Source organism: Anastrepha ludens, chromosome 5 (genome assembly GCF_028408465.1).
Source record: "Anastrepha ludens isolate Willacy chromosome 5, idAnaLude1.1, whole genome shotgun sequence".
NCBI classification, from domain to species: Eukaryota; Metazoa; Arthropoda; class Insecta; order Diptera; family Tephritidae; genus Anastrepha; species Anastrepha ludens.
Window position 1 is genome coordinate 13,397,634 of NC_071501.1, and position 60,948 is coordinate 13,458,581.

At 34.6% G+C, this 60,948-nt stretch overlaps 3 protein-coding genes across 4 annotated transcripts; 2 read left to right on the top strand and 1 right to left on the bottom strand.

The window, feature by feature from the left end:
• Nucleotides 1–18,306: 18,306 nt before the first annotated feature.
• On the top strand, nucleotides 18,307–23,528 carry LOC128865236 (uncharacterized). The gene is made up of 3 exons (XM_054105362.1): nucleotides 18,307–18,376; nucleotides 22,986–23,263; nucleotides 23,387–23,528. The coding sequence occupies exons 2-3, from the start codon at nucleotides 23,018–23,020 to the stop codon at nucleotides 23,498–23,500; spliced, it is 360 nt and encodes a 119-aa protein (XP_053961337.1). The 5' UTR covers nucleotides 18,307–18,376; nucleotides 22,986–23,017; the 3' UTR covers nucleotides 23,501–23,528.
• Nucleotides 23,529–33,808: 10,280 nt separating this feature from the next.
• On the bottom strand, nucleotides 33,809–57,685 carry LOC128865279 (translocation protein SEC62). 2 transcript variants are annotated; one of them, XM_054105449.1, is made up of 4 exons: nucleotides 57,486–57,685; nucleotides 39,891–40,727; nucleotides 39,528–39,820; nucleotides 33,809–33,989 (listed from the first exon to the last, which is right to left on the bottom strand). In XM_054105449.1, the coding sequence occupies exons 1-4, from the start codon at nucleotides 57,519–57,521 to the stop codon at nucleotides 33,899–33,901; spliced, it is 1,257 nt and encodes a 418-aa protein (XP_053961424.1). In that variant the 5' UTR covers nucleotides 57,522–57,685; the 3' UTR covers nucleotides 33,809–33,898. The 2 variants fall into 2 exon arrangements, with proteins under 2 accessions (XP_053961424.1, XP_053961423.1); XM_054105448.1 differs by lacking the exon at nucleotides 57,486–57,685 and adding an exon at nucleotides 44,198–44,529.
• Nucleotides 57,686–58,103: 418 nt separating this feature from the next.
• LOC128865281 (dnaJ homolog subfamily C member 28) lies at nucleotides 58,104–59,533 on the top strand. Its single transcript, XM_054105450.1, has 2 exons — nucleotides 58,104–58,371; nucleotides 58,425–59,533. The coding sequence occupies exons 1-2, from the start codon at nucleotides 58,267–58,269 to the stop codon at nucleotides 59,400–59,402; spliced, it is 1,083 nt and encodes a 360-aa protein (XP_053961425.1). The 5' UTR covers nucleotides 58,104–58,266; the 3' UTR covers nucleotides 59,403–59,533.
• Nucleotides 59,534–60,948: the final 1,415 nt, after the last annotated feature.

Sequence of the window (60,948 nt, forward strand, 5' to 3'; positions counted from 1 at the left end):
TAGAAAATTTTGATAGAAATTTGTTGAACTTTTTTGAACTTCGCACAGAGTTTGGAACTTGAATTTATATAATTTTTAGAGGTGAATGAAATATATTTTCATAAAAAATTATTAAAATTGTGATTAAAAAGTTGGAAATTTTTATGAAAATTTTTTGAATTTTTTCGGAATTCGTACAAAGTTTGCAACTTGAGTTTTTATAATTTTTAAAGGTGAATGAAATATATTTTCATAAAAATATTGTTAAGAAAAAATTACTAAAAACTTTTCTAAAAATTAAAAATCAAAAAGTCGGAAAAAGTATGAAAATTTATAGAATCGTTTTGAAAGTTTCCAATTTTATATAATTTTTATAAGCGAATGAAATATAATTTAATAAAAAAAATATTCAAGAAAAATGTTTAATTTTGATTAAAAAGTTGAACATTTTTTGAAACTTTATTGAGTCTTTTCGAAATTTGCACACAGTTTGCAACCTGAATTTATATAGTTTTCAAAGGTGAATGAAATATATTTTCATAAAAAAATATTAGACACAAAATTGTAAAACTCTGATTGAAAAAGTTGAAAATTTTGATAGAAATTTGTTGAACTTTTTTGAACTTCGCACAGAGTTTGGAACTTGAATTTATATAATTTTTAGAGGTGAATGAAATATATTTTCATAAAAAATTATTAAAATTGTGATTAAAAAGTTGGAAATTTTTATGAAAATTTTTTGAATTTTCTCGGAATTCGTACAAAGTTTGCAACTTGAGTTTTTATAATTTTTAAAGGTGAATGAAATATATTTTCATAAAAAAATATTCGAGGAATTATTAAAATTCTGATTAAAAATTTGGAAATTTTGATGAAAATTTATTGAGTTTTTTTGAAATTTGCACAAACCTTGCAACTTGAATTTATAGAATTTTTAAAGGAAAAAGAAATATATTTTCATAAAAATATTATTACAAAAATTATTGAAATTCTGATTAAAAATTTGGAAATTTTTTGAAAGATTTATAATTTTTTTTTTTAATTTTCATAAAGTTTGCAACTTGAATTTATAGAATTTTTAAAGGCGAATGAAACATATATTCATAAAAATATTATTAAAAAAATTACTTAAATTCTGATTAAAAATTTGGAAATTTTTTGAAAGATTTATAATTTTTTCTTTTTGAAATTTTCACAAAGTTTGCAACCCGAATTCATATAATTTTTAAAAAGGAAAGAAATATATTTTCATGAAAAAAATTATTAAAAAAAAGTTAGCAGAATTTTACTTTTAAAAAGTGGAAAATATTTATGAAAATTTCTTGATTTTCTTTTTTTTTTTTTGAAATTTGAACAAAGTTTGTAGCTCGAGTTTATATTAGTTTTAAAGGTGAATTAAATATATTTTCATAAAAAAAATAGTCAAAATTCTGATTAAAATTTGGAAATTTTTCTGTAAATTTAATGATTTTTTTTTTTTTGAAATTTGCACCAAGTTTACAACTTGAATTTTTATAATTTTTAAACTTTATTTTCATAAAAAAATTATTAAAATTAATTAAAAAACAAATCATTTCTCAAAACTCGTCAACAAGTCCCTGTGCTATAGTTATTTGAACAAACTCACATTTGCGTAAAAGCATTCGCATACATACATACATTAACTCTATATGAGAGTGTATTGTACTGCACCTGAGCACTCATGTATGGTAAATGGAATTTTTACGTTATGCAGCAAATCATTTACGGAATTTTCAGTTGAAAACAATTCGCCCAACTATGTACAAGTAGACTAACTCTGAAGAGAAAAAAGCATCGAAAACGAAACACAATAAATGTCGGTGAGCGAAAATAGAATTCTGCTCTCACACACGCACACATTTTAATGGCATATCAAAAATAAACTTAAAATAGTTCGGCCAAAAAAAAACAAGAAATGCAATGTGCTTTAAAAAAGTAACAATTGCGGCTGCTGGTGCATTCCAATGCAAATACCGGTCAAGAGATTATATACGAGTGCATTACTCTATTTTGCAGGCTCTGCAGCTTACAGTCACTGTGATCGCAGTGTGTGTTTGTACGTTGGCAGATCACCACTATTTCTTTTGGTGCAGTTGGATGAGTAGTATCGGTAGTCAATGGACACATTAACCGTTCATTGCCCATAAAAATGAACACTTCCATCTCATTAGGTAGGATAACGTAGCGCGCAATTTTGTACATTAAATTTCCCCAAGCCATCACGCACGTAGACATACACATGCAGTTGACGATTTTTATATGCCACATGACATGTAGGAGAATGTGCGTATGCGTGTGTGTGTGTTCACGTGTCGGTATGTTTTAATGCCATGCATTATGCAAAAAAGTTTGTGAAATTTATTGTGGCAAATATGCGTTTATAATGTTACCACTTGCCGGTCAGCGAATGGGGCAGTTAAATGAAAAGCAATTTCACTATGGTCATTGTCTACTTTTATGTAGCAGACAAACGAGCACGCACACACACTTCCATGCATATAGAGTGACATTTTTAACAAGAAAAAAAAATCTATCTTAACGCTGCTGTTTTGTTCATAAAGTTCAACTCCACTAAAGGCCTGTTGGGGTTGTGTGACGTTGCATTGCGATAAGCCATTTTAATGCATACTTTGCGGCGTAACTTTGAAAAATTGCGACATTTACGAAATTTATGGAAACTTACAAACAGACATTAGCATTTTATTACAAAAAAGTGTCAGAAATTGTTTGCAACTTTTATGAAAGTCAAAGCGAACACCACTTTTCACATTTTCGCACATAACAAAATGCGATAGAGAACATTTAGCGCAGCTTGTGAATGGAGTGAAAGGAGGAATTCAAAAATCGAATAACTACGTGATATCAAATAGGTGGACATGAATGCATTTACTGAAATTATAACTTATCTTTGCTTTATGGTCAGAATTCGTGGTGAAGGCGCAAAGAAAAAAAGCTGCCGGCTGCTTTTTCAACGAATCATTTTAATTGGCCGCAGTAGCCGAATGGCTTGATGCATGACTACCACTCGAGAGTACGTAGGTTCGAATCTCCGTGCATGAAGCAGCAAAATGATAGAAAAGGTTTTTTTCTAATAGCCTACGCCACTTGGCAGGCAATGGCAATCCTACGAGTGTATTTCTGCCATAGGAACAGCTGCATAAAAAAAAACCAGCCGCCGTTCGGAGTCGTCTTAAAACTGTAGGTATTTCCATTTGTGGAACAACATCAAGACGCACGCCAGAAATAGAAGCAGGAGGTCGGCCAAACTCTAAGAGAAGTGTACGCGCCAATTATTTAGTTATTTATTTTAATTATTAATTACATAAATATTATCTAGGCATGACTTTAGATGCAAGGCTTAATGGGCAAAGCTTAATCAGTTACAAGGCCGAAAAAAGCGAATTTTCCAGAATTTTGTCTGAGAAAACTTTTTAATTTATTGATCTAAAAATTTGTACACATATTATGTTATCTTTTAACTGTATTTTAAGACTTAGTATTAGTAAAAATATTTATTTGGAAAGGAGCTACAGCTGATCTCCGGGAGCTCCTCTCAAAACAGTCGTTGTGCGGTGCCCCCTACATCTCTGAACTGAATCCTCTGAAATTAAAAAGCCAAACAGATTTCGTTAAAGTCATGTTAAATCTACTAATTAATCGAAGGAATAAGCAAAATGAAATTTTCTAAAAAAATCGATTTATGACCAAGATTTCGGAATTAAATTGTTTATAAAAATAAAAATTATTAATCGGTGAGAAAAGATCTTTGAATAATTACTTAAAAATATATTTAAGTAGCTCGAGTTTAAATTTGACACTAATCGGCTTAGCCGTTTTCGAGTAATGTTGGTCACCGACTTTGAAAACACCATTTTGAGAAAAACTCGTTTAAAGTTTGAAAAGCACTTTACATAAGATATTTTTTTTTTAACTTACATGGAGTTGTCTATTCCATGGCCATATAATACACCCTCCGCGGCTCCAGCAGCTTATAATAACTCGAGCTGATGTTGTCTGCCGACCAATCCTTCCATCTCGGGTGCTCTCACGCACTCTGAGATCGGAAATGTGCATGCGTTGCTCATCTTCTTTTGCGTCATATGAATGCGCATTGGGCTTAAGTGTAATTCCTATTGTCTTCATATGATACAATAATCTCGGAGTTGCGCGCCCATTCGTTTCTGTACTTGTCCCATACATTCTTTTATCACAACTTCTTGATTACCGACTTCGGTGTAATTTTTGTACATAACTCCAAGTTTTTCCAATGAACATTGGAATATTTCGACGACCGAATCTTCTTCCATTTTCCCAGAAGAACCAGAATGATTTGCAGTGCAAGTATTTATATGCTTCGCATACCATTCATTATATTCTTCGATTTCGAGTTTCTTCCTCCAAGTTTCGCACTCTTTGCAGTAGGCACTTTTTACAATAATATCAATGATTTTACCAGAATAGTATCCGATCAATGATGTCTCACCGTGCATGGAAGTAAACCCTCGCTTTTTGCATGCGTCATCGCCAGATCCAGTTAATTCTGTCGAATGTTCATCACCTTGATGTTCGTAAGTACAAGCCTGTTGAAAAAGTTTTTCGGTGACTGTTTTTAAACTGGAGTGAATATTATTCATTATTAAGTGAATAGAACACATCAAAATCAATTAAGCAATGTAAAAGTTTCAATAGTTAATTGGTAGAAATTCTGAGCAATCAACTAAAAAGAGTTTCTCATTTACTAAATGCTAAAGCCGGTGTGAACTTATGGTTTCCAAAAACATCAAGTCTTAACACATGGGCTGAAAAGTCCTGGGCCAAACACAGGGATGGCACTAGTTTTATTTTATTCCCCTCTTTTTCAGTTAGTACCAACCTTAAAAAAGCAGCTGTGAAAATTTCATGATATTCTATTCATTAGTTCGTTAGTTATTGTGCAAAGAGTGACGCTACTTTTGTTGTTTTCAAAGCAATGGTTCAAAAATTATTTTCGTGTTCTAATTTTACACTGCTCCTTGATGGGAAAAAAGACCGTTCAAAGAAAGTAATGGCTTGAAAAATGTGGGGACTCTGCTCCATCAGAAACAACAATAAAACGAAGGTTTCGTAGTCGTAGAGACACCGATGATGCACAACGCAGTGGACGTCCAAATGAGGCGGTAACATCAGAAAACATCAAAAAAAATCCACAAAATCGTTTTTGATGATCAACAAATGAAGTTGGGTTAGTTAGCTGATATCGTAAGAAATCAAACGGAAGTGTTGGCTTTATATTGCATGAGCATTTGACTATGAGAAAGCTCTGTTCAAAGTAGGCGCCGTGTTTCCTCATTGTTGACTAAAAGCAAGAAGTCGCAAGTCAATCAAAACAATGATAAAATTGCATGAATTGAACTTTGAATTGCTCCCAGATTTACCGTCTTCGCCAGATTTGACTCCCACTAACTACTGACTGTTGGCAGACCTAAAGAAAAACATTGGTCGCTGGTAAGAAATTTCGCTTGAATGAAGTGGTTCACACTGAAACTGAGGTCTGTTTTGAAGCAAAAGATAAATCGTTCTACTCTCGCACAAAAGTGGTATTGTAATATTAGAGCGGCGCTGGAATGATTGCGTTGCTCTTGATGGAAATTACGTTGATGATTAAAGCTAATTTTTTCCTATACTTACTTATAAAACAATTTTTTTTCAACTTTTTTTCAAAAACCAAAATTTTGTATAGCTTTTATTTCAAATTCAAATATCTCGATAGGTACAGGTCCTGTTTTATTAATTTAAGAGGCATAACGGCGCATAATTCATTCACTAAGGCAATTAATATTTAGTTAAAAAAATAAAAATAAGAAATAAAAACAATAAATAAATAAAAAACTACTTGTTTGAGGTTATAAAAAATTCTAAAAAAAAGATCCAAAAATTCTCTAAAATTTTAAAAAATTGTGTTCTATAGATCCGAATACGAAGAAAATAATGCCGTTTTCAAGTTTTTCAAATCGGTAAAACCAAATATGCTACAGCACTACGTAATCAGCACACGTGGTGCAAAATTAATCAACTAGTTTTGGTTTTGATGGAATGAGATTTTACGGAATGAGCAACGATAAAGCTGTAAAAAAGATCTTCGAAATAAATCCGGTCAAGAAAACGATGGGGATATGGCATTGAAGGCGATTTTGGAGCTATGGACATAACTGATATCAAACAAAAAGCTGATGGCCGAGTGGCGTGGAGGCAAATTGTAACGGATGCAATGGCTCGCCCCGAACTGTAATGCGAGGATGATGATGATTTGGTTTTTTAATAACTTTTTTTACAAACGGCAAACAAAAAAATTATTTTGAGTGATGAAAATCTTCAATTTGGCCTTTACGCGCTCCATTGATTATCTGTTTGGACTTAAAACTAGAGTTGCATATTCACTGAGGCCTTCAACAGTGAATTTGGGAGTTCCATTAGACTTTATATTACACTTTATTGGAGCACTATTTTAAATGACTCCAAATACTATAATCCGCAATCAGTTTTCTCCAAGTACTTAAGGGGACCCAGTGGTCTAGAAATTTCAAAAAATCGATTTTTTGTTTTTTCGATATTTCGAAAATATAGTATCTTAAGAATATACTGTGAAATTTTCATGCGGAAATTCCCAACATTATAGCTTCTACAGCCCATTAACTACTTAGAGAGCGGTCCGCGCGTTTCTCTACCTCAGACTTTTAACTCATTTATCTCGAAAAGACTTTTTTCGGCCTGGTGTTGTCAAAAAAAAACTATTCAACCGAATCGCCTGTATTAAAACTATTTTTTAATTATATAATTTCTAATTTTTAATTAATTATATAATTTTAATTAATATAATAATTTTAATATGGTTTTCACAACATCAATGGCTGTGGTATGGGCTATACTAGAATTATATTATTATTTCAATTATTTCCTTTTTTTTATTAAAAAACTGAAAAACCCGATTTTTAGAGTGTCAAATTCAAAATGCGCCATTTTGAAATTTTTTTTTTCTTCTAGTAGCGTGACATAGCTACTGTCATACTGATTAGTAAGTTTTTTGGTTTTTGTGTTTCAGATAAATAACAGAGCCAAAATAGAGGGGAGGGTCAACTTCAGCGTCATTTTTAAAGTTATAAAAATTAAAAACTTTTTTTATGTAAAAAAAATAAAATAAAAAGCCTCAACAATTTAAATATCGTTTTTCATTTTTTTTACTGTAAAAAAAAATTCCTGAAAATACTTTGAATTTTCTAGCTCTAGACCACCGGGACCCCTTAACTTCATGCATGCAAATTTCGAAACCGTAGTCGCTCACTGAATGAATAGCAGTAATTAGTATACGAAAGCGATACATTCCAACTGCGCATAAAATATGCCTTACCATTGCACAGACTTCCTTCTTTTTAAAATATTCGAGACATGCTTGCAAAAGTCTTTGAACAATTCTTTAGAAAATGCAAAAATGCCTATTCTCGCCATTGCGTTTCTCTTGTCTTACGCTCGTCTGGCTTCTAATCCAAAGTTGAATACTCGCTTAATTGCAGCAATGTGTCTGCTGTGCCGAATTTTTACGCAATTTAATTTGCAAAATTACGTCACAGCCGTGCTTGTACGGGCATTTGTACGCATTTGGCACATTGCATATTCTATGGCGTTCGCCTGTGGTCATTGCATTCGAAATTCTTTTCTTGCGCTGCCGCAGTCGGTACTCATTCTTTCGCATAGCTAACGGCGCTTTCGGCATATTCAGCGAAATATTAGTTACATACTTGGCACTTTTATTGTTTTTTACCAAGCAATTTTTCTCATTGCCGTTGCGTTGCCTATCTTTTGCCTTTTTTTTTTTGCTGTTTGCATCACTGAGCCGGAAGTAAAAAACGGGACAGCAGGTTATGTATGTATGTATGTAGCAGACATTTGAAGAGGTAGAGCGATGGTGAAGAGTTAAAAGGTGGTTGCGTATAAATGCAATATTAAATTTCGAATTTAGGTTAGAAGACTGCCTTTCGAGTTGTTCTCTTCTTGGGCATTCTAAACACGTGTCTGAGCCTCTGAGATTTTATAAATCTTATGACAGCTTCGTTCTTTGCTAATAGTTCCAGCTTATGATTATATCTAATTCGGTAGGTACGGTCTTGCAATCTTACAGGTCCTTTCTTAGCCAAAGTTACGAATTATTTAAACAAATAAATAAAACATGAAATTATATGAAGTGCTTGCCATTGGAAGCTACACCTTTACTCCATCTTTCAGGCAGCGTACGGGCTCCTCTGACAAAAAATTCAAGCTCTTGATCCATTCATTGAGCCACTTTGCGATGCTCTCAAGAAGTGAACCGCTCCCTACTAAAGGCTGACTGCATTGATCGGAACAGATAGCAATCCGAAGATACAATGTCCGGGGATCCCGACAGGTGGGGAAAGTTTTCCAAATTCAGTCCCTCTAAATATTTGTGGACCGATTTCGCAACTTGTGGCCTAGCGTTGTCATGCAGCAAAATCAGTTTATCATGTCTACCGTCCCATTTCAGCCGCTTTTCTTTGAGAGCTCGATTCAAACGCACTAGCAATCGGTAACAATCGCCAGTGATGGTTTCCGATGGTTCAAGGACTTCATTTTCTCTAACCGTCTCCAGAGCTCACTGTCTTGCCTGCTCATCAGCCCAGCAGTTTCCCTTTATGCCGCTGTGACCGGAAACCCAAATGCGCCTAATCTCGAAGTATTCGAATGCAATCGAGAGAGAAGTCAGGCAATCTGCGACTAATTTCGAACGCATAAGCAACGAGTCCAAGACTCTAATTGCCGTTTTGCTGTCGGAGTAGGTACTTACTTGCTTTACAGGAATTACTGAAGTAAGCAACCAATCCACTGACTGAAAGGGAAATTGCACAACTCTTTTCTCAGGAAAGCACAGAAAAGTTGGAGCTCCATGTGCTTCTTTATGTGCTATTTCGAAAACCCTTTAGTCCCAGTACAATAGAAGGAAGACTCAGAAAGTCCTGGAGACTCCACGCCATTCAATTTTCAAAGTCGTAGCTGTGTTCACCAGTCATTGGACGAACGGCACCTACGCGGAAAAGCTTGGGTTACCATTTAACCCCCATTGCAGAAGCTATGGGGACCTTTCAGAGAAAGAGACTGTTAACCACTTTCTCTGTAAATATCCGGGTTGGGTAGCTAGACGATTAAGGTCACTGGGTGCTCCTTTCTTCGATAGCCTGAGGCAGTGCCATCCCATCAATCTTTACATCAACAGCTCTGGCTGGAAGTCTCATAATGGTATCAAAATGGTGCTTTAGTGCTAGTTCTGGAGTACCAGAGTGGTACTTAAACCATTTCATATACTTACCGACGCCAGAGTAGTCCATTTCAACAGCACTAGAGTGGTCCCCTAAATGCCTTCTTTCTGCTGGATTCATCTACTTTAATATGTAGACTATAGAAATTCGCTCGCCCATCTAACGCCGCTGACTCTATTTATAGCAACACCAATTAATTACGTACCTAAAACAATAGCTACCAGACTCCCACTCACTAAAAATCGCGCGCTTTTACAAATTTGCAACTTTTTACATTTTCCACACTATTTTTGGCCTGCATTTTCACATTAATAGATTTCTCTAATAATTGGCAAGATTTGAATCGCAAATTGCCAGCGGTTTTATAAACCAGCTTTTAACTGTTGTATAGAAACTTCCAATCAGTTTCACCCTCTCATTTTTAGGGCCAATCTATTGGAGATTAGCACAACAAAAAACAAAAGGGAAAAATTAATTGCCAGCTTTTCACACGAAACGCAAAAGCCAAGCTGTGCAATTAGGGCACCCACACTGAAGTGAAAAACATCTGAAAATATGCCACAATGAATTTGCATTTAAAAGTATTTTCCAAAACAAAAATTGCGCATAAACTAGCAAAAATAAAATCAATTGAAACGTTAAAATGACCAAGTAACCGCATCAAAGTGTATTGCAATTTCAAATAGCTAAATAGCACAAAATATAGGGAAAAAGTGTAAAATTACAAAAACCGAAAAATAAAAACAAGCACAAAAATAACCAAAAAAGGTGCCAGCGATAATAAAGCAGCAACAGCAAAATACCAATTCATTTTTATACCTCTCCTCCCACGCACGAATATTCTCAGCTAATTGCAAGTGTTTTTACAATTCATTCGTTTGATTCGTTCCACTCAGCCAGCCACGTCAGGAACAGTAAATGTGCGCATTAAAGGGTCGAAGTAAGTAATAGTGCAGCGGGGGACGGATCGACAAGCAACCGGCGGCATGATGCTTGTGGTGAACCAATGCCATTTCCGCTTCGAAGCCAATGCATCAATAGCGAAAGTAAAAGCATCGTCGTGTACAGTTATCGACCGGATGATGGCGTTGATTGCAATTCAAACATTTGTATTAGTTATTTGGGACGCTTAGTGGGTAAATCTTCATCTAATTTCATCTACCACTCAAATCACTTAACCACGCGCTCAGGCAAAATAAGCGCTTTCAATCACAGCACTCGCACAGGAGTTCGCATAGTTAGCTGCAAAAGCTAGATTTGGAAGTGTTTAGATACGAGTCTGTGTTAGTAGTAGGGAAAAACAGTAAAATAGTAGAGAGTGGGCAAAGTATCATAAATAGGCGGTTAGGTTAAATAAGTAAGGACGTGAAGCGCTTAAAGGAGTTCGCCCGTTGTTCACAGCGGCATATTGTGGTGTCCAGGAAACAAAAAACAAAAAAACTAGAAAAATAAAAACTTCTCAGTGTCACCCTTTCTACAAATCCAACAACCTCTCTAAAGAGAAGATGACCAAATTGTTCAGAGCATCATCAAGATAGAGATAGAGATAGAGATAGAGATAGAGATAGAGATAGAGATAGAGATAGAGATAGAGATAGAGATAGAGATAGAGATAGAGATAGAGATAGAGATAGAGATAGAGATAGAGATAGAGATAGAGATAGAGATAGAGATAGAGATAGAGATAGAGATAGAGATAGAGATAGAGATAGAGATAGAGATAGAGATAGAGATAGAGATAGAGATAGAGATAGAGATAGAGATAGAGACAGAGATAGAGATAGAGATAGAGATAGAGATAGAGATAGAGATAGAGATAGAGATAGAGATAGAGATAGAGATAGAGATAGAGATAGAGATAGAGATAGAGATAGAGATAGAGATAGAGATAGAGATAGAGATAGAGATAGAGATAGAGATAGAGATAGAGATAGAGATAGAGATAGAGATAGGGATAGGGATAGGGATAGGGATAGAGATAGAGATAGAGATAGAGATAGAGATAGAGATAGAGATAGAGATAGAGATAGAGATAGAGATAGAGATAGAGATAGAGATAGAGATAGAGATAGAGATAGAGATAGAGATAGAGATAGAGATAGAGATAGAGATAGAGATAGAGATAGAGATAGAGATAGAGATAGAGATAGAGATAGAGATAGAGATAGAGATAGAGATAGAGATAGAGATAGAGATAGAGATAGAGATAGAGACAGAGATAGAGACAGAGATAGAGACAGAGATAGAGATAGAGATAGAGATAGAGATAGAGATAGAGATAGAGATAGAGATAGAGATAGAGATAGAGATAGAGATAGAGATAGAGATAGAGATAGAGATAGAGATAGAGATAGAGATAGAGATAGAGATAGAGATAGAGATAGAGATAGAGATAGAGATAGAGATAGAGATAGAGATAGAGATAGAGATAGAGATAGAGATAGAGATAGAGATAGAGATAGAGATAGAGACAGAGACAGAGATAAAGATAGACCCACTGCGGGTCGGAGAAGAGAATACATCCGTGGTAAGCCATGCCTGTCGTAAGAGGCGACTAAAAACCGGTTGGCCTCAGATGTCTCGAAAAACTTCAACGGAGATGGTCGCTCCTTGGGAGTGGACGACTAAGTTGGGCTCTAAGCTACGGTGGGGATGCAGGTTTCGGAAAGCCAGACGGCCTGTAGTAGAAGGTTAGTTGGGATTAAGTTTTAACAAAAAAGCAACCCCCAATAAGAGCTTGGAAAACTATAGAAAAATCCACGCGCGACGAACTCATATTGGGCGGCTCCCTGGTCAGCATCTGTTTGCCATGTAAGGGGCGGCTGTATTCTATGATGATGGAAAATAACGACGACAAAAATGTATTGGATAATGATATCGGGCTGGCAACTATGGTATTTGGCTACCTTAGTAAGCGAGAATTTTATTTCGTCGCTGGTCGGCTAATGCCTCAGTTGCCTCCGTCCTGATAAAACTCTGCCAGATCCTCAAGATACGTTCGATACCCATCGCCACTAATCTGGCCGTGCAGGTTCGGTTGACTTTATCCCGATTAACACCAGCCTGGCTCTGAATGCGTGTACTTATAAGGTACCGCATCAGCCCTAGCGTGGCCTCCCTGCTTTGCACAGATAACCACGGGGTTAAGAGGTAACTGCACATAATGGATGAAGATACCGGTCCTAAGGGAGGGTACAACAGAACAAAAAATGTACACAACAACAATAAAAACAATAACACCAACACCAGCAACAACTAAAACAACAGGAGATGGAGCGGAGAGGGTTATTAGCAACCCATTCGCAGGGAACACGCTTTCTCGATCACCCGAAAAAACACCAAGGGCTAATGAATAAAGTAGCTGCGCAGCATCTGAGCGTCGAGCGAATAAAGTAGCAGCGCTTGCAAGCCTCTTGAGTATTTTTGGCATAGCCAAGACTCCGGTGGACCAAATATGCAAGCGGATGCTGCAAAAAAAAGATGCAAGAGCTAGGCGTAAAGATTGACGCGATGTTAGAGTTCTAGAAGGACAAGCTGAACATGCACCGCGCCATCAAAAATATAAAGCACATTCACATGGAGGCGATGATTTTGCTTGAACAAAATGACAGCGAAAAGCGTTAGGCCGATCACAAGGCTACGCAGACCATCAGTAAGGATGTAGAATCTCCAAAAGGCAAACCACTCCAAACAAGACAGGTCAGGAACGCGATTAGCAACAAAAGGAATACACCCCAGTCGGCGAAAAGACCAAGGACGAGTGCTGACGAGATTTCCTAGCCCTTAATGTGTCCTACATCAGCGAAAGAGACACAAACCCCAGGAAGACAAGAGGCGTGGAAGCACGTCAGAAGCAATAAAAGCAAGCGAAAGACGGTCATTCGCCCTAAGTCAGATACGATTGTCTATAGTGCAACCAAGAAGGGCAAATCGTATGCAGAAACCTTACGTAACGTTAGGTCCAGCGACGCACTGAAGGCTTTACAGTAAAAAAGATCTGAAAAACGGGCACGGGCGAATTACTCCTTGAGCTGAAGAAGCAAACGGATAACAGCACTAGGGAATTCTAGACAGCACTGGCAAAAGTGCTAAAGGAAACGGCGGCTGTAGAAGCAAAAACTTATATGGTGACTCTTCAATCTAAAGATTTGGATGAGGTAACCACCAAAGAAGAAATATGCAATGCGCTCAATTTGCAGTGTGGAATCAGGAAGCCGAACGAATTAGCGATTCGCAGCATGAAGACGGCCTACAATGGAACACAAAGAACTGGAGATGAAGATAGATAGAGAGAACAGTGATTGTGTATACCCTGGGCCACCAGTGGCACTATTACTGTAAACATTTATTTTCACTCCCCCATAAAAATGTTGCGTATCAAAAATTGCATTAACTTGAAGCCAAATGCGCACTAAAATTAAAATTATTATCTTGTACTCTAAAATTTCATTTTATTCATAACAGAAATTTTAAGATTTGCATAGCGAAACGAGTGAATGTGCACTTAGCACTTGATGGAAGTAATGTTCAGGAAATAACTGTACTAAAGCAACATTAATTGTTGAAATACGGAGGTACATATTACCACTTAACTACTTATAATGTACGACCATGGAGCGAGGTATTCAACGCAGACAAACATATTTAGACATATACGAGTATAGGTGAATATGCATGCTAGGGATGTCAATAGCAGAAAATTCTAATCCCGGGATTTCGGGGTATTTTTAAAGTAATCGCAGGATACCGCAAGCCATTCCGGGATTCACCTTGGAACATAAATTTTTAGTAGGAGTAAAAATTCGACAATAGAAAGCATTTAAACTGATTTTAAGAATTACATTCATATTAATTCAGACAAAGTAAAGTATATTCAAAAACTATGCGAATCAGGAACCAATACCTTTGTATCTAATAAATAATATAAAAAACCATTGAACAAAAATATACAAACACATGCCTCCATATTTTTTCTACTTCCTAAACCACTCCACTAGAAATCCCTTTTTGTACCTTGATTTGGCCAAGCTTCTGCGCCAAACAATAGGACGGGCATGATGGGAGCCTTATAAAGTGTCAGTTCTGTTCATCGAGAGAGGACTTTATTACTGAATTGTCTACTTAGTCCAAAGTTGCACTTGTTGGCAAGACAAATTCTACGTTGGATCTCCAGGCTGACATTATTATCGGTGTTAATACTGGTTCCTACATAAACGAAGTATTTTAGAACCTCGAAAGCATAACAGTCAACAGTGGCGTAGGTGTCGATACGCGAATGCCGACTGTTTGTTTTTCATCCTCAAGACAGGCATATCGGGCTGTCTACGACCCCCATGGCAGCCATAAGCTGACCACAGGCGTTGTGCTCTGTGATTACACTCGCCAGTACTCTCAGGTCCTTTCTGCTGAGTTTTAGGAGAAAGGACGCTATTTTCCTGTTTGGTTCTTTCACAAAGCAATTGGCTACTCTGCACGAGTTCAACCCAGACCAACGTCCTTAGGGGTAGACCTCATAAAGTCGTCAATACATATTAGAATCAATGCGAAATTGCACATAGAAAGGGTTCAGGGCCTAATGGTATACTTTCAGAGCCTTCATTAGCCAATTTCTCTGCTAACTCGTTCCTTGTAATACCACAATGTCCAGGTACCCAAATAAGAGTAACTTTGTTATGATTTGCAACACTGTTCAGTTTTGTCTTAGGTATATTCACCGACTAACTTCGAAGAGCAGCGTGGGTTAGCAAGGGCTTTAAGTGCAGCTTGACTATCACTACGAATTCCAATAATGCTACCCCTCCACTTTTTCTCAATTAGCCATCTTTCCTGTGACATAGGAGTACTTAGTTTCTTCGTCCGCTACCATCAATGTTTTTGGATCCGTCGGTGTAGAAAGTGTGCTGATATCCCGTAAATAGGTTTTTTGGACTTAACCATTGATCACTATCTGGGATCAAAACATCATACTTTCTACCGAGGCTAAGAACGAGTCGTCAGCTCTCGTAAATTCATCGTACATCGAAGGCTCGTCTACAAGATCCGTTGAGTCGTCCTCTACGGCGCGAGCCTTGTCTTCCATATCCAGTCTAAGAATATTCTGCTGATGTCAGTCGCAAATTTTCACAAAGTATGCCCCATCCATCTCCACTTACGCTCGTGAATTTAAATTTCAACTGGCCTTTTCCTACCTCCAGTGAGGAGCTCATCATTTGCCAACCAGCTATCGGGACACCATACCCGCAGGATGACTCTAAGACAGCGATTTATGAAGGTCTGAAGCTTTCGTGTTTCGCAGCCATATAGGAGTTATAGTTTTACGTTGAAATTTAAAATCTCTAGGTTTGTTTTTGCTAGGACTTACCTCCGGCAAACCTTACCTTTTTTTTTTTTGATAGTCAAGCAGCGATCAAGGCCATGACCTCAGCGCACATCAATTCAAGACATGTTGAAAATACACACACAACACCACGCTTTGTTGGGTTCCCGGCCACTCTGGATTGGAGGGAAATGAAAGAGCGGATGAGGTTCTGAACTGGATCTTCAGCGAGTGGTAGAGGACATTAGTATTCCTCTAAATGAACAGTACACTGCGACTGACTTGAACGTAATCGCGGAAACCAATAAACCAAAACTGATCTCTGACTACTAACTGCAGGGTCTCCAAAAGAGCTGTAGCAAAAACTGAATCTTAACTGTACAAAATTTCTGCTTGGATTCAGAGAACTACCAGTGTCTTCACAGGTATTATAACGGGTATTATAACGAGTCACTACCCTACTGGCACCCTAGCCAGTAGAATGGGTGTACCTCATAATGAAATTGAATAGGTGCAACACCTCCACTGCGAATGTTCTGCACTTCAAATAAGCCGTGCCAAATATCTTGGTGATAATTTTTTTGAAGAGGAAATTTGCAAAATGTCTCACTCAAGGGACTAGTTACCTTTTTAGAGAGATCTAAGTGGTTTAAGCAACTTTGTTAGAGGATAGAAATCAAATGCAGGTTTCACAATGGGCCTTAAGGCCACCGAGTGTCTTGCCTTAGGCAAGCAACCTGGCTAACTTAAACTAACCTCTCAATATATTATTTTCCTCAAATTTGCCTTACGTTCATTGGGTTTCTCAGATCCTATACCTTCGTATAGTGCACGTTTAGCGCTGCCCAATTTCAAATCGCTCTACAAAAAGCGGTCAATATAATCTTTAACTTTTATAATATTCAGTCGCTTTTGGAAAGAATACATTTTAATGTTCCGCGGAGGTATCTTTGCGCTTCGTTGCCTTTCTATGCAGATAGTGCTGGAACGCACCCGTAATGCACCTATTGGAAGGGCTATTTGCGAGTTTAACCAAATTTCAATATCTTACGATTTTTCTTTGCCTAAAACAATTTTTACTAATTTTCTTAATTCGATTGCCTAAATAAATAAAATAAATAACTGGCGCGTACGCTTCTGTTAGGGGTTTGGCTGAGCTCCTCCTCCTATTTGTTGTTCTTCCACAAATGGAGGGAGCTACAGTTTCAAGCCGACAAGCCGAAAAGCCTACAATGTAAGCAACCACTATGACTTTCCAGCGTTAAAATCTATCAAACCCGCAAGTACCCAACAAAACTTATCATGCCCAAAATTTTTATTAATAAAAAGCAAAACAGAGAAATCAATTAAAGCCTACAATATTTTCGCAGTCAGCAAAGCACTAGAATCGACAACAACTGAAAAACCTTTAGAAATATCATTCACTAAAGGAGGAGACTTACTTATTCTGGTTAAAACTCAACAACAGGCGAATAAATTCCTTAAAGCAACACAATTATCAAATATTTGCAATATATCTATCTCTCTTCACCCAACGCTCAATATCTCAAAAGGTGTAATATACTCCGGAGTATTAAAAGACTTAAGCGAAGATGAAATCGTACAAGGTTTGAAACAACAAGGTGCAGTAGAATGTAAGAAAATCAAAAAATACATAGAGGGAAAACTCACCAATACCCCTCTGCACATCGTTTCCTTCAGCACCTATTCCCCACCAAAAGAAGTGAACGTAGGATGGCTTAAAATAAAAGTTGAACCATATATCCCATATTCTATGCAATGTAAAAACTGCTTCATGATCGGTCACACAGCTAAACATTGTTAACAAAATTTTTTGGAAATCGTAATAAAATTTTGTCAAATTTTCTATCAATTAAGTATTTAAAATTTTTCGGGATTCCGGAATTAGTGCAAACTGAGATTTCGTTGGTTGGAACACACACACACAAAACCCGAGGCATGCAAGAGCTTTAATTTTATTCCCCATATTTGTCGGTCAAAAGTTGCTGCCACTGATTTTATTCTCGCTTTCAGACACATTTGATGGGCATATATGTGCGTTTATATGTGTTTGTAGATGTATGTATAGATGTATATAACATGTGGGTACATGCCAACCATTTCATCTAACCTCAACTTGTTAACTGTAAATGCAAAAACATGAATGCAATTTGTGCAAACATGAAAATTCACTTAAAACCACAAAATGCAACAAAATGGGCTAAGCGCACATACATACCTACATAAATGCATACATATATACGCTCATGCATACACACACACAGGCATACACACATACATGGTTTTTAATATAAAATCAAAATCATAGCCAAGCTAGCAAATGAATTAACTCTTACGAGCGCGGGTGTGTGAGGCTGGTGCAAGTCGAATGCAATCAATGGTCAACCGAGTAAGCGAGTAACGGCGCACAAAATACCACACCGCACACATACATATGTTGTTATAGCCCATACATATGTGTATATGCACACGTATGTCTGTAAATGTGTTGCGAAACCAATACACCCACGTTTGCACAGCACGAATGACTACAGAGGCCAGGAATGTTTGCCGAAACACACCACTTTATGAGTCAACACCACATTTGCCGGTATATGCGCCTATGGTTATGCTACACAAATATGAAGAAACCGCAAAATAACAACGTCACTATTGCAATTTAGTTGTTAGAGAAACCTCAAGCGAAAGCAAAGCAAGCGATTTTACTGAAAATCCTCACACTCGTAAGGAATCTGAGGTACGTTAATGGGGCTAAGGTGGTTAGCATAAATGAAAACAATATTGGCACTTAATTTTTCTTTACTTTAATATTTGAGAACATTATACAATATATGCACAAATGTGTGTTTGCAGCAACTGGCAGTTATTAAGTAGGAAAACACCAATCATGTGGTAAAGTGCACCAAAATTGAGTTGCTGCCTTACAGATACGTGCTTATAGGTATACTTGCATGACTTTGCAGTATGTGTTGCTGGTCATTTGAAGGGTTTCAATGTGTGCGCGTGTGTGTGTGTGTGTGATATGCATGTGGGTACTTTATCATTTACCCTGATCTATTGAGATAACAACAAAATCACATCAAACCACAATTGAACATTTCCTCCGGCAAAGCTATTTGGTTTCAATTTCGAAAGCGTCGAACGGAACTGCGTCAGACAAAAGCAATCAAAACGGATACACGCGCATAACTTTATTTACATGTAGGTATGTGCAGGTAGTACAGTGAAAATGATCATGTCAATACATTCCTTTGTGGTAATGCCTATGCAAATGCTTAGGTCACTATGAGTATATCCACTTGGACGGATGTCCACTAAGCTAGCCACATCAGGAACAGTAACTCTGTGGGCAAAAAGTAAGGTGATATTATTTGTCAAACTTCGCGGGATTACAATTTCCCTCTAGTTATTTTTTCATGAGTTGGCAGCGCTGTTAATAACATCTGGGCCAACTTTCATGAGAATGTCATTATCAGTAATATATTTACGCTTTTGTTTACAAAACGACCAATAGTGCATTTTTCGATTTTTACAATGTCTGATTTGATTGAGCAGAGAAGTGCCATCAAATTTTGTTCGAGGAATGAAATTTCGGCTGCGGAAACGTTTAGCACGTTGCTGAAGGCATTTGGTGATTCGACCATGTCGCAGAAAAATGTTTATAAGTGCTACAAAGACTTCAAAGAGGGTCGAGAACGTGTTGATGACTCGGAGCGCTCCGGACGACCATCGAAGTCAACAGATGGCCAACACGTCAATAAAGTGAAGGAGTGAGTGCTCAAAAATCGTCGGTTGACTGTTAAAGACCTTACTGATATGATCGGAATATCAGAAGGATCTGTGAAAACCATTTTGAAAGACCATTTGGGCCTACGAAAAGTCAAACCTCGTTTGATGTGTGTGAAACAATGCTTTCAGAGTATCAGGACAAGCTCAAATGCATCATTACGGGAGATGAGACTTGGATTTATGCTTACGACCCTGAAACAACCGACCAATCAAGCGAATATCGTGCTAAGGACGAGGCCAGACCGAAAAGAGCACGTCAAAGTCGTTCAAAAATAAAGGTCATGATGACAGTTTTTTTCGATTTTCGTGGTGTGGTGCACTATGAATTCCTTCCACCTGGCCAAACTGTTAATAAGGAATATTATTTGAGCGTTATGCGCCGTTTACGTGAAGCAATTCTTCTAAAAAGACCAGAATTATGGGCCAACAACTCTTGGTTTTTGCATCAAGATAATGCACCGTCTCACACTGCACTCGTTCTTCGTGACCATTTCGCCAAAAATTGCACGCATATTGTTCCGCAACCACCCTATTCGCCTGATTTGGCTCCGTGTGACTTCTGGCTATTCCCAAAACTCAAGCGACTACTCCGGGGAACGCGTTTCGAGTCGATTGAGGAGATAAAAGCTGAATCGAAGAAGGTGCTGATGGCTATACCGGAAATGGACTATTTGGCATGTTTCGGGGATTGGAAAAATCGTTGGCATAAGTGTATTTCATCGAGAGGGGATTATTTTGAAGGGGTTGAAATTGATTTACAAGAATAAATAAACATTTTTCATTTACTTTTTGCCCACAGTAGTAAATGCGCGCATTAAAGGATCGAAATAACGAATACAATGTAAAGTCCAAAATAAAAAATAGTGAGCTAAAATAGAAACAACAGGAGCCTTGTTCTGATAACTTCGAGTTTAATTATTCAAAATAGTCCCCTTTGGCCTCGATACACTGTTTTGCACGATTTAAAGCTTTTCGAAAAAGTGTTTCATGTCATTGACCGGAATGTTCTTCTGGATGTCTGTACAAACCTTTTGCATGGCCTCTACGGACGCAAAACGTTTTCCTTTCATCTCCAAATGCAATTTTCCGAATGGGTAGAAGTCACATGGAGCCATATCAGGCAAATACGGTGAGTGATTGATGGTTGAAATGCGATTTCTAGTCAAAAAATCAGTCACAAGAGTGAATTGATGAGATGGAGCATTTTCATGCAATAAGCGCCAGCTTCCACCTTCGCGGTATTCAGGGTGAATTCGACGAATGCGATGCAATAAACGCATCAAAACGCTAAGATAGGAAATTGCATTGACGGTTTGGCCCATTGACACGAACTCCTTGTGGACAAGGAATCGTAAAAACGAATGAGCATCGACTTGATTTTTGACTTCTCCAAACGCGATTTTTTCGGGTGGTGGCTCGTCTGGGGCCTTCCATTTGGCACTTTGACGCTTAGTTTCATGTTCGTGTTAGAAACACCACGTTTCATCACCAGTTCCAGTGTTGTAAAGAAAGTTCTCATCTTTTCTAGCCTCTTTAATGAGGTCTTTCAAATATTGAATTCTGAGCAATTTTTTTTTCTCAGTTAACTTGCGCGGAAGAAACTTGCACAGACCTCTCGTAAGCCCAAATGATCAGTTAAAATGCGATAAATCGATGTTTTGGAGATATTCAATTCCAAATCCATGAATTTGAACGATTTTTTCGCTTCGTTTCCGGTAAATTTTCGAACAATTTGGATGGAGTTTTGGGTGGTTACTGATTTTGGGCGGCCGTATGTTCATTGTCATTTATGTCCCCACAACCATCTCTGAAACGTGTAAACCACTGGTGGCACGAGATAGACAATCATCGTCATAAACTTTTTTCAGCAATTCAAATGTTTCGGTAAACGTTTTACCGATTTTAAAATAAAATTTGATATTAGCTCTTTGTTCGAAACTCATTTTTTTACCGATGACACAAACATACTGACACTTTAGACGCAATAACATTCAACCGGATTTCATTACAGCTCAAATTAACAAACGTAGCATCCGAGAGATACTTGAACGTTCCCACAATAACCGGTTCCATTTTACTGGAACGACCCGATATAGCTATAAACTATCATTCCAGCAGAATTCTACAAATATCAGGTCAGTCCATAAGTTCGTGCGTTTTTTAAAGGCCGTTTTAAAATTAATAAAAAAAGATGTTTAAAGTATTTATTAATCAATAATATATTTTTCTTCATTATTTACAATGTCTTCCCAATGTTTAGGCAAATTTTTAATTCCCTGCTCAAAAAATTTTTCGCCCTTGGAGCCAAAACAGGCTTCGATATCCCTTTTTATAGCTTCTTTTAAGGAGTAGTTCTTGTTACTCATATGGGATTGAAGTCCGCGGAAAAGGTGATAATCACAAGGTGCAACATCCGGAGAGTACGGTGGGTGCGGCATTAGCTCTCATCCGAACTCGTTCAGCTTGCCTAATGTTTGCCTTGCGGTATGAGGTCTTGCGTTGTCGTGGTGAACCAAAACTTTGTGTCTATTCACTAAAGACGGTCGATTTTTTTTAAGTGCCTCATTCAGGTTTGATAGCTGATGGGAATAATAGTCAGCAGTTATCGTCTCGTTTGGTTCCAGAAGTTCATAATAAACAATGCCGGCCATATCCCACCAAATAGACAGAAAAATCTTCTTGGGGTGAAGGCCATCTCTAGGGGTCGGTTTTGGTGTTTTATCTTTACCTTACCAGTGGCGTTTGCGAACAGGATTATTGTAAAGGACCCATTTTTCATCACCAGTAACGATACGGTTAAAAAAACTTTTATTTTCAAGCCGTTCCAGCAGCTGAGAACACACATTCACACTCTTCTGATGGTTGGCGACGGAAAGTCTATGCGGAACCCATTTTCCCAGCTTTGAAACCTTTCCCAACTGAACCAGGTGTCTGTGAACTGTTCCATGCGATGAATTTAACCTCTAAGCTATCGTATCGACTGTCAGATTTGGCTCAGCTTCCACGAGTTCGAGCAAGGCGTCGGAGATAAAGACTTCAGGACGACCAGCGCGCGGGGCATCCTCTACATCGCAGTTACTACTTCGGAATTTTGAAAACCACTAAAGTGAAATTATGGGTAAAGTACGCACGAACTTATGGACTGACCTGTTATTTGTAAGGAATGTTTATGCTATTACAACAACAACATATTCCCTTGAATCAAACAATGGAACCAATCAATACTCTAAAAAACAAAACTTGTGTAAGTCAAAATATAACAAAAATATGCGCAGAATTAAAGGTGTAAAGTTAAAAAACAGTATTAAATGGCGCTTGAACTTTCATCTATAAATAAGAAGCAGGATTTTAAAATATTTCCAACCACATTATTGCCAAGTTAATTATTCAGTGGCACTTAAACTAATTTAAAAGCCGCTTAAGTCATTATTTGTAAATAACGCAGATATGTATGCATAATGTATGTGTATGTATGTATGTGTATGTATTTGTATACATATGTCTGATTAAGTAATGTTATTTTTATGTATTTTCCATTTAATGGTTTTTTATTGCAGCTACTCGCTCAACCCTACCCAGCATAGCAAAAATGCTACGTCAACCGAACGCACCTATGGATGCAACAGGTGTGGGTAGGCGGCGGAAACGCAATAATTTAGTGGAATTTGAGTATGAACGAGTGGACGATAACAGCGATGCTGATGATGACCACGGAGATGTGCTTAAAAATATGAGAGCACAGAATTTTTTTAATAATCCGCTATCGGCATTTCTCGCCACTCTGAGCAGCATCGTTTTCTGGTGCATTTATTGGATGGCGAAAGCATTGATTGCGGTGAGTTATGGAAATAATTTTAGCTACAAGCAATTAAGAAATTTTTGCATTTATTATTATATATTTTCAAATAAATATAAAAATATCTTGTGCGCCCACTATAACTTTTTTATTGTTCAACAGATTGCAGGTATTTTTATTATTATCGCATTCATCTGCCCTCATAAATGCATTGAGCTTTTTAATCACTTTATGGACCAACACAAATTGGAGGAGAAATTCAGAGAGGAATTATAAGGAGTTAAGCCAAAAAGCAATGCTGATGTGAAGCTATTTATTTATTTATAAAGATGAAATATATTTATAAATAAATACAATAAATAAAAATATTAAAAACAGTGCTAGTGTTTTTGTAGTCGAGATCAATATATTTGGTACAAATATATTTTCGAAAGCATGAAGGACCTCCTTCAAAACTCGCCTTGTTTGTATATAGCGAAACTGTGATTAAGGTCCCCAGAACGATGGATATGAACTAACTCGAAAAGTGATTAGTAAATCAGTAATTCAGGCAGATTCTGTAAATCATTTCCGAGTGAAGTTCAATTAAATTCACAATGAATCAGACAATTGGTGTTCTGTGTTTCACTCTCACTACTTCATTTCCATTGTCGTTTTGAAAATGAGTTCCGAGTGAGTTTAGATGTACTGAGAAATGAATTCATAAGAAAACAATCGGCTGGTAGTCACTAAAGGGGGTCCCCTAGAAATTTCACAAGATCGACTTTTTGTTTTTTCGATATTTCGAAACTATAGTATTGTATTTTAAGAATACACCCAATATTATAGCTTCTACAGCCCATTAAGTAGGTAGAGAGCGGTCCGCACGCTCCGATACCTCAAACTTTAAGGGAACAGATTTCTGTAAACGGCCATATTTTCCCTGATTTTCATTAAAACTATTTAAAACTAGCTGTACCCAACTAAAATAAATTTAAGAAAAATAACTTTAAAGAAAAATCAGTACACAAATATTCAATTCATTCTAAACCATTTTATTGATTTTTTTTATTTCGAAAAAATTGTGACATTACAAAGTTTAGTTTAAATTCGATGTTTATTGAAGTGCTGTGGGATATACAATATTCCTTGTTTTTCCATCTGGTATGAAGACGAATAAATCAGAAGGTTTTCCGACACGTGAGCAAGCCACATAGAGCTGTCCACGTGAGAAGCATGGATTCTCCATATTTAATCCCCACACTTGTAACGATTGTCCTTGTGCTTTGTTAATAGTCATTGCGAAAGCGAGTCGCACCGGGAACTGTAAACGTTTGAATTTGAATGGCATATCTGTCGGGATCATTGGGATACGTGGAACAGTACATCTTCACCTTTAAATTTTCCAGCGAAATTGTTGTCTCGATAACATTGTTCATCATTTTGTTGACTGAGAGTCTGGTTCCGTTGCAAAGTCGTGGTGGATTTATGTTTCGAGAAGAATGATGGTTACGCCAACTTTCAATGTAAGAACGTGCGGCGGCATGCCTGGCAAATCAAGCAAATTCGAGAATTCATTGACAACTTCGTCTTGATTCTCCACAGTATCGATGTACTTATATGTTGTCGTTTCACCGGGTATTCTAAGCTGAATGGTGAAGTTGATGGTATTGACAACGATGTTTTTGGCTGCTAATATAGTACGCGAACTGAGCCACTGATGGTTTTTGTAGTTTTGTGCAATGTTTGGGAAAACTTTTTACACCAATTGTTCAATGCTTTCTGTGATCTTACAGAAGTTTGATGGCAGGGTGATACATTGTGTAGATTCCTCACTTTCCATTCGCCCATTTCCAATATTCAATAATTGCTTTGCAAAATTTTCAGCCAATGCATCCCGTTGTAGTTGCACACGCATGTTAGTTTTCAAAGCCAATTTGTGTAAATGACGCCATAGAACTGATGATTTAAGGGGTTAGGGGTAGTCAGAATTTTCAAAAAATCGATTTTGTTTTTTTTGCATTTTCTTATATATTAGTATAATGTTTTAAAAATATTGTGTAAAAATTTGAAGTGAATCCAACAAATACTTTTCAAGTTATTCAACAATTAACAAAGGGCGCTCGGCCGCTCCGGAGCCGATAGCAAAACTTTAAATGCGTTTTTCTCAAAACTATGTTTTTCAAACTGGTGAACACTGTAACTTAAAAACCGCTACGTAGATTTCAATAAAATTTATACAGCTTTTGAAAAACATAAAAAACTTGTGCCTGATCGAAGGATTTTTTTTTTTTCAAAAATTTCGATTTTTTTTTAACAATTAACTGTTGGTTTTTTCCCGAAAATCTGAAAAATATTTCCTGAGGCCGCCATTTTGTTCATTTTGAAAAAAAAAAAAAGCTCCGATCCGGCTCGAGATTATCTATCAATAAAAATAATTTTTCTCATCCGATTGGTTTTAGATGAATCTGCAAGGACTTGTGATGTTCACCGCAAGGGACTTCTGGAGAAACGGGCTTCACACAAACAGCGATAACTTTTGCAATTATTAATTTTTTTTTTGAAATTTTGGTGAAGTCAAGTTAAAACATGATGTTTTTATGCTATGTTTTTATTTTTGTTAAATAAATGAATTAAGTAGCAAAAAAAAATTCGTGAAAATCATCATTTTTTCGGGCCTCTGACTACCCCTAACCCCTTAAGACATGCATTAAAATCATCGGCGGGTGTTGAACGTGGTATAATCCCCAGACAATAAAATGAGTGCGCCACCGAAGATCCGTCTGTTTCCTCTCAAATCTCGCAGTGTACGGTCAAGCGCTTCCAATGCTTTCTTGCGAGACATTGTACATTCGTCCCATACGATAATTTGACACGTTTGAAGTACTTTTCCCATTCCAGAGTTGTTGCAAATTCAACGGCAGTTTCAATGCTGAATGCGCTGTTCGGCCACCATCCAAAAGAGTTGCCGCAATTCCAGATGATGCAATAGCCAGTGCAATATTATTTTGTGACCGTATGGTTGATAAAATTAGTGAAAGAAGAAAAGTCTTGCTTGTACCACTGGGCGCAGCTATGAAAAACAGTCCACCGCTTTGCTCTGTGATTGCACGCTTAATTCTGTCAAGCGTAATGCGTATCCTACCCCTTAAACTCAGTTATCTTGAAATGAATTTTTTCGACCTGGTGTTGCCAACAAAAAAATTTTAATGTGTTGTTCACAACGTCAATGGCTATCGCCCGTACTAATACTATATTATTATTTTAATTATTTCGTTTTTTTTTTTTTTATTAAAAAACTGAAAAAGGATAACCCGATTTTTAGAGTGTCAAATTCAAAACCGCGGCATTTTGTCAAATGTTTTTTTACAACCATACTGATTAACATTTTTCTTGGTTTTTGTGTTTCAGATAAATAGAAGAGCCAAAATGGACAATACCGTCCAGGTCAAATTTTCCTGGAGGGTCAGCTTCAGCGCCATTTTTTAAATTATTAAAATTAAAAAATTTTGTTTTTTCATTTCTGTATGTAAAATATATTTACGTTAACACGTTACGTTATTGTTAACATGCGAAATTTGCCTAATCAAATTTTGCTTGTTAACAATGGAGTGGGGAGCTAAGCAAAATCGCATGGCAGTGATTGCATTACAAAAGTGTGGTAAAAATGCAGGCGAGATTTACGAATTGCTGGAAAAACTTAATATTTCGAGAATGTTTCTTTACCGCACAATCAATCGTCTTTGCTAAACGTCTGAAGTGACAGACAGAAAAAGAAGTGGGCGTCCTCGCGTGGTTCAAACCAGTCCAGCCATAAAAACTGTGCGCGAAAGAATTCGCAGAAATCCTCTTAGAAAGCAGAAAATCATGTCCACGGAAATGAATGTATCGACCAGATCCGTGTCAAAACTACAATAATTAGAAATGATCTCCAGATGAAAACCTTCTGTGGCTCAACTACTCATCTTTTAACAACGCGCTTGAAGAAATTTAGACTCGACAGATGTAAACAACTCTTCGGTGGCACGCGTTCACATCCATGAAAATATTCTTTTCACAGTTGAGAAAATGTTCACTGTTGAAGAAGTTTTTATCAAGCAAAACGACAAAATCTATACTCGAACTTCTAAAGACGCAAACAATGTTGTTCCAAGGGTTCAGCGTAGCCACCAGCCAGACTCCGTAATGGTTTGGTGGGGTGTGTGTTGTAACGCGTTACATCTCTTTATTTCTGCGAAAATGGGGCTAGGACCGGGGCAAAAGTGTACCAGGAGGATGTCTGAGAAGACGTGGTGAAGCAGTTGAGCAGTACTCTCTTCAATGGAGAGCGTTGGAACCTCATGCAAGGTTTCGCTTCAGCCCATAAGGCAAAAACCAACCAGCAGTGGGTAAAAAACAATATTCCTGGGGGCATAGCCGCAGAAGATTGGCCGTCTGAAAGTCCAAATCCGAATCCATTGGACTACAGTTTGTGGTCAGAATTGGAGAAAATGACCTGTCGAAGACCTCACAAAAATTTGAAGAGTCTCAAACAATCTTTGGTACGAGCAGCGACGCCAATATCCATGGAAACTGTGCGTGCTTCAATAGCTGCACGGGCTAATCGTTTGAAGGTTTGTGCCAAAGCAAATGGTAACCATTTCGAATGAAAATTAAAATTTTGTTTAATATTTACATGATTAAATAATCCTAACTATGGCAGCAATAAATATATATGTATGTATACAGTCGATTCTCGTTAATTCGAAATTCGAGGGACTCTTAAAATATTACGAATTATTGAGTGTTTGAAATATTAAATGGTTCGAAATTTTTAAAAGAAAATAAATAAAACTTCGAATTACCAAGTGTTTTTATTTAACTGCTAATGTTTTACGGCCGCCGTAGCCGAATGGGTTGTTGCGTGACTACCATTCGGAATTCACAGAGAGAACGTAGGTTCGAATCTCGGTGAAGCACCAAAATTGAAAGAAACAGAAAAACATTTTTCTAATAGCGGTCGCCCCTCGGCAGACAATGGCAAACCTCCGAGTGTATTTCTGCCATGAAAAAGCTCCTCATAAAAATATCTGCCGTTCGGAGTCGGCTTAAAACTGTGGGCCCTCCATTTGTGAAACAACATCAAGACGCACACCACAAATAGGAGGAGGAGCTCGACCAAACACCCAAAAAGGGTGTACGCGCTAATTATATATATATATATATAATGTGAATTAATTCATCTTTGAAAAGAACTCATTTATACAGGTTTGCTTCGAAACACATTGCTGCTGCTCAGACTTTTCAATAATTTTTTTTTAAAGAGAAAAAGTGCCTGATATGCTGTTTCATCAGTTTCGTTTTGTAGACAAAAGCTTTGTTTCGTTATCGAATGAGGCTCTTGCTACCTTCATTGACACCTTTGCCAAAGGTTCTGATGTATCGTCTTCATCTTCATCGTTGCTCTTTTCATTCGTATCTGACGCAGATAAAATTTCGCCATCGGTTAGTGATCCTGAGATAGCAAACATCTTCATCCAATTGAACATAGACAGAAAAACTCACACCGCTGATGTCAACTACTGGTACCATTGATGGTTCTTCAGCATCCATAATTATTGCCAATTGCCCTGTCCTTCGTTTACGAAAGCAGCACTAACTTTCTCCTTGTTCTTTATTATGGGTAAGAGAGTACTGAGAGGAATCTTAAATTCTTCTGCAACATCGCTTTTCTTCGCACCTCCTTCTACTTCTTCAATTAATTTCTTCTTTTCAGCAATCGCCAAACATTTATACTTTTTAGGACTCATATTTATTACAAATTTTTAATCTGTATACCACCGAAGCGATTCGTGCGGAAGCGGGCGTCAAAATGTGCCTAGGTTTTATGCGTAACAGGCAACCACGCACAGTAAAGGTATTTTCACCAAGAAACTTTGAAACTTTGAATGGTCGAGTGTTTGACCATATGAGTTCGAATTGGCACGTCGTAGCAATGATTTTTTAGTTCGAACTACGGAGTACATAAAAACGTATGACATAATTCGAAATATAAAGAGATTTTGTAGGGAACTCGTGCTAACTTTGAATTTAATATAACACGTGCACGTTTTAGTTCTATTCGCTTCAATAGTTTATTCAGAAGTAAGAGAAAAATGTATATAATACAAAAATACAAGATGACAGAATGCCAATAGGAAGAAGCTGCACGTTGCTAATATCGCAGGTTCTAATTAACGAGAGTCGACTGTACATGTTTTCCTTAAGGGGGAACACCACTGTGATTTTTCAAAAAAATTGATTTTTTGTTTTGCATTTTCTTAAAGTAGATATATTCAAAAATATGTAAAAAAAATGTTAACTTAAAATCTTGAAAATTGACGAAGTTATACTTCAAATATCATTTCAATTATCGCTTCTTAATACTGAGCGCTCTCAATGAGCGCCGCCAATGAAAACTTTAAACTCGTTTTTCTCAAAACGACTTTTCTGAACACGGTGGCCTCGGTTTCTCGAAGACTTATGAACCGATTTTAATTTTTTTTTTTTTTAATTTTTGTACATGTATTGGCTACAGGCGTACATAACCGTTTTTAAAAATTCCAAAAATTAATATTTTTCCCAGCCTTTCGATAACAAAAAACGGGTAAAAACACAAACTCATTTTTCAAACCTGCACCGTTTTCTCAAAAAAAAACCGCCACGTACGACGATAGCCATTGATGTATGATTAAGAATTTTTTTGATTTTTTGCTTTTAGATGATTTTTCACCGCTGTATCGTGGCCACCAGGGTGCATCAGTTTTTTATGACGTCATTGCATTAATATTAATAACAATTGTAATTTTTAATATTTTTTAATAAAAATGTTAGTCAGTATAGTTGAATATATTTAAAATAAATTATAAGTTTTCCGATCCTCAAATAATCATCCCTACTTATAAAACAAAATTAATGAAAATTACGTAATTTTCACGCGTTCACAGCAGTGTTTCCCCTTAACTTCCAGTGGAGCATAGAGCGTTAAGGGTCTGTAAGCTTGCTATTTATTGATTTACAAATGAAATGAAATGAATTGAAATGCTTAAGGCCGGCGGGCCAATTAGATGTCCTAAATTCAGTTGTTTTCGCGAAGCGTTGTAGGATGAGAAAAAAAAACAATTAGCCAAATGAAGTTTTGGGGATAGTTTAATATATATTTGAACTAAAAAAAAAAATTGTACAATCTCCAACAATATATTGTAAGCCGAGTTATCAATAGATTCCCAGAGCGCCTGTATCCAACTTCTGTACAAGATACAACTTGCAATTTTCATCTGAAAACAAAAAAAAAAAAAGATTATTAATTTTGATGTAATTATCTTCTATGTGAACTAAAAAAAACATCCAAAAACTTTTTTTAAGCGACTTTTTTACCCACTTGAAGAGTTTTTTTTTCCTTGAAAAACCACTTTTTTTTCTTCCTTCCCCAAAAATTCGAATTTTACGTGTTTCTCCCAATTTTCTTAGTTCACATCGAAGATAATTACATCAAAATTAAAAATCTTTTTTTTTTTGTTTTCAGATGAAAATTGCAAGTTGTATCTTGTACAGAAGTTGGATACAGGCGCTCTGGGAATCTATTGATAACTCGGCTTACAATATATTGTTGGAGATTGTACAAATTTTTTTTTTTAGTTCAAATATATATTAAACTATCCCCAAAACTTCATTTGGCTAATTGTTTTTTTTCTCATCCTACAACGCTTCGCGAAAACTACTGAATTTAGGACATCTAATTGGCCCGCCGGCCTTAACGCCGAAGTTTAGTCTTTCATGATAATCGCCTCAGAAGCTTTTGCTAATACAAATTTGCGCGTGTTCACAAATTACGGGCTACACGTTTTAATTAAAAACACTTTGTTATTGTTGTTTTTTTTTACAATAATATAATTTTATTTGTTATGAATCATAAGTTTCGTGTGATCGCTGTTTGCTATTTGTTTCGTTTCTTGCTGGTTGGAAAATAATTAATAGAATTCAATTTTTTTATTGGCGCTTCTATTTGTATTTTTTGCTTTGTATATTTGCTATGTAAATTAAAACAATTCTACTACTAATTAAGTTGTAACACAATTTATGTATGTATATGTGTAGTTATATTTATTTGTATGTACGAGTATATACTATAATGTATATTTCTCTTGTATACACGCATACACTTATAGATTTTTTTTTACACTGATTAGTAAATGTTATGCAATTTTGAATGCTCAATAAAAAATTATATTATCTTTTTTTTTTTTTTTGATTTTTTAAATTTGAAATAAAAAAATATTTGATTTAGACTTTCAATTGCACAAACTTAAATGCAAATTTTCCCAATATATATGTATTTATATGTGTAAATATATTAAAAAATATTTAATTTGAAAGCAAAGTCATTTGTTGGTAAGCCAAAAAACATTGTAAATCTCATAATTGTTTTATTTTTAATGTTTGCTAAGCAATTTCGAGAATTCGCGAGCATTTTCTTGTAGTTGCAGACCAAAACTTTTTGGCTGGTTGTGGCTTGCATTTATGTTTCTTAATCAATTAGTATTAAAATTGCATTTGTATTGCATTTGCAAGGAATCATAAAGTATTTGTTTGCTTTTAGAAATTAGATTTCATGCATTTCGTTCTAAATTGTTGCCAATTTCTTAATTTAATGGTGCTTTATTATTGAAAATGTTTATGAAATTTTCAGCAATTAGTTTTGAATGAAAAAATTTAAAAATAATGCAGCTTTTACCTGAAAATTTTCTCAGCTTAAAATAATTTTTTTTGTTTTTCAAATGTAAAAACAAAAATTTTAAGTTTTTGAAAAAAAACTTTTTTTAAGCTTTTCAAATGCAAAAACAAATATTTCTCAATTTTTTCTGAAGCAAAAGATTGTTTTTTAAGTTTATCAAAGGAAAAAAAAAAATTTTTTTTTAGTTTTTAAAATGCAAAAAAAAATTTTATTTAAGTTTTTAAAATGCAAAAAAAAAAAATTTTTAAATTTTTTTCTGAAGCAAAAGATTGTTTTTTAAGTTTATCAAAGGAAAAAAAAAAATTTTTTTTTAGTTTTTAAAATGCAAAAAAAAATTTTATTTAAGTTTTTAAAATGCAAAAAAAAAAAATTTTTAAATTTTTTCGAATGCAAAAAAAAATTTTTTACAAGTTTTTAAAATGCAAAAAAAAAATTTTTTTTTTTAATTTTTTCGAATGCAAAAACAATTTTTTTAAGCTTTTCAAGTGCAAAAGACATTTTTTTAAGTTTTTCAAAAACAAAAAACAAAATTTTTTCAGTTTTTCAAATGCAACAAAAAAAATTCTAAGTTTTTGAAATGCAAAAACAATGTTATTTAAGTTTTTAAAATGCAAAAAAAAAAAATTTTTTCAATTTTTTCGAATGCAAAAACAAATTTTTTCAGTTTTTCAAATGCAACAAAAAAAATTTTTTAAGTTTTTGAAACGCGAAACAAATTTTTTTTCAATTTTTTGGAATGCAAAAAAAAATTTTTTTTTAAGTTTCTCAAATGCAACAAAAAAAATTTTTTTTTGAGTTTTTGAAATGAAAAAAACATTTTTTTTAAGTTTTTCAAATGCAACAAAAAAAATTTTTTTTGAGTTTTTAAAATGCAAAAAACATTTTGCTTAAGTTTTTAAAATGCAAAAAAAATTTTTTTTTTTTCAATTTTTTCGAATGCACAAAAAATTTTTTTTTAGTTTTTCAAATGCAAAAAAAAATTTTCTTTAAGTTTTCAAAATGCAAAAAAAAAATTTATTCAAGTTTTTAAAATTTTTAAAATGCCAAAAAAATTTTTTTTTTTTTCAATTTTTTCGAATAAAAAGAAAAAAAATTTTTTTCAATTTTTTCGAATGCAAAAAAAAAATTTTTTTAAGTTTTCAAAATGCAAAAAAAACTTTATTTAAGTTTTTAAAATGCAAAAAAAAATTTTTTCGAACGCAAAAAAAAACTTTGTTTCAATTTTTTCGAATAAAAAGCAAAATTTTTTTTTCAATTTTTTCGAATGCAAAAAATACTTTTTTTTTTATTTTTATCGAATGCAAAAAAATTGTTTTTAAATAGTGAACAAAGCTAAATTTAAAAAAATTCTACTAATAGTTATTCAGTGCCCACTACACTACAGTCATAAATTATTACACCTTTACAGTGTTGAAAATTTTTGCACTAAAAACGCTTGAAATGCATACTCACATCAGCCGTTGTATTGTTTTTCAAAACTATTATTGGTTCAGTTATTTATTGTTTTCCATTTTATTTAGTAAAATATGCGAATTACTGCAAAACTATTTCTACTATTATTAGTATTGTTGAATTAGCATTTCAAATTCAACTTGCGCATTTTATTACTATTTTTCACAGAATATCTATTTCGTTTCAGTTTCAGCTTGAATCACCTATATTTTAGAGGTTCTAAATTTTAACGCTATTTTATTTTGGAAATTTTCTTTTACCTATTTTACAATAATTCTTTTCTTTTTTTTCAGATATACATATACATGCATATATGTATGTATGTATGTATATATATGTGGTATATTTATATTATTTCAGTGCTCGCATTTGTTGCAAAACGAAACAAACAAAAAAAATCATTTAATATTTTGTTTATCAGCTTAATAGTGTATATTTTTTGTCTATAGGTAAAAATATAAATTGCATTAAATTTTTTATTGATTAATTTATCAATTAACATTTTGCACTTCGCTGGAACTAATTATCTCAAACTGATCCTTGCCAGAGATTTCCGATTCAGATTCCGATGGAGTGGGTGAGCTGTAAAGTGGAGGAAGAGATTTTTGCGGAATTAAAATTTGTTTAATTTTTACATAAATAAAAATGGTTCAATTCTTTAAACACAGATTTTTATGTAATCCATATAAGCGTGGAAAATGTATATTAGTACAATAGAATGAGTTTGAGCGGAATGACTGCGAATTTGGTATGCTGATCATGAGCCTAATAATGCAATAAGACAGAAAAGTAAACTAAAACACGCGTGAAAAATAATAATGGGATGTGTATGCAGAAACGAAATAAAGCTAAATTTAAAAAAAAAGTTTAATGGGTAAAGGTCATTATTTGCTTTAAAAATATAAAGCTGCAATTAGTAGTGCCGTACCGTAGCCACAACCGTAACCATAGCAATCAGCTGTTCTGATCAAGCATATGGGCATCACTGTAAAAGGTTATAGGACCCGCACCATAACAGAATAACCATAACCGTGGCCGTATGTGTCTATTGAATTTTGTTTTTTCTCGGTTTGTTTTTTTAGTTCCAGTTTGTTTAAAGAATTGGCGAAACAAATTCGATATTAGAAATGAACGACGAACAATTAATTGACTTAGTGGAGAAGTATCCGTATTTTTATGACCAAATGCAAATGTTGTCAGTAATTCCACTTCAATAGCAGCTGTTTTTTGGTTACGGCATGACTAATCGGCAAATGCTGTTCCGGCTATGGCGTTATGGCTACGGCACCACTAATTGCAGCTTAAAAACAAATTAGAAATATATAATAAAGCTATTCACGAAGCCGATTTAGTTTTTAATTTATTTCTAAAAAAATTATTGCATTTATTGATGCACGCAAAGAAGCTGTTCGCAAAAAGGGTATTCACAAAATTATGAATAAATTTTGAATGCGCGTAAAAAATATTTTTCAAATACATACTTATCAAAACTTCCATGTAGATAAATTATAAAAATAATCAATAACCCATAAATAATAACTATTTTGGGAATTGAGTTCAAAATTAAGAAAAATTTTAAATTATTAAAAAAAAAATATTTTTTTGATGGTTAAAAATAATTTTGTTTGTTGAAAAATAGCCAATAATTAATAAATATTTCGGAAATTAAGTTAACTTAAAAATTCAGAAAAAAATTTAGATTTTGAGAAGAGCGTATTTTTTTTTAAGATATGGTTAATTTTTTTTTAAACTAATAAATAATAAATATTTTGGAAATTGAGTTAAAATAAAAATTCAGAAAAAAATTAAATAAAAAAAGATTTTTTTTAAGATATGGTTAAAATTAATTTTGTTTGTTGAAAACAGACCAATAAATAATAAATATTTCGGAAATTGAGTAAACTTAAAAATTCAGAAAAAAATTTAGATTTTGTGAAAAGCGTAATTTTTTTAAGATATGGTTTTTTTTTTAAATAACTAATAAATATTTCGAAAATTCAATTTTCAGAAAAAAATTAAATTAAAAAAAATTAATTTTTTTTTTAATTTATGGTTAAAAATATTTTTTTTATAAATATTTCGAAAATTTAGTTAACTTCAATAAGGGCAGTCACGAGGTTGATTTTACTATAACAAAATGTAAAAATAACCGTTAATAATTAATAGAGGTATTCACAAAGTTCATTAAATTATTCTTCATACATATAAATATTAAAATTTTAATCATCCCTAAGAGTTTAACAAAATGTAAGATGAAAAGTAAATAAATAATAAAGGCACTTCATAAAACTGTTTATTATTTAAACAAACAATTTTTATTTATTGCACAGAGAAATCATTTTAAGTAACTAGAAACAACAGTAAAATAGTAAAGATATTCGCAAGGTTAAATAAATTATTAAATCGCACTACATTTGTCTTTTTTTGGTCTTAGTTTTTTTTTTTCTAAGAAATAGTTTTGCATGAGGCAAAAAATATTTGCCAAACTCAGAATAAATAATAGAAATTTTCCAATGAAAAATAATTCAACTGCATCAAAAAGATTATATTACAAAAAAAAAAAAAAATATATTAAAAAATAGAAATAAAATAAAAAAATAAATAAAAAAACTTAATAAATAAAAAAAAAATAAATAAAAACTTAATAAAAACAAATGACAAAAAAATAAAAAAAAATTAATAAATAAAAAAAGATAAATAAAAATAAATAAATAGAACACATTAAAATTGATTTGCTTATCATTCTAACAGAAAATGGCCAATGTTCTATAAAAAGTGTGAAGTATTTTTATTAATTGCAATTAAAAATATATATAACATTGTTTTTTTTTGTTTTGATGACATATAAGAAATAATTTTTCATAAGGCAAAAAATGTTTGCCAAACTCAGAATAAATAATAGAAATTTTCCCAATGAAAAAGAATTCAACTGCATCAAAACGATTATATTACAAAAAAATAATAAGAAAATAAATAAAATAAAATAAAAAATAAATTAAAAATAAATAAGTTAAAAAATAAATAAATAAAAACAATAAATAAAAAAACAAAAATAAATAAAAATAAAAATAAATAAATAAATGACATTAAAATTGATTTGCTTATCATTGTTAGGTCTTAGCCAATTTTTTTTTTTTATGTGAAATATTTTTATTAATTGCACCTAAAAATAATTAGAAAAATAATAAAAATATTCGCAAGGCTGTTTAAATTATTAAATCGCATTAACTTTTTTTTTGATTACTCAATTTGATTATTTGATTTTTGAAATAATTTTGCATAAGCCAAAATATATATGCCAACTCGATGTAAGTAATAGAAATTTTCACAATAAATAAGAATTGAACGGCAGGAAATCGATTATATTATAAAATTATTATGAAGAAAAAAAATTAAAAACATATTAAAAAACAAATTTTAAAAAATATTATTAAAAAAGAAATAAAAAAAAACAAAAAAAAAATTCATTAAAAAAACATTAAAATTTATTTACTATCAACCTAACACAAAATGTTTTGGCAAATGTGTTATAAAATAGTGTCAAATAGCAGAGCAAAATAAATATTTATTCAGCTGCGAAATATAGCACACGTTGCTATTGTTGTGAAAGCATACAACTTGCTGAGTAGAAACTACTTATGATTGCAAAGCACTAACTTAACCTAATTCATAAATGTTTTCATAAGCCTGTGAAAAATTGCGTGAGTGAAATATTGAAATACTAAGCGCTTAGCGTGGCTCGCTTATATTTTCTCACTTCGCACTCACAGCCTAGACGCTTTGCAAATGTTCAATAATTTCGCTGCTTTAACTATCAGAATCAGCTTGAAGCTGTCAGCTTTACCAGTACAGTCGATTTTATCGGAACGACGCAAATTCATACCAGGCCAAGCACTACAGTTACAACAGCATGATCATCATTAAGCACAGGAAGCGGAAATGGTTTTAAAGGAGTGCGGAGTGCTAATCTGAAATTTGCTAAGAACTCTTTTATTTCGCTCATCTCAATGGTTCAGTGGTGGTTCCTTTGCTATTGTTAACAAATTTTTCATAAATATTTGTGGTAATCATTAGACTGACGAATTTTGCTTTTGACTAATCACTCTCAAAATCTTGTATTTTTTCTATTTCGTTTCATACATAAATTTATACAGGAAATTAACTACTGAAAAAAGGTAAGTTAGGTTAGGTTAGGTTGGGTTAGGTTGAGTGGCTGTCATCCGATACACTTAGGCCTGAACAGTCCCATTGTGATACCACTGGAGCTCTACTGAGTTTTTTCTGAACCAAACTGTGGATTTAATGAATTTTATTCATTTCGGCAGTATTACTTTACTTCAATGCTGTCAAGAAAGGCGAATCTGTGCGTGGAAAGTCTTTCTCTGTATAGGCTATAAGATATCCACGATAAATAATATTTGCTGAATTAGTTATAAGATTAACAGAACTCGTTTATTGAGAATGCTGGGCTCAGAGAAATACTCTGAATCCATGAAAAGGCACAATAGATATTTTAGGTTGCAATACAAAATCCAATTATAATAATAATAACGAAATTTGTAGACTTTTAGAACGTAGGAAGAAAAAAATGTGCTTCATCAAGTAATTTCCAGGTCTGATATTATTCAGTCAAGTCATCAGACAGTTACTATAATCAGGCTCCACAAACGAAGCACGGCGACGTTCCCCGCGAACAGTCGGTTCTACGTTACCGGAATGGCACGGATGGACTATATATCCGGCCAAGGACTGTCACGCCAGCAGCACTCGCCGTACATGTATGGGGAATGTTCTTGCTGCTACAACAACAACATCGAAATACTGGGAAATCGCTAAAACGGCGTATTTGGTAGGTTAAAAGCTAAGTCATATCGGTGCGACTCACTCATTTAATAGCAATTGAAGGACTCGTTGCATGAATAGAATAATTTGTATATGTCCGAAGCACATTCGGGAATTTTTTTTTGGTACTACAATTCTGCTACTTGATATTTGTTCTGTTAATGGACATTGAATGCCTTTAGTTTGAGAGACCTTCGAACGGCAGACATCACAAGTTTATAAAAAACCTTTCACAGCAAAAATGCCAACGCGTACTTAGGGAATAAAATTTTCATTTTTTTTTTTTGTTTTGATTATTCATGGCCTTCAGTATGCTAAGCTGACACGCTCTAATGGTCATAGCGAAGCTTCGAAAAGTCGTCCATGAGCTACATTCGGCCGTCTTATCAGAGTTGCATTCGGCGAGCGTACACTCTGCAGCAGCATTCCAAAAACAAGCGCTATGAATATATGCTGGTACGCAATAATACCAAGAACACAGTCAGGCGTTCTCGTGTCTTAAAGCTTACATAGACAAATTATTGTTGTTAAAAATTTAATCAGAATAGATTTTGCGATAGCAGCCTGGCTATACAATTAGCACCTAAGTAAGAAAAAGCCGCATACTATTTTATTGTTGTTGTAGCAGCATTTACATTCCCCAAACATAATCCCTGCATGCTGTTGTAATGGCATTACTTGGCAGGATATAAATCCGGGTCGTTCCGGCAACGTAGAACCGTCGGTCGTGGGAGTGACGCGCACTAACTTTTGCTTTGTTGAACGGCAATCAAAATTTGCATTAAGACTAAAATCCACTTAATCAGATAAAAAATAAAGTTGTATAATAAATTACTGTATCCCTTAAATTAAGCAATCTTCCAAAGCCGATTTCCATAAGTTCATATATTTGAAATTATTTATTTGCAGTTATTAAAAATTAATTGTATAAATTAAATATTTCTATGAAAAAATTTAGTAATTGCTAGTAAAGATATTTGCATTTTGTTAAAAAATTAAAGTTTAAAAAGCGTATGTATATATACACATTGTAACTATGTATACATATAAGTAAATACAAAGTAAAATTCAGCAAATAAAAAGCCATGCAAAAAGAAAATTTGAAGTAATTGCTAAATTAATGCTTATCAGAGATGAAAATGGATAGTAAAGTGAGAGAGAACATAATTTACATACATATATATCAAATATATGTAGAAGGCGTGGCGTTAAGTAAATGCAGCCAACGCCCAAGTGATTCGCACAAACCCAAATTTCCGCCAAAAAACTACTTCTCACCCTTTAGCGTCCGACTCTGCGGCCGCTTCGATATTGTCGCCGCCACCACTGCTATGCGACTCCTCTTCAGCGTCCGCTGTGCTATCGCTAGCCACGGACTTGGCGACATTGCGGTGCCGAAACTCAATTTCGGCATCATGTTCCTTCACCTCTTCAATCTTTTCTGGTTCTAGTGGAATCGCTTCGGGGGCAGTGTCATCCTCTGCATCGCTGTCCTTTTCCTTCTTTTTCGATTTCGATTTGCTGCGTTTGTCGGAGGTTTTCAATTTCTCCTCGTCGGCCATATATTTTGTCTAAGTTATGAAATTTTTTTTTTGTGATAAATAAATTATTGGCAGGAAATAAAGTCTTCGAAGTACTCACTTCATAGAGCGGCCAAAATGAGGCGAAGAAACCCACATCCTCGGTCAAATTCGGCAGCAGCCAGAAATGCACTTTTCCATAAGTTAACGCCCAAACGATTGTAAATATAATTAGCCGTATCACCGTCAATGCCAATATTACGACAAGGAATCCAGCGGCCGCAACCGACAAATAGTAGACGCCTTTGCGCAATAGCGGTGGCCACAGCGGGAACAAGCAGATCAGAATAGCACCCAGCAGCAATATTAACCCATATATCCAGTAGTGTATGGGAATCGGGTCGAAAATCCACACATACGCTTCAGAACCATCCACAAACACCTGTTCAGGATGCATATCCAGCCGTATTTTACGTTTACGTTTCTCTTTTTTCTCACCGCCACCGTTGCCAGCTCCGGTGCTGATATTGCCATCGCCTACGCCATTGCCACCGCTAGCCTCAGCTTCAGCTTCAGTATCCTTTTTGCCACTACTCTTTTGCTCTTTTTCGTCACCTTTGTTTTTCGTTGATTTGCTACATGCGGTGCCAGCTGCACCGCAGCCACGCAACTCCTCCAGCGAGACGGGCACTTTTTTAGCGCGATGGAAAAATTTATGTTCCAACATAACATCTAAAAATTCTACAACTTGTTCGCGTGTGGTAAACAGTGCATCATCACCCGTGGCGAACTTTGATTTCATCAGCCCATCGATCGCCTTATTCGAGGAGAAATACTCTACATTGTGGCTTAGAAACTTTGTTTTCTTCGTTTTTATATTGTTTTTCATCCACTTGGCGACCTTGTATTCCTCTTTGGTCGGTTTCTCTACCTCTTGTTCGCCGGGGCCGGTGTACTCCTATGGGCGGGAGAGGAAATAAAAGAATTTTATTAGAATGTTTATTAAAGCATCATCATCGTCAATACATTTTGTCGCGAATGGAACATAGGGCCTTTGAGGTTATTAAATAATCAGAAAATAAATCAGTGAGTTTTATGAGCGTGTACTTTTAAGTATTTTGAGGTTATATTAACGTTAACGTCAAATATTTGCTTATCAGAAAAAAACAAAAAATGAGTGCAATAACAAACATTTTAAACGAGGATAGCGTCAGAAATGAAATGCAATGAAAGCGAGGTCGAACGAGATGCAACAAAATGAGAATATGTAAATAAAAACTAATAATGAACAGAAAATTAAAATAATAAAATGAAAAAAAAAAATAGAAAAACGTAATGAAATGAAAAATGTATAATAAAACAAAATAAGGATGAATAGAAACTAATAACGAGTAGATAAATAAAATAATAAAATGTATAAAAAAATAAAATAAAATAAAAAATAAATAAAATAAAAATTAAAAATAAAAAATAAAAAATGGAAATAACAAAATGAAAAAAAAATTATAAAAGAAAAAAAATATATATAATAAAGTGAAAAAATATAATAAAATTAAAAAATATAATAAAATAAAAAAATATAATAAAATAAAAAAATATAATAAAATAAAAAAATTTAATAAAATAAAAAATATAATAAAATGAAAAAATATACTAAAATGAAAAGATATATATAATACACAATGAAAAAAATATACTATTGTAAATTAGAAAAAAATACAATAAAATTAAAAAATGTATGGTAAAATTAAAAAAAATATAATAAAATTTTAAATATATATAGTAAAATTTAGAAAAATTATAATAAAACTAAAAAAAAATTATAAAACCAAAAAAAAATTATAAAATAAAAAAAATATAATAAAACAAAATAAAAAGAAGGTATCTAAATAAAATGCAGCTACATTGAATTGAATTATATTAAATGATATAAAATCGAATAAAATAATAGGTATTAAAAACAAAATAAAATAAAATAATTATAAAAAATATGAGGAAAAATATAATAAAATGAGATAAAATAAAATAAAATAAGATAAAATAAAATTTGATGAATAAAATCAAATAATTTAAAACTAAATTTATGTAATGAAATGATTAGTAAAAATAAAATTGAAATAAACTGAAATTTTTATTTTATTATCTATATGAGATTAAACCCAATCTTTAAACAAAATTTATGATTGATAGGATTAGAATACTTGAGAGGAAGCGTAGGTAGAGAGCTTTGATGCTGCTTGAAGTATGGCAGCTGAAGGCAGCCACAATTCATTGATTTAGTATTTAAAATTTTGATTTAGAAATAACAATAATTGAATTGCGGCATCAACGAGTATTCTTTATAAGCCAAGCAAACAAAAACTAATGATAACAAACACGTATTTCTAGAGCCAGTAACGAGAATTTTTTTAAATATAGAAAAAATTTTAAATAAAAAAAATAAATAACTTATATTTATCCCTTAAAGAGTGTAAAATGCACTTCTTTATTTGGAAAATAATATTTTACAGTGCATTAATACTTCTTTGTTTGGAAAACGAGCTTATAACCGCAATTGACAATTTTCTTTTTATTTTCGTGTGTAAATTATTGAAAAAAAAAATTTAAAATCTCCCTAAGTGCAGGTTGCAATAGCCTTAGGTAGACAGGTGGCAGTCAGGACTTTAAAACAACTCACTTCAACCGCTGACGGTCCATTGTGATACCACCAGTGGCAGTTAACCTGGTACTCCTATGCTAAACCACATTGTTTTAAGTGCAAATCCATTCATCTGGCTGGCTTTTCTATCTCTAAGGTCATCAGTATCATGCAGGAGCGATGAACCAAAGTATCTAAACGCCACGTAGGATAGTGACAGGGAAGATGTCTGACAGACTCTTCCTCCCTTCTCCTCATACTTGTAGCTAGTGCAACCTTTGAGCATATCGACCTAGGAGACAGTGGCCAGTGATGAAAGCAACTAACGTAGAGACGTTTTTCCTTGACCGATTAAGTAGCGCCTTTGGGCGCCTGAAGTTCCATTTCGCGTTAGCTGAAGTGGCAATGCTACTTGTACTACGTAGTTTGTAGGTTGAAAGTCGTATATCTACATCTTCATACAAAGAGGGAGGCGAGTAGTACTGCCCTCTCTCGCTAATTTGTCTGCCTTATAATTCCCTAGTTTGTCGCTATGCTCTGGCACCCATATAGAATGGATGTGGAAATACTCCGTCATCTCATTAAGATATGCCCAGCATTTGCGAGCAATGATGGGATTAGTGAGAACTCCACGAAGAGGTTTAATCGCCGCATCACAATCAGAATGTGTATTGACTTCTGTAAAGATACATATGTAGTCACATTTTTGCCTAACCATACAGCTACCTGATTAATGGCTATAATTTCAGCCTGAAATACACGACAGTGATTAGGAAGATGAGCCGAAACGCTTATTTTAGTCTTGGGCTGTAAAATTGGGAAATTCAAACTGGAAGGTGCACTGAAACATGACTCCATTAGCGATGGCGTGTCACTAAATGGATATGCAGTTCGATTTTTTAAAAGCAAAAACTGTCTATAGGGCCCGGAAAACTTTACTTGCACTTGAAAACTTACTAAATAACGCGTTATAATAAAAAAAAGAGCAAAAAAGTGACAACATCCTTAATATTGTTACGTTTGTTATTTTTGTAACATCGCCGCCCAATAAGAATTTTTGGTCCTACTACACATACGGATCGTACGGACTATCGTGTGAACGTAGACAAAGTATTGTAATCACTACCAAACCACTTTGCCTCAACATCAATTGCTAACCGCAATAATTATATTTCCAGTTCCTTCTAAAATGCTTCTGTTTTGTTTGTTTCTTCAATGCTTAGCTGGCGCATATGACGTCATTGGCGGGGGGCACAACTCCAAAACTACATAGTATATGTGCATGTGAATACCCCACTTGGATGCCAACTAAGCTAGGCGACTGACAAACGTATGCGCCATTCGGTGACGTGGTGCTTTCGAACCAAAACTAAACCGTAGAAATTGTTTGCATACGTCGCCACACTTGAGACAACAGTGAAGAAACTTTTCAAAACGGAGTAAAAAATTTGTGAAATTGTTGCAAGTAAATAAAAAAATGTACAGGCATAGAATTGAGGTAAAAAACTGTCGCTGAGCAATTGGCAATAAGCTGATACTGGCAGAGGCTCGTGTAAGTACAAATAAATCGCTTTGAAAGATCGTAGTTGGATTTCCAATGACGTAATGAAATTATTCCAACTGGAAAAGCAAGTAATTTTGAATTATTAGCTAAGAAGAAAAATCAATAAATCACGAAAACCTGAGTATTTCACAATTTTTCCTTTCTAAACAGCTCAACTAGGCGTGCGTGCAATGTGGAACGCGGAAAGTATAAAATGTTTGCATGAGTTGCCAGTCAGTTTACTAACATCACCATCGTCCTCCACAATTTGCTCCTCCTCCTCCTCCTCCTCCGCTTCCTTGTCGTAGTTGCGCGTTTCTTCCTCCATCTATGTCGAACAAAATTCTTCCAGTTACTACTCGTGCAAATCTTCTAATACTTTATTTCTTTGAAAAGCGCACGCTTAAAACGCTTTATTGACTTCTCTTATTATTTACTTATTTATTTATTATTTATTTTTTATTTTTTGTTTTTTTTTTTCTCTGAAAACAAGTCAAGCTACGAAGCGCAATTTTTTTTCTGTGCCACGGCGCTTAATCGCTCGCAAACTCAAACACTGTACTGAATCATATACGAAAACTTGACTAACAGCGAGCAACTGGTCAGACATTCAATCAGCCGATCAGCTAACCAACCAGCCAGTCAGTCAGTGGAGCAACTTTCTCTTATAGCAACAACTACAACAACCCAAGCAACATGTTTGTGAGTAAACACACCAAAAACACAAATACAGCTAAAAGCGCAAAAGGCACGAGTGAGCAACAACAAAAAGAATGAAAACATCTTCTGCCAACAAGTGTTGAAACAGCTGAGAGGCAAAATAAGTGCTTGCAAATTGACTTAGTTAGTCCAAAGAAACTAAACTCAGCTCAAAGCAATGAGCGGGAGTGGAGATCGGTCGTTGTGTGGAGAACGAAAATGTAGGAAATGCTAAATGAAGGCGAAAAAGAAGTTTGAATTGGCTTTGTTCACGTACTTTTTAAGCAAGAATTATTAAATAATAAATATACACTCAATTTTTACCAGCCCGCTCTGAGTGATTAAAAAAAATACATGAATACTAAATTAGGTTGGTATCACGGCGAATTCATAAAAACTGAATTTTATTTTTTTCTTTTCTTTTTTTTCTTTTTTTTCTTTTTTTTCTTATTTTACTTTTTTTCTTTTTTTTCTTATTTTCCTTTTTTCTTTTTCTTTTTTTCTTTTTTTTCTTTTTTTTCTTTTTTTTCTTTTTTTTCTTATTTTACTTTTTTTCTTTTTTTTCTTATTTTCCTTTTGTTTTTTTTTTTCTTTGTTTTCTTTTTTTTCTTTTTATTCTTTTTTTTCTTCCTTTTCCCCTCTTTTTTCCTTTTTCCCCCCTTTTTTCCTTTTTTTTCCTTTCTTTTTCTTTTCTTTTTCTTTTTTTTTTCTTATTTTGTTTCTTTTTTTCTTTTTTTTTTTCTTATTTTGTTTCTTATTTTGTTTCTTTTTTTCTTTTTTTTTTCTTATTTTGTTTCTTTTTTTTTCTTATTTTGTTTCTTTTTTTTCGTTTGGACAAAGTAATAATTGTCAAAGTAATGTGTTCTTTTTATAATATATCATGGTGAAAATGTTTGTAGAGGTGTGTTCTTTAACAGACCGTTATTCGGCTCTGAGTGAATTTGACAGGATCAGCTGATGGGCCAACGTCACTTGGAATGGCTTTACAAAAAAACTAAGATTGTGTTGGTTATATAGGGAAAAAAATCAACCAATGACACTTCGTGGCCGCCTGAACTACGACTGATTGGACGAGTGTGTGATATGCGATGAAATGATTGTGGACTTTTCGGCAGGTGATAAAGTTGTGCTAGTGATAAACGAAAAAAATCAACGCAGTATTCGCTCGTGTTGCTTCGTTGCTATCTGAACGACGGCTGATTGGACCAGTGTGTGAATACATGTGAAATGATCGTGCAGAATTCGGCTACGGCAAGTTACATCGCAGCCGAAGTTCCCCTCAAAATTTTCTTTTTCAGCATAGTTAAAGAGCAGACCTTGTAAATCTATCATCCTTGTTTTTATAGTCTGATTGAAATTTGTGGAATTACCTTTGTAATTTTATTTTCGAAAATAATTCACTATACATTTATTCAGCTGAGTTTGACATTCAAAATCAAAATTAATGTAAATTTTGGTTTATACTAGTGCTATCTCCTTATATGAATTTGCCGGAGTTCCATCATTAATTACTGTCGAAATGAAAGTAACAAAAACCACTCTAAAGGAAACGAAATCTTTTGAAAAAAAACTTATTCTATACTTAGGCATAAACTATCGCCCTTCCAAGACAATTGGGAGGCCAAGAAAAAATTTTAGTTAGGCATTTTAATACTCCAGAAGCTTTGTAGGCGAAATTCACAAGTGTACAGAATTCTTAATTAAATTCAAAAAAATTCATGCTATATGGCAGCACTACAACTCATAGAAAGTCTGGCTCCTCCGCAACAAGGCGAATTCAAACAAGGTGTGGTAGTGCAAGGCAGTAGTACAAAATGAAATTTCAGTCAGTTTGTGACAAGGTGGATTTAATAAGGTGACAGCATTCACCCAGCTGAATTTTTCGCCGTAGGTATGGCTTACGTCAAAATTATATGCTTTGTTTGTATGTATTGGTATGTTTACATTCGTATGTTTACATTTGCTTGCTGATTTTGACATGATGCTTGCACCAAACGCAACAACAAATACATGTAGGGTTTTACTTATATGTGTTTGCTGTCACCTGTAATAAATTCGCCTTGGTTTGTGAACAAACAAACGAAACTACCAAACGACAGAAAAAAGCAAATCAGCGCTGCTCTACTGATATCTCCCTATAATAATGCGCTTGCCTTCCCATTTAGTGCAAATTTGGTACACTATTGCAGCACACGCCATTTCTCTAGCTATCTGGAGTCGGGTTAGTTTCAGTTGTTCGAAATGTACCAGCCACTGTAGCTTCGTAGTTGATAGCGCGCGCGTTTCCACAGTCTCAAATGCCGGCAGCTGATTCATGATTTATTTTTCGGTTTTAGAAAGTCGCTGCATCTTAATTTCATTGACAAATTCGTGCTTGCTTGTGTCGGCGACATCGTCTTGCAATTGATGTGACAATTTATCAATCACCATCTCTGGTATTTTCATAGCCACCATATTTGTTCCTGTTTTCTTAGGTCCAGCCAATTTAGGTCTCCCAATTTTTAAAGCATTTTTTTTGTTGGTACATATTTGTATTTTTATTACAATGAGCTAAAGTGCTTAATAGTTTGGTTTGATTAATTTTCATAGGATATAACTGAGAACTCCTGCTTTAAAAAATGTTTACCAATCCGGCTCATCTGTATAAATCTCCATTTTGTTACAATAGACAAGTTTAACTGTTTTTTTGAAAAGATTCCTCAAACTTTAAGCTCATCTAAATGAGTCCATATGCGTTCTTTAACTTAAGTCAGGAAAACTTTTGACGAACAAAAATTCTTGAATCTAACTTCATTTTTGATCTGGAAATATCTGGACCTTTTTGTTTGATAACCTTACTCACTTATAAAAACGTACAATAGTAAATGGGCTGCCCTTTTTTCTCCCTATGTTTCTTTTTCCATATTCTGTTCGAATATTCGAAATATATAATCAATTTTTTTATTTTTTTTTTTAATTGTTTTAATTTTTTTTTTTTTCTCTTTATTTATTTTTTTTTTTGTTGTTTTTTTTTTTTAATTTTCTTTGTTTTGTTTTTGTTTTTTTAATTTATTTTTTTTTTTTTTTTTTTATTTTTTTTTTTTTTATTATTAATATACTTTTTAGGACGTATTAATATTTAAAGGTTTAATTTCGTTGCGAACAGCTTTCCGCGAAATTTATTTATTTTTCTCCGAAGACACAAATACTTGTAGAAAACAGACTAAAATTTGTGCACTGTGGAGTGAAATAATTGGCGATTGCCGAACGCGAATGGGATTTTGCGTGATTACTATTCCGTGGAGTCCGAGCTCGACACCCACCGCGGCCATAAAACACCAAATGATAAAAAAGCATCTACTATTCGGAGGTGGCATAAAACTGTAGGACCCTTCACTTGTGGAGCAACATCAAGACGCATACCAACTAATCCCTCTTGAAAGGTTTTTTGGCATAAATTGCGTAAGCTTACAAAAGAGGCGTATCCACAAGCGATTTTGAAATGTGCGTGGAAAGTCAGACAGAGACACTACTGGCGCGTATAGACGTTATCTTTAGTATGGTTATGATGGTTACGCTAATTAGGTTATGTTAGTACCATCTCTAGGAAAAACATACACCAAGTTTCAGCCAGTTCGGTCTTTTTCTTTGTGTTTGCCATTCGTTTGAATTGAAGAAGTCGAGTGATTTAAAAAAACTTCATTTTCCATGCTCGTACCAACACTCGCCTCAGCAGTCGTGGTCGCAAAATTAATGGAAATAGGGTTCCAACTCGTTTCACATGGCCCAATTCTCCAGACTTGGCTCCCTTGGATACCTCGCATTATCCCCAAAAAATGGCTGGCGAGAAAGATATGTCTTTCCAGCGAGGAATTGATTGCAGAAACGAATGACTATTTTTCAGACTTGTACAAAAGCTATTATTCGGAAGGGATCAACAAACTAGGAGAGCATTGTACGAAATGTATAAGCCTAAAAAAAGACTATGTTCAAAAGGGTTACCCCAAACACTTTAGTACAACAATTAACAATTAAGTAGTTTTTATTTTTGAACGGACTTTTCAAACGACCCTCGTATAAACTAAAATGTGTTCAAAAATTATGAAATAAAATTTTTGTTGCTATAAAAATTGAAATATTTACTATGATTATGCAGTAATCAAATTCATCAAATATTAACTTTTACATACCGTTAAAATTTTGAAAAAAAAAGAGAATGTTTTCAATATATACACCACTAAAGACCAGTTTTTAAATGCTTAACTCTCCTTTTCTGCTAAATTCAGTGTCAAAATTCAACAAAATTAAACTATTAGGAACTATTGGCCGTAAAACTCAGTTGAAATGGAAGTGCTGGTAGAAATTTCACTCAGCGTGTAGCACAAACTTTCTATCAGATTCTCAAGGGAAATATGACAAAATTGACTTTCTAACATCCGAACCATGACGACTATTTTGATATCAATAGCAGTCTTTTGCCGTGGCTCCGCTAGTAGCAAGTAAAAGAAGAAGCCCAATTTTCATTTTTCAAAACAAACAAACCAAGTATTTGAATTGAGTAGAAATGCTGCAATCTGAGTGATATTACCGATTTAGCTACTCAAACACTTTTATTCTTCCTATGCGTTTGTTTTCATTTGTTTTACTTTTTATTTGATTTTCGCCGAAAACTAGTTTGGAGTTTTCTGTTGCGATATACATATGCATTGTTTTGATACTCTGTAGCGTTTTTATACAACTCTCTATTTCAGCTGTTTTACTACGTCATTAAGAGCAACAGTCCGCGCTACTCAGCAAGCAATCCATTCACTTTGTTCGAGTATACAGCATTTTTTTATTACAACTTTTCATTTTGTTCGTTGGCAATTACGAGCTAAATAAAATCACAAATGTTGGCCTCTTGAATAGCAAAAGCAAAATCAAACAAAAAGTTGTAAAAAAACGAAACAAGTAAAGTAATTTCAATAATTGCTCAGGTGCAACTGAACCCGAAACAATGCATGCCCCGCAGGAACAACCTGAACTAGTGAATCAAATTGATGATTAGTAAAAGTTGTACGATTTCGTTGGTAAAATTGGTAACAGCTTCGCTATTCATGTGACTAGTAGGGGAATCTATGTAGCTTGAAAGCAAGACCAGTAGCACAGACGGAAAGTAAAGGCTGCAAGGTAGGGAGGATTACTAGTCTAGGGTAAATACCAACGCTGGATCTCACATAGAGTAAAAGAGGTTCCTACCACAATTACTAAGCGTTTACACGGGGAAATTTTGCAAAGACAAAAGCAATACATTTACACTTTTTTACTAATACATTCAGAATTCTCTTATTGTCTTCGCCCCTATCTATGATTTTTCAAAGACAATAAATTTGGCAATTGATTTCACGTAACTGGCCAATTTGGCGTCCTCTCTTTGTAATTCACGAAATATTCGACGTGTAGAAGTCAGAGTAAGTAATTTGTATGAAAGGACAGAAACGGCGTTTGCTTAGAAGTAAATTGTCTTTATAATTGTCTGGACATCTAGACTACGCAAACAATTTTCTTCCTTTTTGAAAGCTAATACGTATTTTCCATTGTCCTCAGAACATTATATTGCGTTAGCCCAAGGTTCAAGCATAGGTTTAAAATCTACTCGCTACACTCGCAGGCCCACTAATGAAATTAAAGATCGGTGACAGCCATGGCGACAAGGCGCGTGCATTTGGCGTATGGCTGGACAGAGTAGAAATCTTGCACTTCCTATTATGATGCCCATCAGTTTGACCCCAATTAACATAAATTTCTCTCTAATTAAAATCATACAATTAAGCTCGAACCATATTAAACAGAAAACACTTATAAATATCACAGATTGACAATATTTAAATTTCAGCCTAATGTGCAGTGGCGTTCACAATAATAGCAGCGCGACATATTGCTAAACTTTGACTTTTTATTTATTTTTAAGCACTTTCCTTCAAATTTCTTTATATGGAAGCTCAACACCTTTAACTGAAAAAATTGTCCAAAACCAGAGCGAATTTCAAGCCATTTTAAACTGGCACAAATTGAAATGGCTACAAAACTACTTGTTTAGAATTTTTCTAAAAATTCTGCCTAAACAGTTTGAAATTTTTATCAAGTTTTGCTGATTTTTTCAGTTTTTTTCAACGTTTGAAACTTTTAGTTCTATATTTTTTGTTGTAATAGTAGAAACTATAATTAAAAAAATTAAAATTAAAATTAAAACTAAGTTAAATTGAAAAAAAAATGTATAGTATTTAGCAAGATGTCGAGCTGCTATTGTTGTAAACGCAGCTGTATTTTGTTTTAAGTGATCACTTTTCAGATGCAGATGTGACGAAAACATGGTTTTTTATTCTCCTCTAGGCATAATTTGCCTAGAACTAACAAAATATAACCTCTATGAGTTCACTAATGACATACAAACTAGCCTTGCACCATTGATGCCTTCTCCATCGAAAACAATGACTCATATGATTGCATGTTGAAACTAGATGGCTCCATTCTCCGTAAAAATATACGTAGATTGCACCACCAAAAACTATGAGAAGACAATTTTATTTTATTATAGAAGTTATTTTTATTTTCTCCGCTGTAGATCGCTATATTTTGCATGCCTTTATACATTTTGCTGGTTTATTGTTACATCAACATCACTGCTGCTCTATTGGCACTTCTCTATTTTTAATTACTTAATTGGATCTGACGTCTTTGCTGAAAGTACAACAAATAGTGCAAATTGATCGCAACACATTCGACATCACATCCATACATTCTTCACTTTGCTTACTGCAAAAAAAAAAGCATTTAAATAAAATGAAATAAGCTGAATCAAAGGCCAGATGTTACGAAATAAGCACAATTGTCGAATTTGTTCTCAATACTACTTTAATTATCATTTTATAGAAATAATACTTAACAGAGTCTTAGACGATAACAGAATTCTGAGTTAGATCCTGTTATGGCGTTTCATTTCAGCTACGAGGGTGGATTGATATGTCTTTAGAATTGCGACATCTATCGGTTATTAATTTACTTAATTATTGTGATCGTTAAAAGTGAACTGTCAAAAGCGAGCTGTCAAAATTTCATAACATATGGTCAAACGGTACTTTTTTGAGAATTATTTTTGCAAAACACTATTTTTATTAAAAATGGAAAAAAGTGAACTTTGTGCTGTTATAAAGTACTTTCATTTGAAAGGTTTAAACCAGAAACAAATTATTGAGGAGTTGCAGACAGTATTAGGGGCACATGCACCCTCAAATGCAACAGTTTACAATTGGGTAAAGTAGTTTAAACGTGGTGGGATAAGCACCAAAGATGAGCCACGCTCTGGGAGGCCAAAAGAGGTAACGACTCCAGAAACGGTGGAAAAAGTGTACAAAAATGTCACACAAGATCGAAGAATTAAATTGAGACAGATTGCTGACATTGTGAACATTAGTTATGAATGTGTGCATAACATAATACATGATGAATTGGGTATGAAAAAGCTTTCAGCAAGATGGGTGCCACGTTAGCTAACTCCTCTGCAAAAAATGAACCGAATGTCGACTTCAAAAGTTGGTTTAGACATGTTTAACAGAAATCCATCGGAATTTTTGTGTCGTTTCATAACGATGGATGAAACGTGGATTCACCACTATACACCAGAGTCTAAAGAACAGTCCAAACAATGGGTAGAACGTGGCTCAAGTGCTCCAAAGAAGGCAAAGGTCGTTGCATCAGCTGGTAAGGTTATGGCATCAATTTTTTGGGATGCACAAGGTATAATTTTCATAGATTATCTTGAAAAGGGTACAACCATCACAGCTGAATATTATTCATTTTTGTTGGATACATTGGACCAAAATATTAAGCAAAAACGGCAACATTTGAAGAAGAAGAAAATCCTCTTTTATCATGATAACGCTCCTTCACATTCATCTTGGAAAACGCAGGAAAAAATAAATGAGTTAGGCTATGAATTGCTCCCTCATCCGCCATATTCGCCAGATTTAGCTCCCAGTGACTTTTTCCAAATATGAAAAAATGGCTCGGCGGAAAAAGATTTGTGTCAAATAGTGAAGTTATAGCTGAAACAAATGCTTATTTTGAAGGTTTTGAAAAAACTTATTTTAGAGAAGGAATAAATATGTTATAAAAGCGTTGGAAAAAATGTATTGACTTAAAAGGAGATTATGTTGAAAAATAAATCAATTTTTTTGTTAAAAAACCAATGTCTAGTTTTTCATTCTAAAGACTTATCAATCCACCCTCGTATATAGTCAGGTTCCAGTTTTGCACCTAGAGCTCCTTTTAGAAATGTTTGTAATACGGAAAATTTTTAACGAAAATAAACTTTCCAAATGATTTTTCGCGTTAGTTCCAATCTTGACCGTATAGGGTAGAGTCCTACAGATACGCAGACCCCACAAAGTAAAGAGCGCAGATTATGTAGTTTGATGAACACGAAAAGAAATCTGGGCCAGAAAATGTAATCTGAAATTGACACCAACGCTGCGTGCAAGTTCCGAAGGCACTCGAAGTGTAACCAACTTCAGACCGCTCCCGCAGCTCATGCACGGACATCAGTTGTCTGTTAGTTGGCTAAACGACAGTCCAGAGTATTGTTTACAAGCACGCGGAAACATTTTGCCGGGAGTAAAAGCGAAAAAGAAAATCAGTAATAGATTTCACACGCAATAGTTTGATTTCATTTTATTCGGCAGGAAAATCACAACCAGCGATTGTTCGTGAGCTCGAGCAGCTTAAAGTAAATAAAGTTTTTGTTTATCGCACTCGTTTCAATGATACTGAAAGTATCGTGAAACGTCATGGAGGTGGTCATCAAAAGAATGCAACGTCACGTGAAATGGTTCACAAAATGAATCCCCGACGAAGTGCCAATTAAATGGTGAAAGAACTGAAAATATCTGACCGTAGCATCCGCCACATACTGAAAAATTATCTCAAAGTCAAGATTCAAGTTAAAAGATCCTAAAGGCGCATGATCTCACACCAAAACAGATAGAAGTCAGACTTGAGAGAGCGAAGGAGTTGATTCGCTTGGCCGAAAGAGGTCAATTTCCGAACATTGTGTTTTCTGATGAGACATTTTTTCAAATTGAGCAATTCGAAAACTCCCAAAATGTAGGGTTTATTTGAACGACCGTTCGTACGCGAATTTGAGTCATCGATTGGCCACCAGGAGGCAGCACCCGCCGGTTGCACGGGTAATGATTTGGGCCGCTGTAACCGCAGATGAGCGCCCTCCAAACGTTTTCATCGAGCCTGTCGTCATGGTAAATGCGAAATATTATCGGGAAAGTGTTCTGGAGGTTGATTTGAAGCCGTGGGCAGACAAACATTCCGGTGGCAGACCATGGACGTTTCAACAGGACTCGGCACCATCTCACAAAGCTCGAGTGAACCAAGGATGACTTAAAAAAAACGTTCACACAATGGCTCTCAAATTCACCAGACGCGAATCCGATGAAATATTCTTTTTGGGCGATTCGAACTAAAATATTCACCAGTCTCGAGGCGCTGAAAAAGGCTATTGCCTCCGAGTGGGCCAAAATACCTGCAAGTCACATTCCGGCAGCTTGCGATTCGTTTCTGGACCGTCTCAAGGTCATAGTCAAGGCAAAATATGGTCATATCGAGCAAAAGTCAATTGATTCTGAATTTTGTATTACTTTCACACATTTTTTACTTTGAATTGAATAAAAGTAATTTTCCAAACTAAATTTATGGCCTTTTTAATTGGTTACACTTCGAGTGCCGGACCCTGTACAGAACTATAGGTTATTGGTTGTGCTCCCAATCGTCGGGGTTTACCAAGACTAATCTTCCAAAAGGAGAAATTGGAATATTATAAATCAACATTACCGGTGCGACTCCGATTTATAACCGATCAAGGACTGCAATTTGTGATAATACAACAAACACAGGCCTGTGATTACCAGAGATATCGAGATTTATATCCGGCCAAGGACTGCCATGTTTCAGATGAAATTTACGCTCTTAGTGGACGACCAACAATGAAGAAGTCAATGAAATCATACAAAGAATTGAAAAAAAACCGGCACTGTATTGCTTAACACTGTATCCTTCACCCATGAAACTTTGGAGAGGTATGTAATAGCAGAAAAACAAAATAGCAAAAACTCTCAGAACAGCAACAATCGCAAAAGGAATAGAATATAAAAATCTACAAAAATGGAAAAATTTATTTAAACAAAATTTGACAAATTGGGATCAATTAAATAAAATAAAATCAAATCAGCTGCGCAGTAGAGCCGTGTTAATGCAAAAAAAATTTTTAGGGGTCAATATTTCCCAAAACACATGAAATTTAGTGAATAGTTTATATCCTCTTTGTTATGCGCCCTATTTTAAAAATACGAAAGATTATTTCAATATTTTGCCTTGAATGTAAAATGGAATCCATACATACTTAATGATGAAATCAACATTTTTTTTCTTGTAAACATAACCTATTTTTAGAACATGTTTTTTCACATTTTTACAGTGAAGGAGAACTATCTGTAATGATTAACATTTTGCAGGTGCTTGTAAACAGATGAATTGTGTGTAAATCGCTCAGAAGTGGCTCCGAGGCATTAGGCTACTTTCAATAATAAAGAAAATAACAACAACGATGGTGCAAGCCTGATTCATCTGTGCCTACTCTATCATTTAAGAAACCTACATACATCCCTACAGAACTTTTCGGCTTAACAATGTCATGAATGATTAGTCTATCAGCGAAATTAAAAAAAAGTTTTATTTTTGTTCTCGAAAAAAAATAAACATTGATGTAATATTTATCGTTTTTTCTTGAAAGTAAAGCTTTTTTTGGTAGTTGGATTACACTATTGTTTTCCTAATGTATGTATGCACTTGTGTATACATAGTTGATGGACAAATAGCATCTCCCCACGCTGATATGCTCGTTGTACTTCTATAAATGTAATCAAAACCTTTGTGTGTGAATTTTGGAGTTTTATACTCAAATTATCAATGATTACAATTATGCATGTATTAAAATTTCATTATATTCAAAAAAACAAAAAAAAATATTTCTCGTAATCAGCGAATCTAGCGGCTTATAAATCTATATCGCCGATAATCACTTAGCTATTCAACATAATTTACTGCAAATGACAGTTAAAATTGTCCACAATTTCAGACGCACGTCGCTCCAACAATACTGACTGACGAAAGCAAAATCTTATCTTGTTTAATTGAACTATCAGAAGTTTATTTGGGGGAAATACAAATCAAAATGAATTGTACAGGTTGGTTTCACAAGAATGATTTTTGTCGGTTTCACATATGGTACACAGAAATAATCAGCAGCGGAATTGGAAAATAAATATTGAAGGTTGCAAAAGATGAAAGAAAACACAACCACACGACCATGGAGAATTCGCCCGCTATGCCATTATGTAAAACAAGAAAGTGTGAGCGAAAAGCCGAGAGACCCCGACAATTGTCACATCGCCTCGCTCCTCAACGTGTTTCTCACTTTTTGAACACAAACATATTTTATGTGGATCGAACAAAAACAAATCACCTCTTCACTATCTCATTTCTCATGCAACAAGGGATGCCGTTCGAATCCAACCGGTTTCAAAGTGATACATTTAAGAGCGGATTTTTGAAGGATACTTCGTTTTTTTTAGTTTAAAACAAATTTTGCTATTTTTTTCTTAAACGTCAAAGTATATACATTTTCACTAAAAATGTTTTATTAAATTAAAATAATATCTTTATGATTTTTAGGTGACAACATGAATGCGAACATGTGTTAACTATGACCTATACATTTATTTATAATGCATTTGATTATAAAATGTTGTAGCGTTTGCAGCAGACATTTTATAGATTGTTTTTTCTGTATAACTCAAGGCGTATCTATAAGAATTGGTGTCATAAACAACATTTACATGTATTTTGTTTACATGATAACATTTACATGTTCTCGTTGTTAACATAAGAATGTAAACAAACAAAGTCATAAGAACAAAGCAGTCCACTTCGACATTGGAAACACCAAATCGCAAAATAAGCTGCTCCTGTATCACCACCTTGAATGATATCTACTTGGTATAACTCCAGTTGAGATAGACATGAAAGCTTTAGCCAGTAAAATACAGTGAGTACTGACCACATAAGTAGTGTATAACTGCACTATTTGTTCATCTCATATTATGCACTTTTTTATAAGATGAAAAAGGTGTATTGCTGTGCACAAAGCTGTCAATCACATACATGCATATATACATGTTAATATGACTACATTTTGTAATAAAATAAACACATGTAACGCACGTGGAAATGAAAAATTAATACAAAAAACGTTTATGAATCCTAATTGTTTAGATATAACGAATTTCGATGTTACGCCACTTAAAATAAAATATATATACATTTTTGGCTTCATTTTCTCACGATGGCGCACGGCAACACTGCTCACAGCACATATCTATTTTTCCAGCAACAAACACAGCAGTTGCTGCTTTCACACATTTCTTTCAAACAGCGATTAAATTTTAGTTTTCGCTGATATTTAAATTTGTTCAACAATTTACTAAGTATAACTTGCAATTTGCTACTTATTGCACCAAATCTCAGTTCGTCCGATAAGCTGTCAATTATATTTGATAGCACATACAGTAACACATCAATTTAATATGCGCAATAAATGTTCCTGCTTAAGTTTTGCAATTCCAAAAGCGCAACTTTGGTTCGGTTCTACCTACACATTGAAATGCACTTATAATAAAACCATGATTACGGCCAATTTTTCACCATTATCAACTACAATTCTACAATATTACTCGTTTCGTCACACTTACATCTTTACGACGTCTTGCACGTTTTTTCTCCGACATTTTTTCAAGCTCTCTTTTATGTTTTACACACTATTTCAATTATAATTACACTGTTGAAATTAGTTTAATTATTTCCACAGAAGTGATTTCTTCTATATACTCATCCAACACTTTTTACACCTTCGCCCGTATTGGCTTCAAAATCTAAAATGATTTTTGTATCATGTTTTTGTATTTAGGTTGTAAGTGAAAGAGAACTACAGTCAAACGACTGGAGTGTGAAGCCGTATCTGTTAACAGAAAGTGATAGAATGTACCTTGTAAAGAGAGAAAGAGATAACGGACATGTGAGTTTATATCTTCTTCAAGAATAGTGGTATCTCCAAAAATTCTCAATAAAAAAATTTCGAGGTATTTTAAAACATATTTTCTATATAAAAATAAACACATTTAAAAAATTAGCAATAGTAATAAATTGATGCTAAGTAATAAATAATATATTTTTGTTCATGGTTAATAAAATGTAAACCCAAAAAGGGTGTAAGCGCCAATTATATATATATATAAATATAATAATAAAATATGTATTATATTTTTAGAGTGGCAGTTCTGCTGAGCAGCCAGCTGGTTTTGTTTTGATTATTCGCAAATACAACACTGGTGAGGCTTTAAATAACAACAAATGCCTGGCTAATGTTGTTTTTTTCTAATAACAACATAGAAAATTCAACAACTGTGGAGTCTATTACTTAATACCAATATCTTCTTGTAAATTAGAGCATTTCAAATTTAACTCCCTCGTAAAATGCTGCCTGTTCGAGTTCCACTTAAACTACTACCAAGTCTCTGCTGGCGTACTGCTGCTTTACAATATAGAGAAATGCATATCAAGCGTGCGGAACTTTATAAGGTAACTGACTACAACATCATCTAAAAGATTAACAATGTCATCTCGTTCCGTAGAAATGTTTTCGTATTTTGGGTGTTAACGAAGCGGCCGACCAAAACACTGTACGCAATGCTTACATTGATCTGGTGAAGAGAGTGCACCCTGACTCTGGCCTACCCGAAGCAAGCGCCGCACGTTTCCAAGAAGTAGACGAGGCATTCAAAGTGCTACAGGAGAAATTCGCCAAGAGTCGCCGCAGCATTACCGAAGATGAGGAAGAAGAAGTGTTTGATATAAAGCATACAGCACCACAGCATCGTCAATACCTCAACTTTGATGGTGTCGGCGTTGGCAATCCTTTTCAGCGACAAAAACAATACCATCAAATAAAAGCGATGAAAGCACAAGAGCGTGTACTTAGTCATCGCATCGAAAAATCCCAAGCTGGAGAAAATACAATAATGAAGAAAGGAACATTTTATAAGAATCACGCCATCAAGACGAAATACGGCTTCGATCGCATTTGTGAGGATCTCATACAGGAAGCCATGGCTAAGGGTGACTTTGATAATCTTAAATGTGCCGGAAAGCCATTGAGTAGCGCACAGACACAAAATCCTTATCTGGATTTTACAACACACAAGTTAAATAAAATACTAATTGATAATGGGTTTACGCCCGAGTGGATTATGCTACAGCGCGATATACGGGAGGCTGTGCAGACACTACGCGCTGATTTACGCGCAGAACGCGCCTTCTTTGGTGAATATCCTTTCAATGAAGAAGAGAGTCGTGCTTGGCAAGCAGTGCTACAGAGATACAGTGATAGCGTGCGGCAAATAAACAAAAATGTAGATAAGTACAATTTAATTGTGCCTATATTACAAAATCAACTCTTCCGTTTGAATATCGACACACTGTCTAAGGAAGTGCTCAACGATCCAGAGGCATTAAAACATTTTAAACGACAAAAGGAGGCGCCGAGTGAGAAACCAATGCCAGAAAATAGTACAAAAACCGATATATTTTCATTGATAGGTTCGTTGTTTTAAATGCCAAAAATATTTACTCAAATTATTGGTAGGATCGATGGTACCAACTTTGTATGTGATAATATGCCACTGAAGGCTATGGTGATATGTAAATATTGTTTTACTATTTTAAATATATTATTTGTTCTTTACTTAACTTTCATTTCATTTTAGCGAATTTGAAAAGCTGCATAAACTTTATTGTTTTTTAGGTTAGGTTAGGTAGCGCTGTAAAAAGATATCGCTTAGAATGCTAAAGTCCATTACATTGGCAGTGCTATGCATCTGGAGTCGAAGATATCGTTTTATACAATTCATAATGCACGTCTTCGCAAGTTTTAACAAGCCGTTCAGCTTTTTGTCAGCAATATACTTCAAGAATGACAAATATGTTAATCCTAGGCTCATTTGTCGAGCCCTTCAAGGAACAGGGCAGTGGCAAAGTAGGTGTTACGCGGTTCGCTCTGGATTAATTTGGGCCATTTTGACTGCGTGGTATGGTATGAGACAGTGTCCCGTTAATACTCCAACCAATATTTTGCATTTTTTATTAACATTCATCACCATGGCTTGAAGGGGATTCAACAAAGGTACTGCTACAACAACAACAACAACATGATTCAACACCCAACACTTATTTTAAGATCTACACGGACGGATCTAAAATGGATACCGGTATAGGATCAGGATTATATTGCGAAGAGCTTTCTACCAGTGGATCATTAAACTACCGGATCACTGTAGTGTTTTCAAGCGGAAATAAACGCTATTCATGAAGCCTTAAAATGGTTAAAGGTAAACAGAATATCATCAACAGATATCTGCATTCTATCAGACAGCCAAGCTGCCCTACGGGCCCGATTCTAAACTATGCTGCGCCTGTGTGGTCGCCTGGAACCAGTGACACGCAGTGAATTAAGCTCCAGACACTGCCATTCCGACAGCGACGGGTTGCCTCCTGATGGCCCCAATACAACACCTTCATAACGAAACCATCAATATGCTGAACAAACTAACATACATCTACTGAACCCGACAGTGTTTAGACAGACATTAAACGACATTCGCCCCAACCTGTCGAAACCGCATGTTTTCTGGACCTACCTTTTGATGAGCCAGACAAAGACGACCGGTGGTATGCCCTACACTGACGGGCCCTGGATGCATTCCAAACAAAATCAAGGAGTGTCTTATGTTGTCGCCAATCTCTTAATAAGATGACCAAACAATATCGTATAATCTTATGCTGGGTTCCAGGCCACTGTAGAGCTGACCAACTTGCAAGAGAATGTAACTGTATGCCAAACATAAGTCATTTTAAGGAGGTACCTCTCGCAACTTGTTATCATCTTATTAAGGACGCACTAATCAGTTCTGCAAATCAAAGATGGATTAGCGTTAATACCTGTGAAATCGCTAGGCAAACATGGCCAAGGCTAAATCTACGTCTGTCCAAAAGTATTATAAAATTGAGTAGACTTCAAATTAGGACCTTACTAGGCGCCCCCATGGGCAGGACATTGTCTCATAGGAAATCATGCAAGATTATGCGTTTACACGTATGATT

Excerpts from the sequence above, each read along its gene's own strand:
- LOC128865236 (XM_054105362.1), top strand. The coding sequence starts at position 23,018 with ATGCTACGTCAACCGAACGCACCTATGGATGCAACAGGTGTGGGTAGG. Across the intron at positions 23,264-23,386 it reads TGGCGAAAGCATTGATTGCG|ATTGCAGGTATTTTTATTAT; the intron begins GTGAGTTATGGA and ends ATTGTTCAACAG.
- LOC128865279 (XM_054105448.1), bottom strand. The coding sequence starts at position 44,278 with ATGGAGGAAGAAACGCGCAACTACGACAAGGAAGCGGAGGAGGAGGAG. Across the intron at positions 39,821-39,890 it reads CATTTTGGCCGCTCTATGAA|ACAAAATATATGGCCGACGA; the intron begins GTGAGTACTTCG and ends TTCATAACTTAG. Across the intron at positions 33,990-39,527 it reads GCAGAGTCGGACGCTAAAGG|CTCACCCACTCCATCGGAAT; the intron begins GTGAGAAGTAGT and ends TCCACTTTACAG.
- LOC128865281 (XM_054105450.1), top strand. The coding sequence starts at position 58,267 with ATGCTGCCTGTTCGAGTTCCACTTAAACTACTACCAAGTCTCTGCTGG. Across the intron at positions 58,372-58,424 it reads AGCGTGCGGAACTTTATAAG|AAATGTTTTCGTATTTTGGG; the intron begins GTAACTGACTAC and ends CTCGTTCCGTAG.